At 44.9% G+C, this 72,089-nt stretch overlaps 2 protein-coding genes across 2 annotated transcripts; both read right to left on the bottom strand.

Moving 5' to 3' along the window:
- Nucleotides 1-12,408: 12,408 nt before the first annotated feature.
- On the bottom strand, nt 12,409-16,840 carry LOC147999994 (spermatogenesis-associated protein 31A3-like). The gene is made up of 2 exons (XM_087591653.1): nt 16,700-16,840; nt 12,409-16,460 (listed from the first exon to the last, which is right to left on the bottom strand). Exon 2 carries the CDS (start codon nt 16,340-16,342, stop codon nt 12,479-12,481), a length of 3,864 nt encoding a protein of 1,287 aa, XP_087447779.1. The 5' UTR covers nt 16,343-16,460; nt 16,700-16,840; the 3' UTR covers nt 12,409-12,478.
- Nucleotides 16,841-35,252: 18,412 nt separating this feature from the next.
- On the bottom strand, nt 35,253-41,072 carry LOC134482813 (spermatogenesis-associated protein 31A3-like). The gene is made up of 4 exons (XM_087591652.1): nt 40,739-41,072; nt 40,112-40,163; nt 39,527-39,590; nt 35,253-39,287 (listed from the first exon to the last, which is right to left on the bottom strand). Exons 1-4 carry the CDS (start codon nt 40,916-40,918, stop codon nt 35,306-35,308), a joined length of 4,278 nt encoding a protein of 1,425 aa, XP_087447778.1. The 5' UTR covers nt 40,919-41,072; the 3' UTR covers nt 35,253-35,305.
- Between the last annotated feature and the right edge of the window lie 31,017 nt (nt 41,073-72,089).

Here is a 72,089-nt window from a genome sequence, read left to right as displayed (position 1 = left end):
ATTCAATTACTATCCTAATTTGTATTACCATCCTATAAACTATCTTCTTATACCTAGAACATCTTCTCAAATCCTAAATAACTTAAGTTTATATTAGGAGTATTATTGTTCAGTCTTCAACCCTATCAGAGACTTGAGAAGGAATAAATATTACCTGAGCATGCAGGGGGCATTGGGACGCAGCTTCCAAAAATTATAGAAATGGAAGAGACAGCTGACAGCCTGGATAGTCCCCAGTAGTCTCTGTAACGTTGGAGCATCTATCTTCAGTCTTCTGGCCCATAATATTTGATAGACATCTTGTGAAGCAGGAATTATGAAGGACTTACTCACCCTGTATTGGCAGAGGTTGGCAGTTGACTTCCCTGAGCCCTCTTCTCCTCTGTAGACAGATTTGTCTGTAGGTGGAGCATGGGCCTTTTCTTTGCCCAGTGGCTGGCCTGCCACAGTTGAAGCGACTCTATATGGAGGCTATTGATGCTCATCCTCTGCTTTGAAGTGCAATGGGGTACTGTTGAGAGTTGACATTTCTCAGTGTCAAAATGATCTTAAATTCATAAATTGTGTTTCAATGCCATGTTCCATGAGTCTCTGAGGTTTCTGAAGGTCATCTACTCAGAGGATATGTGACCAAGCAAATATCGCCTGTCTCCAGCTCCCTATTCTCTGTTCAATGCAGGCTGCATATTCCTGTGATAACCTAGACTAATATCTAACACGACTATGAGTTTAAGCGTCTGGACATTCACTTGCACTATTTAATCATCCTAAACAGTTTGGAATAACAGCTGTTAAAAAAGCTGGGACTACACCTTGCATATTTAAATGAGTTCTATAGACATTTGCCCATCTAAGAGTTAAACATACATTTATTATTTTGTAACAAATTAATCTTAAATTTTATATCAATATAAAAAGATTTAATGTGGGGGAACTCAAGCAGCAGGTCCACTGCGGTCCAGACACCGCCCGGACCTGAAGGGACCTGGTCAAAAGCTCCCTGCACCCAAATCCCGTGGGAGTGAGAGCTAAACCTTCAGAGGGGCAGACACACCTGGGCAGCCAGAAGAGACCTCACTCTGCCCCCATTTCTGACTCGAGAGGAAAACACTTAATGCCATCTGGGACCCCGGTGCATAGGGTCCCGGGAAAAGGCGGCACAGGCCCTCCTGGTTGCCGCCCTCATGGGGAGCTCAAAAGCAGCACCCCAGGAGCAACTTAGGCCAAAGGACCAGAGGTAAGACCAATTTTTCTGCTCTAAGCGACCTGCCTGGTGGACTCTGGACACACTCCTACAGGAACAGCTGAAGACCAAGAGACAGGAAAGACTAAAGGCCTGAAAGCAGAACACTCTGTTCCCATAACTGGCTGAAAGAAAACAGGAAGACTGTTCCACAGCACTACTGACACACAGGCTTATAGGATGGTCTACCACTGTCAGAAATAGCAGAACAAGGTAACACCAGAGACAACCTGATGGCAAGGGGCAAGCGCAGGAACCTGAGCAACAGAAGCCAAAAGACTACATGGCATCATCAGAGCCCAATTCTCCCACCAAATCAAACACAGAATATCCAAACACACCAGAAAAGCAAGATCTTGATTTTAAATCACATTTGATCATGATGATGGAGGACTTCAAGAAAGGCATAAAGAACACCCTTGGACAAACACAGGAAAACATAAAAAAACAAGTAGAAGCCTATAGAGAGGAATCACAAAAATCCCTGAAAGAATTCCAGGAAAACACAATCAAACAAGTGAAGGAATTAAAAATGGAAATAGAAGCAATAAAGAAAGCACAAAGGGAGACAACCCTGGTTTTAGAAAACCAAAGGAAGAGACAAGGAGCCGTAGATACAAGCAGCACCAACAGAATACAAGAGATAGAAGAGAGAATCTCAGAAGGAGAAGATTCCATAGAAATCATCGACACAAGTGTCAAAGATAATGTAAAACGGAAAAAGCAACTGGTCCAAAACATAGAGGAAATCCAAGACTCAATGAAAAGATCAAACCTAAGGGTTATAGGTATAGAAGAGAGTGAAGACTCCCACCTCAAAGGACCAGTAAATATCTTCAACAAAATCATAGAAGAAAGCTTCCCTAACCTAAAGAAAGAGATGCCCATAAACATACAAGGAGCCTACAGAATTCTAAATAGATTGAACCAGAAAAGAAACTCCTCCTGTCACACTACATTCAAAACACCAAATGCACAAAACAAAGAAAGAATATTTAAAGCAGTAAGGGAAAAAGGTCAAGTAACATATGAAGGCAGACCTATCAGAATCACACCAAACTTCTCACCAGAGACTATGAAAGGCAGAAGATCCTGGACAGATGTCATACAGTCCCTAAGAGAACACATATGCCAGCCCAGCTTACTGTATCCAGCAAAACTCTCAATTAACATAGATGGAGAAACCAAGATATTCCATGACAAAACCAAATTTATGCAATATCTTTCTACAAATCCAGCCCTACAAAAGACAGTATATGGTAAAGCCCAACATAAGGAGGCAAGCTACACCCTAGAAAAAGCAAGAAACTAATCGTCTTGGCAACAAAACAAAGAGAAGAAAAGCACACAAACATAATCTCACATCCAAATACGAATATAATAGGAAGCAACAATCACTATTCCTTAATAGTTCTCAACATCAGTGGACTCAAATCCCCAATAAAAAGACATAGATTAGCAAACTGGATACACAATAAGAACCCTGCATTCTGCTGCCTACAGGAAACACACCTCAGAGACAAAGACAGACACTATCTCAGAGTGAAAGGCTGTAAAACAACTTTCCAAGCAAATGGTCTGAAGAAGCAAGCTGGAGCAGCCATTCCAATATCCAATAAAATTCATTTTCAACCAAAAGTCATCAAAAAAGATAAGGAAGGACACTTCATATTCATCAAAGGAAAAATCCACCAAGATGAATTCTCAATCCTAAATATCTATGCTCCAAGTACAAGGGCAACTACCTACAGAAAAGAAACCTTACTGAAGCTCAAAGAACACATTGCACCTCGCACAATAATAGTAGGAGGTTTCAACACCCCACTCTCATCAATGGACAGATCATGGAAACAGAAATTAAACAGAGCATAGACAGACTAAGAGAAGTCATGAACCAAATGGACGTAACAGATATTTATAGAACATTCTATCCTAAAACAAAAGGATATACCTTCTTCTCACCACCTCATGGTGCTTTCTCCAAAATTGACCATATAATTGGTCATAAAACAGGCCTGAATAGATACAGAGAGATAGAAATAATTCCACGTGTCCTATCAGACCACCACGCGCTAAATAAGGGAAGAACGCCCACATATACGTGGAAATTGAACAATGCTCTACTCTACGACAACCTGATCAAGGAAGACATAAAGAAAGAAATTAAAGACTTCTTAGAATTTAATGGAAATGAAGGTACAACATACCCAAACTTATGGGACACAATGAAAGCTGAGCTAAGAGGAAAACTCATAGCTCTGAGTGCCTGTAGGAAGAAACAGGAGAGAGCACATATCAGCAGCTTGACAGAACACCTAAAAGCTCTAGAACAAAAAGAAGCAAATACAACCAGGAGGAGTAGAAGGCAGGAAATAATCAAACTCAGAGCCGAAATCAGCCAAGTAGAAACAAAAAGGACTATACAAAGAATCAAGAGAACCAAAAATTGGTTCTTTGAGAAAATCAACAAGATAGATAAACCCTTAGTCAGACTAAGGAGAGGACACAGAGAGTGTGTCCAAATTAACAAATTGAGAAATGAAAAGTGAGGGATAACTAGGGAATCAGACGAAATTCAAAAAATCATCAGACCTGACTACAAAAGGCTATATTCAACAAAACTTGAAAATGTGCAGGAAATGAATTTCCTAGACAGATACCAGGAACCAAAGTTAAATCAGGAACAGACAAACCATTTAAACAACCCGATAACTTCTAAAGAAATGAAAGCAGTCATTAAAGGTCTCCCAAGCAAAAAGAGCCCAGGTCCAGATGGGTTCAGTGCAGAATTCTATCAGACCGTCATCGAAGACCTCATACCAATACTATCCAAACTATTCCACAGAATTGAAACAGATGGAGCACTACCAAATTCCTTCTATGCAGCCACAATTACACTTATACCTAAACCACACAAAGACCCAACAAAGAAAGAGAACTTCAGACCAATTTCCCTTATGAATATCGATGCAAAAATACTCAGTAAAATTCTGGCAAACTGAATCCAAGAGCACATCAAAACAATCATCTGTAATGATCAAGTAGGCTTCATCCCAGGCATGCAGGGATGGTTTCATATATGGAAAACCATCAACGTAATCCACTATATAAACAAACTGAAAGATAAAAACCACATGATCATTTCATTAGATGCTGAGAAAGCATTTGACAAAATTCAACCCCCCTTCATGATAAAAGTCCTGGAAAGAATAGGAATTCAAGGCCCATAACTAAACATAGTAAAAGCCATATACAGCAAACCAGTACCTAACATTAAACTAAATGGAGAGAAACTTGAAGCAATCCCACGAAAATCAGGGACTAGACAAGGCTGCCTACTCTCTCCCTACTTATTCATGAAGTTCTATCCAGAGCAATCAGACAACAAAAGGAGATCAAAGGGATACAGATTGAAAAAGAAGTCAAATATCACTCTTTGCAGATGATATGATAGTATATTTAAGTGATCCCAAAAGTTCCACAGGAGAACTAGTAAATGTGATAATCACCTTCAGCAAAGTGGCTAGGTATAGAAATTAACTCAAATAAATCAGTAGCCTTCCTCGACACAAAAGAGAAACAAGCTGAGAAAGAAATCAGGGAAATGACACCCTTCATTATAGTCCCAAATAATATAAAATACCTCGGTGTGACTTTAACCGAGCAATGAAAGATCTGTATGATAAGAACTTTAAGCCTCTGAAGAATGAAATTGAGGAAGATCTCAGAAGATGGAAAGATCTCCCATGCTCATGGATTGGCAGGATTAATATAGTAAAAATGGCCATTTTACCAAAAGCGATCTACAGATTCAATGCAATCCCCATCAAAATACCATTCCAATTCTTCATAGAATTAGACAGAACAATTTGCAAATTCATCTGGAATAAATAAAAACCCAGGATAGCTAAATTATCCTCAACAATAAAAGAACTTCTGGGAGATTTACTATCCCTGAACTCGAGCAGTATTACAGAGCAATAGTGATAAAAAAACTGCATGGTATTGGTACAGAAAGAGACAGATAGACCAGTAGAATAGAATTGAAGACCCAGAAATGAACCCACACACTGATGGTCCCTTGATTTTTGACAAAGGAGCCAAAACCATCTAATGGAAAAAAGATAGCATTTTCAGCAAATAGTGCTCATTCAACTGGAGGTCAGCATGTAGAAGAATGCAGATCGATCCATGCTTTTCACCCTGTAGAAAGCTTAAGTCCAAGTGGATCGAGGACCTCCACATCAAACCAAATACACTCAAACTAATAGAAGAAAAGGCGGGGCAGAATCTCGAACACATGGGCACTGGAGAAAATTTTCTGAACAAAACACCAATGGCTTATGCTCTAAGATCAAGAATCGACAAATGGGATCTCATAAAACTGCAAAGCTTCTTTAAGGCAAAGGACACTGTGGTTAGGGCAAAACAGCAACCAAAGGATTGGGAAAAGATCTTTACCAATCCTACAACAGATAGAGGGCTTATATCCAAAATATACAAAGAACTCAAGAAGTTAGACCACATGGAGTCAAATAACCCTATTAAAAAATGGGGTTCAGAACTAAACAAAGAATTCACAGCTGAGGAATGCCAAATGGCTGAGAAACACCTAAAGAAATGTTCAACATCTTTAGTCATAAGGGAAATGCAAATGAAAACAACCCTGAGATTCCACCTCACACCAGTGAGAATGGCTAAGATCAAAAACTCAGGTGACAGCAGATGCTGGCGAGGATGCGGAGAAAGAGGAACACTCCTCCACTGTTGGTGGGATTGCAGACTGGTAAAACCATTCTGGAAATCAGTCTGGAGGTTCCTCAGAAAATTGGACATTGAACTAGCTGAGGACCCAGCTATACCTCTCCTGGGCATATACCCGAAAGATGCCCCAACATAAAACAAAGACTCATGCTCCACTATGTTCATAGCAGCCTTATTTATAATAGCCAGAAGCAGTAAAGAATACAGATGCCCGTCAACAGAGGAATGGATACAGAAAACGTGGTACATCTACACAATGGAATATTACTCAGCTATAAAAACAATGACTTTATGAAATTCATAGGCAATTGGGTGGAACTGGAAAATATCATCCTGAGGGAGGTAACCAATCACAGAAAAACACACATGGTATGCACTCATTGATAAGTGGATATTAGCCCAAATGCTCAAATTGCCCTAGATGCCCAGAATACATGAAACTCAAGAAGGATGACCAAAATGCAAATGCTTCACTCCTTTAAAAGGGGAACAAGAATACACTTGGGAGAGCATAGGGAGACAAAGTTTAGAAAAGAGGCAGAAGGAACACCCATTCAGAGCCTGCCCCACATGTGGCCCATACGTATACAGCCAGCAAACTCGATCAGATGGATGAAGCAAAGAAGTGCAGGCCGACAGGAACCAGAAGTAGATCTCTCCTGAGAGACACAGCCAGAATACAGCAAATACATAGGCAAATGCCATCATTAAACCACTGAACTGAGAATGGGATCCCCGTTGAAGGAATGTTAGAAAGGAGTGAAAGGGCTTGAAGGGGCTCGAGACCCCATATGTACAACAATGCCAACCAAGCAGAGCTTCCAGGGACTAAGCCACTACCCAAAGACTATACATGGACTGACCCTGGACTCCGACCTCATAGGTAGCAATGAATAGCCTAGTAAGAGCACCAGTGGAAGGGGAAGCCCTTGATCCTGCTAAGACTGAACCCCCAGTGAATGTGATTGTTGGGGGGAGGGCGGTAATGGGGGGGAGGATGGGGAGGGGAACATCCATACAAATGGGGAGTTGAAGGGGTAAGGGGGATGTTGGCCCAGAAACCGGGAAAGGGAATAACAATCAAAATGTAAATAAGAAATACCCAAGTTAATAAACACGAAAAAAAGGATTTAATGTAAACTTTACACCTGTATTAATACACAAAATACCAATGTAACAAAATACAATTTTTCAACAAAGTTTAAAGGTCTCTACCAATGTAAGATTATAAGTATAAAATTTTTCGGTTTAAGTGTAGGTTTAATAATCTACCCCAATTATCTAATTTCTTACAATATTTCTGTGTCCTTATTTTTTCTTCTCCACCCCCTTCCCTTTAGGAAAGAAGGAAGTATGTAGGAGAGGAAAGGGAAGAGAGAATTGCCTGAGGCCAGGCTCCCTGTTTCATTTTCTCCACTTTCAATCATCCTCTAAAATGACAGCATATCTATAACTCATAAAATGACCAGAACCATTTACCCCCAGCTTAAGGGCCTGAGATGATGGTCTTCTGATAATTGCAAAAAATTCCTTTTTAGGGTCCAAGAACATTAAAAATTGGTTAATCTTAGGAAAGCTAACTGTAGCTGGATTTGTTGTCCAATCTCTGTGTGTTGAGAAAGTTTAGGGTTTAATTAAAGTCCTGACTGGACCAGTCTAAAAGGCATTCCTTCCTGAAACCGTTGTAGATGCAATTCTCTGGAAACAGCATCAGTTTGGGGCAGGATCAGTCAGGGAGCTGGAACGGCAGGTCTCAGTACCTCAGCATCTCTGAAGGTAAATCCTGTCAAGGTTGCCCTCCTGGTCTTCTATGCTTTATTCTGTAAACCTTACAAGCAACACATAGAGCCAGGTGGGAGATTCACCGGAAGATGCAGAGAGCACCTGTGCTTTGGCCAAGTCCCTTCTGCTGTGTGAACAAGTCCTGTGAGAAGGCCTGTTCTGCTGGTCTGGAAAGACAAAGGCTGGGGGCCTAGCATGGCGAGATGTGAGGTCACAGTGCATCGTCTCCAAAGGTCATTCGATTCTTCTGCTTTGAACTCAAGGCTTTCAAGCAACCACTGCATGGGGCCTTCTTGGCTGTTTTCTCTCTTTTTCTCTCTTGTAAGCCAAGGAGGAAGAGCCTCAGCAGGGGCGAGATATTTAGGGTTGCTGTCGGGTAGGAAAATGTTTACCTTTCTAAGTCTAAGGCACTCTGCTGCGGTAGCTGACCTGCCTTTTGAGTTCTTCTGAGGCCAGAAACTGTAGTCTCTGGCGTTTAGCACCTCAGAGCAAAGCAGGGTGATTGAGTAATGCAGCCTTTGTTCTGTCTTTACAGAAACTGCTCAGCTCTAGCTGCCAGCATGCTAGTTGAAGTCACAGGAAGAACAATGGACATGTTCAAAAGTTATTTTAGCTTTTATTCCTAAGTTCCTTAGTTCTCCACCATGTTTCTACAAAAATTCTCCTTTCAAAAATTCTAAAGACTCTCCAAAAAGTTTCTAAGAAAGTTTTCTCCTGATCTCTGAAAAGGTCTCTCTGCTCTTTTCTTCTCCTCATCTTGCTCCTTCTGCCTGCTCTGATGCTCCAGTCATAATGCTCTCACTCCCACTGCTATGCCTTTCCTTCTCAGTTCTTCTTGAGTTCTGTAAGAAAAAGGGATCCCTTCTTTTTGTCCTCAGCACTTATATGTGTTTCTCAATACGTGATAACATCATAAGAAGTTCACAAGTTTACATATAAATTCAATCCATATATTGAGTAAGTTCAGAGCGGGATGTTTACATGCATATCCATTAGGAGTAATTACCTAGCCCAATGTTATCTGTCACATGGTCAGCAGGTTCATTGAAAGTTAAAATCCATCATTCTGTAACTAAGTCATTAGTGATGTTTCATGTAGATCAACCCAGTCAGCATTTTAAAACCTTCCGTCCTTGCACCTATAGTAAATTGTTTGTTCCCTTTTGTGACCTTTGGCTCATTGTTTCACAGCCTCTTGGGAACGGGCTCTGAGCTGTAGGTGCGTGCTCCTTACCTCAGCAGCAATTGCCTCAGGATACTTGAACACTGACTGGCAGAGCTCACGTTGCAGATTCAATTGTCCGAGAAGACTAAATAGCAGTCTTATTGCAAAAGCGCTTAATAATTACTAATATTAGAATTTTAGGAATTCTTAATCATCAAGAATTAAGACATCATCTATCAGCATGTCTGTCTATACAGCGTGTCTGTCTACACAGCATCACTACAAGGCAGTACATCTCTGTATTTCTGCAGACATCTGCTCAAAAGCGTGGCTAATACTGAGTGGATGTTATATCTATTTAACCATAGCAGGAAAAGCATATTAATAGCAGGAATCTTTCCTAAAATATAATCGTCTTGGCCTTGCCTAGAGAAGCAAGTCCATCATTAACTTCATAGTCCACGACAGAACCATCTCAGGAAGATCACCTGCTAGCTGTTAACTTCTCCTTGATGGCTCCTGGCAAACCACCATCCTCCTGGTGCCTAATTTGTGACTTGCAAAGGCACTGGGCTCCTGGTGCCTCTCTAGCCCCATCCACACAGCCTACACAAAGGTCAGATTAGAGCAAATGAAAAGGCGTGGTGAAGTAGCCCTTAGGTCGAGCCTTGTATGGTTGGTTTCTCAGCCCCTCTAAATCCTTAAGACTTCCTGTTATTTCCATAATTACAGGATTATTAACACAACAGTGATGGGACTGGAGATGAGGGGACTTCAAATGGCACTGTCCCCTCCCTGTGGAGGTGTGTGTCTTCCAGAAGCAGATGCACATGTTTCCTGTTGTCTAACACTGTAGTTATAACCTGAGAGAAAATGTGTACGAAGAAGTAATGCCTACCTTGGAAAACAGAGTTTTCAGAAACCATGAATTGTTAGGAAAAAAAAAGTGTAATTTTTCATGTGGTAAATTTCCTGTCAGGATAGGTGTAGAAAAGCTTTTGCTTTCCTAGATAGTTCACTATTGCAGAGACAGTGCCAGAGAGAGTGGACAGGGGTGCCTGGTACATCTGGTGGGTATACCCTGTGGTGACAGACATTGGCTTTGGTCACAGCCTCTCTGGAGAGATGGCCCTGGCTGTTTTAGTCTGCCCATTTGTCTGTGGAAGGTTGGCTGTGTACCTTGGGAGTGTTTCCTTGTGTTTTGTGTCTTTCTGCAGTGGCAGTCCTGTAGAGGCAGACATGCCTACCCATAGGAGCCTGGGGTGGGTCTTTGTGCAAACTTTTCTTTGAGGCTGTCCTGGCATGGCCAACCCCCACTTTCTCCTGTAGAATAGGCCTGACCGAGATCGTTAAGTCCTGAGCCTCAGCTACGTGTGAGGCAGAAAAACCCTGCTCATGACTGAGCCTAGACTGATGAGGGCTTGAGTTTTTGCAGGGAATTCTCCTGCACTTTACTTTTACCTGACATAGTTTGTCATCAATCCTTTTATCCTGTCCCCAAATGTCTTCTCTGCAAGAGTGGAGGAATTTCTTTCTTGAGTATCTGACTTGTAAGCTTGGGCAGGTCTCCTCCGTAAAAGGTGTCTGTCTTGCCTGGGGCCCCTCTAGCCTTCTTTGTTGTCAGGTAGATCAAGGATATGACTAGTCCATTATTCTTCATATTTAATATTCTTGGGCACATTGCCTCCTCTTGAATAGTAAGGGTACATGTCCTTGGAGGGTATTTTGCTGTTAGTGGACGTAGACTTGACGCTAGACTGTGAGGCTTGAGAGGCTAGGATATCTGCCGCCAGCAGCCCCTCTTCAGGTCTTCAGTGCGGAACTTTGAGGTGGGTTTGTCTGAGTCTCTGAAAGTCTGTAGGTGGTGTCTCTCTGTGAGGGCTCCACAGTGCTCTGTCTGTGGGGTTTTGCATGCATGACTGTGGGGGCCTGGGTAGACTTCTGAGGATCCATATGTGGATTAAATCGACAGGTCTCCCCAGGAGGAACGTGATGAGTGTCAGTGGATTTCTAAGAGGACTTGTACAGATCTTAAGTCACTACTGTCTCATACTATTTTCCGCATGTCTGGTGATATCTGTGAGGGAGTGTGTGCTCGTGTGTGTGTGTGTGTGTGTGTGTGTGTGTGTGTGTGTGTGTGTGTGTATGGGGGAAGATCTCCGGAACTCTAGGATGTCAATCTCTCAGGGTCATGAAAGTCGTCTTGGAATGTCTGTCATTCCCCTCAAGAACCCTGGGACCCAGTCTGAGAATTTCCTGTACCCAAATGTGACTTCTGAGCTCCTGAGGTACCATATAGTGCCTTCCTCAGGGCCCTGGCTTCACTGTGGCCTCTGAGACATGCTGAGGCTGCTGCCAGTGATAAAGTGCTGGCTCAGAAGTGGACTGTTGGTCCCATATCCACCCATAGGAGCTGCTTGGTCTCACCCAAGGACCTCGGGAACAAGTGTTGGCACTGGGCCCGCGGCTGAGTCCTGTACATTGTGTGGCACCACTGGGAACAGGGTTTTCTATCAGGAAATAAACGCTTCCATGGGAGCTGTCCCCTGGTTGCTCTCTTCAGGGACCAGAGCAGGGCTCACTGGAGATTGGCTATTCTCCTCTTCAGTTACCCCCATGTGTTTACAAAGACTGAGGTAAGGAAACCTGGGCAAGTAGCTGAGGGGGTCCTAACAGAGACACTTCTTTGCCTGCGCAGAGTTCCAGAGAGCACCTGTGCTTTGGCAATGTCCCTTCTGCTGTGTGGGCAAGTCGTGTGAGAAGGCCTCTTCTTCTGGTCTCCTGGAAAGACAAAGGCTGGGGGCCTAGCATGGCAAGCTGTGAGGTCACAGTGCATCCCCAGCACCCTTCTCAGGTGTCCTTTCCTTGGGACTAATGCTGGCACAGTGTGTGTGTGTGTGTGTGTGTGTGTGTGTGTGTGTGTGTGTGTGTGTGTGTGTCCCCGGAGTCCTCCGGGCTGTGAGTGACACAGAGAATATCTAGCTTGGCTTTTCCCCCATCTCAGTGTCTAGAATTCAGGAAGCCAGAACATGCGGATGATCAGATGTGCTGTTAGACAATCTTCTGGGACTGCTTTCTGGGTTGGCATCCAGACACTGGAAAGATAAAGGGCTCCTCCAGCTTGCGGTGGAGCGCCAGCGGACGGGTCCCTGAGAGTCCATAGTCTGTACTGGAAGCACAGGGGCTGAACCTACATGCACGGAACCTTTCAGGTCATCCTCCTGCTGCATGACCCCCTGCCTGGGCCCCGAACATTTTATTTTCTACCTCCCTCCGTAGGCTCAATTAATGCATGAAGTCATTCAAATGTCACTGAACCGACCCTGTGGAGAGCTGTCTTCTCCAGAAGAAGATGGAGATGTTCCCTGTGGTCAAGCCCTGCAGACACAACCTCCAGAGTAATGATGCACAAGAGGAACTAATGCCTACCTTGGGAAGCAGTCAATTAGCACTCGGACACCATGGTTTTGTTTTATTTTTTTGTTTTTGTTTTTGAAAAAACTAGTTTTTCATGGGGAAATTTCCTATCCCGATAGGTGTAGAAAAGCTTTTGCTTTTCTAGAAAGCTCACTTCTGCACATGCAGTGCCACGGAGAGTAGACAGGGGTGCCTGAGAAACATGGTGGCTGTAACCTGTGCTGACAGGCTTGAGTTCTGATCACAGACTCTCTGAGCAGCTGGGCCTGGCAGGTGTAGTCCATCCATTTGTCTGTGGAAGGTTGGCTGTGTACCTTGGGAGTGTTTCCTTGTGTTTCGTGTCTTTCTGCAGTGGCAGTCCTGTGGAGGCAGACATGCCTGCCCATAGGAGCCTGGGGTGGGTCTTTGTGCAAACTTTTCTTTGAGGCTGTCCTGGCATGGCCAACCCCCACTTTCTCCTGTAGAATAGGCCTGACCGAGATCGTGAAGTCCTGAGCCTCAGCTACCTGTGGGGGCAGAAACACCCTGCTGATGACTGAGCCTTGACTTAGGGAAGTGACTGATGAGGCCTTGTGTTTGTGCAGGAAGTTCTCCTGCACTTTACTTTTACTTGACATAATGTGTGTCATAAAACTTTTTATCCTGTCCCCAAATGTTTTTTCTGGTAGAGGGGAGGAATTGTTTTCACGAGTATCTGACCAGCAGGCTTGGGCAGGTCTCGTCTGTGAAAGGTGTCTATCTTGCCTGGGGCCCCTAAAGCCCTCTTTGTATTTAGTTAGATCATAGATATGGCTAGTCCATGGTTCTTCGGATTTAATATTCTTGGGCACATTCCCTCCTCTTGAAAAGTAAGGGTACATGTCCCTGGAGGATGTTTTGCTGGTAGTGGACCTAGTCCTGAAGCCTGACTGTGAGGCCTGAGAGGCTAGGAGATCTGCCTCCAGCAGGACCTCTGGGCCACAGTCTTGAAAGATCATGCCAGTGCTACAGTCCTGCAGGAAGACAGCAGTAACAGAATCTTCTGGCTCCTTGGAAATGGCTCTGGAAGGGGACTGTTTTTCATTGACTTTCAGGGATTCTATACCTTTCAGATGTTCTTTACTCTGAGTGGGTGACACTTCCCTGGCTTCTGCATTGAGAGCCCAGTCACAGGACCCCTCCTCCTCCAGCTCCCTTTTATCTCTGCTAGTTGTTGGGCAGGCGTCTACAATGGTCCCCTGAACTGACAGCCCATGGGAGAGGTCTAAATCTGCACCCTCACTCTCCTGTGAGGCATGGTCACTCTTGAGTAGGTTTGGACCTGGCACTGGGTTGTCATTCCGAGGTCCTAGAACTGTGTCGCTGTGCCGGTCTCTGACTACAAGGCTGCGTGTCCTGTACAAGGAAGCCACTCTGCTCTTCTGGACATTTGAAGGGGACTCAGAGGGGCATAATTTGTCACTAGGACGAGTTCCACTTGGAAATTCAAGGTTGAGGGCAGAGGGAGGGGTTTGACTCTGGAAAACTGTTTTTCTTTTCAGATCTCCTTCTGAACCTTTCTGAAAAGGGTCTCCCAGGACAGCAGCAATTTTTGTAACAGAGTCATCCCTAGATTTCAAAGATGTCTGAGAGGGACTTGGGGGTTGTGGAAGTGACAAAGCTACAGCCTTGTTCACCTTGAAGAGTTGTAGGGCCCTGAGGCCTCTGAGGGGCAAGATCCATCTGTGCCTCACCAGGTGTCTTGAAAGATGAGTTTCCAGCACCTGCTGGACGTCAGGATCTAGCAAGGGAAGCCCAGGAGAAGTATCTTTGAAGTTGGACCCATCATTCAACGACTTCTGCTTCTCCGTTTTGATATTTGTTTCTGGTTTTTCAATTTCTGAGTTGTCCAAATGGGTCTCTGAGTTTTCACGACGGACCACCATGTGGTCCCCCGGAATTCCAGGGCAAGTGCCCACAGGCACCATACTGTCATTGTCATGGCTGTGCTCACTGAAGTGGTTCCTCAGTGTGTCTTGTAGCTGCTGCTCTCCTGGTCCTCCTGGCTGGGGACCTGCTGAGTTGCTTCTTGGCTGTCTCACAGAGTTCTCCACCTCTGTCACAGCGATCGAGTCTAGAACTGTGCCCAGTGATCCCTCTGTGATCCCATCAGTATCTCTCAGAGGTCTTCCCGGACCGTTTGTCAGATCGCAGCATGGGTCCTTCCCTGTCTGGAGTATCTCTGGACCTTTTGCTGAGACCCTCTGTGCATGCGGGCTGCTTTTTCCTGCCAGTGCTGAGGAACATGAAGTCCCTCGATTATCTTCTGCATGACCCATCCCTGGGAGTTTGTCCTCAGACTTCATGAGATAAGTAGATAGCTGGATCTTTTGGTCCTCATGTTTCCAGAACCTGGTTTTTAAGTGTTGCTCTAGGTGCTGTTTGAGCTGGGGGTCAGTGAAATCCTTCAGGAGGTGGAGAACAGAGTCTTGTCCCTGGGAAGCTAAACTGGTGGAAATGAGTTGATGAGAGACTTCCTGTGACATTTTCACTACACTAGGTAAATCGCTCCTACTTTCTTGGTTCTTCTTCAAAAGGTGCTGATCTAGGTGTTGAACAGCAACTGGGAAAATAAGTTGGGATTTTGAATCTATGGGGCAGGAAGCCCTGGAATCCCTAGTTGGAGGTGGATTGGGTTGGTGGCTTGGGAGGGAGGTTGGGTCAGGTTCCAGGGTTTTGACTCCAGACCCTGGTGGAGAACGGGGGCATGGCACGTTTGTAGTCAAAGGATTGGAAGGGACCAAGTGTTGAAGCAAGGGCTTTGGAGAGAAGAGCAGTGGAGCTGCATTCCTCTCAGCTTGTCTTAAGTTGTAAGGAGAGAGTTCATTGAAAAAGATGGCAGGGGAGTCGAGTGGTGAGCCCACCATGCTGACAGTAGCCATAAGGGACTCACTGTGAAGAAAGGGGAGGCCCCAGTAAAGCTGCCTGCAGTCCTTCTGAGACTTGTTCCAGAAGACCCTGGGGGAAAAGAGCTGATGGAGACCTGAGAGCTGCTCTGACTTGCAGGTGATGGCCTGCTCGCTGCTCCAGGACTGCAGCATATCACCCACACAGCTCAAGGCGTGGTCAAAGCTCTCCCTTCCTTGCTCTTTCCAGAGCTTCAGTTCTACCCTCTTGCTAATCTGCAGCTCCAGTATCTTCTGCACATCAGGCTTGATGAACGGGGGTTCTCCAGCCTCTAGCTGCCTGTATCCAGGGTCTGTCCACAATGAGGCCTCTTGGAAGCTGAAATGGAGATCCTCTTGCAGGGTCTCATCCTGTGACCACTTAGAATGACACCAGGTCCTGGCAGCCGCCTTGTACCAGGAAGAGCTTGAAGGAGACATGTTTGAGTGCTCAAGGCCTGGGGGGCTTGCCATGGGACAAGGCAAAGCTGGAGGAGATGTGCTTCGTGAGGTCACTAGTTGTGTTTTCCACTCACATCGAGGAGGAGGAGGAGAAGGAGGAGGAGGAGGAGGAGGAGAAGGAGAAGGAAGAGGAGGAGTTGGAGGAGGAAGAGGAAGAGGAGGAAAAAGAGGAAGGGGAGGAGGAGGAAGAGGAGGAGGAGGAGGAGAGGGAGGAAGGGAAAGAGGAGGAGGAGGAAGAGAGGGAGGAAGGGAAAGAGGAGGAGGAAGAGAGGGAGGAAGGGATAGAGGAGGAGGAGGAGGAAGAGAGATCAGAGGAAAAGGAGGAGGAGGAAGAGGAGGAGAAGGAGGAGGAGTCATGCTTTGGTCTGTCTCGGATGGAGAGCAGAACACTGGATCTTGAGGACAGGATGGGGAGGTTGGTCCACATGGTCGTGGTAAAGGATGCATTTTTGGCATTGTCGTCACTGGTGGGGTAGAATCACATGTAAGTGTTTGTGATTCCTTACAAGTAAGGGAATTTAGCAGGGTAGGTGACAAAGTTGAATCTTTGTGCAGCAAGTGTTCCTTGACCAGAGGGAAGGAGGCCACTAGAGGCAAGTTGGCCATAGACTGCTCTGTGGAATGCCTAGGTGGCTGGTGGTCTTCGGCAGCTTCTGGTCTGGATCCTTGAGCCGAGGCATCTCTTCTTAAGAGCTGGCAAAAGCTGATGGTGTCAGTAAGCAGGCTGCAGGAGACAGGACATAAGGTTGCAGCTTGGAGCATTCGGCAGCAGGAGGTGGACAGGCTGAGCAGGAAAGGCCACCTGCAGCCACAGCTCCACACTCGAATTAAACAGTAGCGCTGTGCACGCACCCCACCTTCCCAGAGGGCCCCTGGTCCCATGGTCAGCCCTTGCCCTTTGTCCCGAGTGATCTCCTCACAGGCGTGGGAGTGTAGAGTCAGGAAGCACTGGAGACTTCTCACCTCTGCAGGAGCGAAAGCAGGCCCCTGTCATCCTTCCCTCTCTTCCTGCTGTAGCCTCTGTAAGCTAGAAATACAGATGGGGTGATTGTGGGTAAAGGAGAGAACTGAGAGCCTACGGGAGCCTGAATGCAATGTCCCTTCTGTGGAAATGATCAACTAAACAGGAGCTCAAGCTTCGCTGAATGAGGACACAGGCCCCAAAGCACTAAGTGCTGGGCACTTGTGGGATAGGACCTGACCATAGACCGGAGGCTTCCATTTCCGCCGAGCTCCATGGACTTCATGATGTCCCTGTGGAGCGGAGGGAGGTCCAGTGTAGTGGAAGAGGAAAGTGTCTTAGAGAAGTGAAGTAACCCATTTGCCTGCAGACGCATGCAGCATGTTTCTGGTCCTACCCACACCACCCTCCTGACCGCAGCCAACCATGGTCGTCCCTGGCTTTATTCTGAGCACAGCACCTCGGCAATGTCTTCACTTCTGATTCCTTCCATGCAGCCACAGCCGCATGGTCTGCAACTCTTTTGGTGTCATCCCTTGGGAACAGGGTAGATGAAGTCACCTGTCCAGGGGAAGGAAGGAGCCTACCTTTCAAGGTCCTGATTTTCTTCCTGGCCTTGTTGTGGTCCCTCTTCACCACCTAATAGACAGAGATAACAGACACCACCTGCAGCCCCATTCACACCCCTGTGATGAGGGGTAAGTCTGTATTCTTTTCCCTTGAAAATCCCAAGTGTGGACAGTCTCCGTGAGACCCACCACGGATGTCATTGGTCAGTGTTCTTTCACCTCAGTAAGCTGAAGCTCAGCTCCGAACTGCCTTGTCATTTCCTGAGGCCAGATGTGACTCAAGTCCTGATCCTATGTCCAGGAGTGCATCACCCTCTTCACATGAGCTCAGCTGACCAAGACAATGTTGTGTGAGCATTAATGTGAGGAGGGGGACAGAGGAACCAGTGTTCAGAACGTTTCTTAGTGGAGCCTATCCATCCCAGGTCCACAGTTCCGTGACCACTGAGACATAGTGCTTCTTTCTGCTCTAGGAGGTCTGAGAGCAGATATCACGCAGCCCTCTCTCCCCGTCCTACCCGTGAGTTCTCATGCGGATGTGGTTCCCGTCTGCTGAGATGCCCTGTCCGCCACCTCCCTATTGGATTTGGAAAGTGTTGCCCTAATAGAGAAGGCTGTGTTGGTGTGGATGGAAGGCAGTCTTACCCTTTTGGTGGTGGTGGAGGCGCCCTCTGCAGGTTAGGGTGAGGTGAGTGGGAAGAAATGTATCCACAGGTGGAAGAGGCCCAGTCCACAGGCGAAGGCCAGGATCATGTCCATTGCCCACGTCGTGAAGCTGAGGCTGATCCATTCGGTTGGAGGAAACGGAAGTGAAGGTAGTTCCATGGCACCGTCGTGCCCTACAAGTGCCTGGCACTCCGTGAAGGTAGTGCGTGGCCTTGTTACTGGATGCCTGAGCGAATGTTTTAATTTGTCATTCCTTCAGGCTGCATCAGGGAGAGAAGGTTCTCTGACTGAATCACACTGTTGCCCTCAGGCAACTGATCTCTGATGGTTCGCTCTGGGTGTTAGCAGCTGCTCCCAGGCCTACATCACAGAGCTCCTGCTTACCTGTCACAAAGGGCCCCTGAGATTGGGGGAGGGGTAATGGGAAGAGGGGACCACCCAATCTCCCTATTCTCCATCTCTCTTCCTTGTCCTCCATCTATCAGCCTCCACAAGTCTTCTGTCCTCCACAGCTTTTCATAGCTCTGTTTCCACCTGCATACCCTGTCAAAGACAGTCTTGCCCACTTTCTGTTTCTCTCTATCCACCGAGAGAGGCCTGCTCACCTTCTGTCCCCACCCCCTCATTCCAAGGGAAGGGCTTGTCCACATTCTGTGGGCTTTTGAAACCACAAAAACACCCCCAGTGACACACCTCCTAATCCTTCCCAAACTGTTCCACCAACTGGGAAGTAAACATTCAGACAGATGAGCCTTTGGGAGTTCATTCAAACCCCCACATTCCCCTTTGTCCCTCCATAGGCTTACAGCTCTATCATAAAATGCCCTCATGTTGTGGAAATTATTTAAATCCTGGCCTTTGTTTCTACCCCTCCTTTGGTATGTGAATTCCCGGGAGAAATACACAATGTTCATATTTATAATAAGCATTAACATAAGAGCTGGGTAGATGAGGTCTGCCCTCCATGCTCTTTGAATCTACTTTCCTATCGATATTATTACTATTTACTATATTTCATCTGGGCTGCTCTTAACTCCAATTGACCAGCCCTCAGGGCCACATTCACATAGCTCACCTCACTCATGGCGGCTCCTCCCTCTGAGTTCTCCACTCCTCTTCCCTTCTGTTCGTTCTTGGAGCCCAGGCCTGTGAAACCTAAACTGTTAGCACCTTTATATCCCCATCAGAAGTAGTGTGGGTGCAGGGTCACTCAGCATCTTAGGTCTTTCCTGCAGATGCCATCTCTTGTGACAGCAAGTATAGGGGGCTCAAATTAGGGTTAGAATACAGGCAGCATTAGGCTAACCCACTGTATACTTAGTCAAACTTAAAAGTCTCCATAGACTTTCACAGTCTGACTATTGTTCAAAGTTCAAAGTCTCTTCTGAGACTCAAGACAATCTCTTCACTGCAACCCTTATAAAAGCACAGTTACGTGTTTCGACATACAGTGGTGCAGAGTACGTGTTTACATTCTGAAAGCAAAGAAAGAGGGCACAGTGAGGAAATACGAGATCAAGGTGGGACCGAAGCCAATCTAGCAGATGCCAAACTGCATGTCCATGTGTGACGGCACAGGGCTCTTCAGCTCTCCCACACCTTCCAGCTTTTTTACTGCAATGCAATTATCCCCCTTGTGTTGATTCCATACCCTGCGTACAGCCCTCCAGGGGCAAGTATTCCTTAACTCTGGCCTTCAACTCTCAGGATCCTCAACACAAACCAGGCATAAGCCTCATAGCTTCCTGCAATGGCTTCTTGGTGCCTCCATGTGGGGTTGTCCCTACACCTTTCTTTAACCTCAGAGGGTGATTCCACAGCCCTGTTACTCATGTATCCTTCATGGTTTTAAAGCAAGAATTACACGGCCAATGAGGCCATGTTCTTCTGCCTGCTTTGGATAGAACCAGGACTGTCCTTGAATCTCACTTGTATAAACTTTGGTTTCCTGATGCTCTTTGAAATCAGGTAATTCGGTCTTTCCCCCTCAATATTTTGTTTGTTCACTGTGCATTCTGATCACAGCCCCCCTTTCTCTTATCTTCCCAGTCATGCCCTCACAAATCCCTCTTTCTCCATTAATCCCTTTCATGCTCCTCAGAGAAGAGGAGGCCCTCCCTGGGTACCATCCCACCTCAGGACATCTAGTTCCAGAAGGACTAGACACATGCTCGCCCACTGAGGTCCAATTAGATGGTCCACCTAGGGGAAAGGGATCCAACTGTAGGCAATAGAATCTGTGACAGCCCCTGTGTCAATTGTTAGTGGACCCACATGAAGACCACACCCCACATCTGTTACAAATGTGTAGGGATCCTAGGTCCAGCTTCTGCATGCTCTCTGGCTGGTGCTCAGTCTTTTTGAGCCCCGGGAACAGAGAATTCTTTAGCTCTTTTCATAAGTTGCAGAATTAGTTTGGGTAAAAGGTCTCATCCTGAGGGCACAACTCCCTTTCATCCATTTCTCTTTATCCTTTTAGGCATCAAGGCTACAACATCAAACTTCCTGTGCTCTTTTCTTCCTCAAAGTATACATTTTATATTTCTTTTTGCCCCACTTGCTTTTTTTTCACTGAATACCTGCTAATGATTATCACTGAGAACCACACAACAAAGTCATTATTAAACTCTATGAAAGCTCTAGTCCAAAACCCTTCAATTTAGCCTCAGCCGAGTATAGAAAGCAACGTTTCTCCCGATACTATGACATGAATTGTCTCTAGCCTGGTTTGTAAAATTAACTTTTGTTCACCAGATATAACTGATCTTTCAGAGGCTTGCTGCTGGATAAGCTTACTTTTTTACGATCTCTCTGAACTCTGGCTGGCTGATTCAACTCAACTGTTCAGACTCAAACTCTTTTCTGTTGGGGTCTAGTAATTGTCACGGAACTACACGGACACCAATCTCAGTCAGACAGGGATGGTTTATTAAGCATAAGCCCCAGGACTTGTCCATCAGGGTCATTGTCTAATTCAGAAGCTGGACCATGATCCCTTTTATAAGCCTCAAATCTACAAACACATGTGTCAAGTTATCCCACCAATCAGGATTTAGGGATAGGGGATTTCCTTAGGAACATTTCTCTTTTGTACATTTATCCTGTTCCCGTTGCCTGGGGAATTCAACAGTGGCAGGGGACTTGCTTTGTCTAGTATTCATGTCCTAAGTTGTCTACCAGGATGGGACTTGTCTAGCATTCGTGTCTTAACTTGCCAACCAAGATTCAATTACCCACATACATGTGTCTTCCTGCCAAGTAGAATGTGAGTTCGCAGGGAGGTCTTGGGAACTTAAACTTTACTTGACCACTACTCAAAATGGAAGTCTCATATCAAATTGTCTCTTATGTTGGTGCAGGTGTTTCTCTTATGTTGATGTCCATCCCAGGGGCAGCTTATACCATGAAAGCTTATACACAGGTGCAGGAAGTGCTGGTGGGTGGTTGGTTCATGTCCAAGCTTATCGTGTGTAACTATACAAAATAGTTCTACTGACTTGTATCATGGTTGTTTCCAAGGGCACTGAACAGAACAGAATATGTAATCGATCTTGCCATTAGAAAATTTCCTAGTAATAACAGAAACACATGAGAAAGTTTTTTGTTTTTATCATGAAAGGCTAGCCAGGTAAGTGTTACCTAGGTTTTAACATTTCACTTAGGTCTCAACATTCCATGTGACATCGTCACTTTGTCTTTTCTCAAATTAGATGCTGCTTTCCAACATGACTGCTTCCTTCTACAAACTCACTTTACCTTCATTGTTTGGGATTAAATGTGTGCACTAAGTGTGTGCCTATATTCCATCCAGAAGCATTAAAAGTGTGTCATTCCAGCTGGATCCCATAGACCTAGAAGGCCTTTGGATGCGATCCCTTGCCACAGAGAGCAGCCATGTTGCTGGATTAGACTTCCTGTACACGGGTTGCTAATGTTGTCTTCCTGTGGAGCTGCGCCTTCACAGTCCACACTGTTCTCAGTCCTTCCAAGCCTGTATAGGACTGCCCGTTAAGCCATCTTTACAGCATGCAGTCACTTTCCTACCCCACAGTCTTCCACATTCCTCAAAAATCAAACAAACAAAACATCCCAGCAAGGTCACGGTCACATCGACATCTCTGGGTCCACTGGCATAACCATGTGATTGTTCTTGTTTGGGGCATTTCTAGTGTCATTTCTGTAGCTGTGATAAAATACCTAGCAGAATCAATTTAGGAACCATGGAGTTTATTTTGTATTACACTTCTTGATTAAAGACCATCATTGTAAGGAAGTAAAGGCCAGATTTTCAAGCAGCTAATTACACCACATTCCTAGTCAAGAACAGAGAGAAATGGCTGCACCCATGCTGCCAGCTTGCTCGACCTAGCTCTCCCCTGTCCTTTGGAGATCAGGACAATGTGTGCAGGGAATGGTGCCACCCACAACAGTCTACATCTTCTCACTTGATTAGGAATTCAGACAGTGGTCCCACAGGCCAATTGACCTAGGTAGCCCTTCAACAGACACTACCTTGTGTGTGACTCTAGGCCAGTGGTTCTCAACCTTCATAATGCTGTGACCCGTTAATACAGTTCTTCGTGTTGTGGTGACCCACCCCCAACCAAAAAATTAATTTTGGTACTACTTTATAACTATAATTTTGCTACTGTTATGAATCATAATATAAATATCTGTATTTTCTGATGGTGTTAGTCAACCTCATCGAAAGAATCATTCAAAAACCGGAAGAGTCACAGCCCACAGGTTGAGAACCACTTGTCTAGACTGTCAAGGTGACAAAACTAGCCATCACATGGAGAGTGGCATTCAGGTCAGTTCCAGCTCAGGGCTCTCTGAGCCATGTTTTTTTCAGCAACAGAAACTTACTCTCTACCTCTAGGGGATGGCGGAGAGTGGTCGCGGACATCAGAAATAAGCTGTACATGTTGGATCTCTCTTAGATAATTCCCACCAGTACTTAAAAGAGAGCTTTTATGTGTAAGAAGGTGAGATATTCTTTGGTTGGTCTTTTGCTCTTGGAGGGACCACCATCAGCCCAGGTGAAAAAAAGTTATGAAAACTATATGTCTATAATTTATATGCAGAATTACATTTGTTATAGTTTTAGGTAAATAGTTGATAGTAGGACTGTTTGTGTCCTTTACAGACACACTTGTTATCTTACCTTTGACCATATACTTAGGCTCTTCTATGAGCAGATCATAACTTAGATAACTCAATTATATTAACCTACATTCAGCCACATGGCTGGTTATCTGTGCTCAGGTAACATTCATCTGTCTCCTCACATTTTCCTGGGTGCCTCTTCCTACACCTGCACTATCGCAGAATTCTTTCTGCCTCCAGATGTCCCTTCTCCCCTTTTCTGCCTAAGCTCTAGACCATAGGCTTTTAATTGACAGGGTGATGCATCCAAACAATATACAAGAAATTCTCTTTACAATTCTCTTTTTTAGTCCAAGAAGAGGCTCTTTTTCCATCAAATATAAATTGAACACACTTACAACAATGAAGAGACAATTATGGAAACTGTTACATAAGATTTACATTCATAATGTTTAGTCCATAGTATTTGGCAACTTCAAAAATATTCTAATATCTTCCTATTTTGGTATGTTTAAAGTTTTATATTTAATTCAATTACTATCCTAATTTGTATTACCATCCTAAAAACTATCTTCTTATACCTAGAACATCTTCTCAAATCCTAAATAACTTAAGTTTATATTAGGAGTATTATTGTTCAGTCTTCAACCCTATCAGAGACTTGAGAAGGAATAAATATTACCTGAGCATGCAGGGGGCATTGGGACGCAGCTTCCAAAAATTATAGAAATGGAAGAGACAGCTGACAGCCTGGATAGTCCCCAGTAGTCTCTGTAACGTTGGAGCATCTATCTTCAGTCTTCTGGCCCATAATATTTGATAGACATCTTGTGAAGCAGGAATTATGAAGGACTTACTCACCCTGTATTGGCAGAGGTTGGCAGTTGACTTCCCTGAGCCCTCTTCTCCTCTGTAGACAGATTTGTCTGTAGGTGGAGCATGGGCCTTTTCTTTGCCCAGTGGCTGGCCTGCCACAGTTGAAGCGACTCTATATGGAGGCTATTGATGCTCATCCTCTGCTTTGAAGTGCAATGGGGTACTGTTGAGAGTTGACATTTCTCAGTGTCAAAATGATCTTAAATTCATAAATTGTGTTTCAATGCCATGTTCCATGAGTCTCTGAGGTTTCTGAAGGTCATCTACTCAGAGGATATGTGACCAAGCAAATATCGCCTGTCTCCAGCTCCCTATTCTCTGTTCAATGCAGGCTGCATATTCCTGTGATAACCTAGACTAATATCTAACACGACTATGAGTTTAAGCGTCTGGACATTCACTTGCACTATTTAATCATCCTAAACAGTTTGGAATAACAGCTGTTAAAAAAGCTGGGACTACACCTTGCATATTTAAATGAGTTCTATAGACATTTGCCCATCTAAGAGTTAAACATACATTTATTATTTTGTAACAAATTAATCTTAAATTTTATATCAATATAAAAAGATTTAATGTGGGGGAACTCAAGCAGCAGGTCCACTGCGGTCCAGACACCGCCCGGAACTGAAGGGACCTGGTCAAAAGCTCCCTGCACCCAAATCCCGTGGGAGTGAGAGCTAAAACTTCAGAGAGGCAGACACACCTGGGCAGCCGGAGGAGACCTCACTCTGCCCCCATTTCTGACTCGAGAGGAAAACACTTAACGCCATCTGGGACCCCGGTGCATAGGGTCCCGGGAAAAGGCGGCACAGGCCCTCCTGGTTGCCGCCCTCATGGGGAGCTCAAAAGCAGCACCCCAGGAGCAACTTAGGCCAAAGGACCAGAGGTAAGACCAATTTTTCTGCTCTAAGCGACCTGCCTGGTGGACTCTGGACACACTCCTACAGGAACAGCTGAAGACCAAGAGACAGGAAAGACTAAAGGCCTGAAAGCAGAACACTCTGTTCCCATAACTGGCTGAAAGAAAACAGGAAGACTGTTCCACAGCACTACTGACACACAGGCTTATAGGATGGTCTACCACTGTCAGAAATAGCAGAACAAGGTAACACCAGAGACAACCTGATGGCAAGGGGCAAGCGCAGGAACCTGAGCAACAGAAACCAAAAGACTACATGGCATCATCAGAGCCCAATTCTCCCACCAAATCAAACACAGAATATCCAAACACACCAGAAAAGCAAGATCTTGATTTTAAATCACATTTGATCATGATGATGGAGGACTTCAAGAAAGGCATAAAGAACACCCTTGGACAAACGCAGGAAAACATAAAAAAACAAGTAGAAGCCTATAGAGAGGAATCACAAAAATCCCTGAAAGAATTTCAGGAAAACACAATCAAACAAGTGAAGGAATTAAAAATGGAAATAGAAGCAATAAAGGAACCACAAAGGGAGACAACCCTGGATATAGAAAACCAAAGGAAGAGACAAGGAGCCGTAGATACAAGCAGCACCAACAGAATACAAGAGATAGAAGAGAGAATCTCAGAAGGAGAAGATTCCATAGAAATCATCGACACAAGTGTCAAAGATAATGTAAAACAGAAAAAGCAACTGGTCCAAAACATAGAGGAAATCCAAGACTCAATGAAAAGATCAAACCTAAGGGTTATAGGTATAGAAGAGAGTGAAGACTCCCACCTCAAAGGACCAGTAAATATCTTCAACAAAATCATAGAAGAAAGCTTCCCTAACCTAAAGAAAGAGATGCCCATAAACATACAAGGAGCCTACAGAATTCTAAATAGATTGAACCAGAAAAGAAACTCCTCCTGTCACACTACATTCAAAACACCAAATGCACAAAACAAAGAAAGAATATTTAAAGCAGTAAGGGAAAAAGGTCAAGTAACATATGAAGGCAGACCTATCAGAATCACACCAAACTTCTCACCAGAGACTATGAAAGGCAGAAGATCCTGGACAGATGTCATACAGTCCCTAAGAGAACACATATGCCAGCCCAGCTTACTGTATCCAGCAAAACTCTCAATTAACATAGATGGAGAAACCAAGATATTCCATGACAAAACCAAATTTATGCAATATCTTTCTACAAATCCAGCCCTACAAAAGACAGTATATGGTAAAGCCCAACATAAGGAGGCAAGCTACACCCTAGAAAAAGCAAGAAACTAATCGTCTTGGCAACAAAACAAAGAGAAGAAAAGCACACAAACATAATCTCACATCCAAATACGAATATAATAGGAAGCAACAATCACTATTCCTTAATATTTCTCAACATCAATGGACTCAAATCCCCAATAAAAAGACATAGATTAGCAAACTGGATACACAATAAGAACCCTGCATTCTGCTGCCTACAGGAAACACACCTCAGAGACAAACACAGACACTATCTCAGAGTGAAAGGCTGTAAAACAACTTTCCAAGCAAATGGTCTGAAGAAGCAAGCTGGAGCAGCCATTCCAATATCGAATAAAATTCATTTTCAACCAAAAGTCATCAAAAAAGATAAGGAAGGACACTTCATATTCATCAAAGGAAAAATCCACCAAGATGAATTCTCAATCCTAAATATCTTTGCTCCAAGTACAAGGGCAACTACCTACAGAAAAGAAACCTTACTGAAGCTCAAAGAACACATTGCACCTCGCACAATAATAGTAGGAGGTTTCAACACCCCACTCTCATCAATGGACAGATCATGGAAACAGAAATTAAACAGAGCATAGACAGACTAAGAGAAGTCATGAACCAAATGGACGTAACAGATATTTATAGAACATTCTATCCTAAAACAAAAGGATATACCTTCTTCTCACCACCTCATGGTGCTTTCTCCAAAATTGACCATATAATTGGTCAAAAAACAGGCCTGAATAGATACAGAGAGATAGAAATAATTCCACGTGTCCTATCAGACCACCACGCGCTAAATAAGGGAAGAACGCCCACATATACGTGGAAATTGAACAATGCTCTACTCTACGACAACCTGATCAAGGAAGACATAAAGAAAGAAATTAAAGACTTCTTAGAATTTAATGGAAATGAAGGTACAACATACCCAAACTTATGGGACACAATGAAAGCTGAGCTAAGAGGAAAACTCATAGCTCTGAGTGCCTGCAGAAAGAAACAGGAGAGATCACATATCAGCAGCTTGACAGAACACCTAAAAGCTCTAGAACAAAAAGAAGCAAATACAACCAGGAGGAGTAGAAGGCAGGAAATAATCAAACTCAGAGCCGAAATCAGCCAAGTAGAAACAAAAAGGACTATACAAAGAATCAAGAGAACCAAAAATTGGTTCTTTGAGAAAATCAACAAGATAGATAAACCCTTAGTCAGACTAAGGAGAGGACACAGAGAGTGAGTCCAAATTAACAAATTGAGAAATGAAAAGTGAGGGATAACTAGGGAATCAGACGAAATTCAAAAAATCATCAGACCCGACTACAAAAGGCTATATTCAACAAAACTTGAAAATGTGCAGGAAATGAATTTCCTAGACAGATACCAGGAACCGAAGTTAAATCAGGAACAGACAAACCATTTAAACAACCCGATAACTTCTAAAAAATGAAAGCAGTCATTAAAGGTCTCCCAAGCAAAAAGAGCCCAGGTCCAGATGGGTTCAGTGCAGAATTCTATCAGACCGTCATCGAAGACCTCATACCAATACCATCCAAACTATTGCACAGAATTGAAACAGATGGAGCACTACCAAATTCCTTCTATGCAGCCACAATTACACTTATACCTAAACCACACAAAGACCCAACAAAGAAAGAGAACTTCAGACCAATTTCCCTTATGAATATCGATGCAAAAATACTCAGTAAAATTCTGGCAAACTGAATCCAAGAGCACATCAAAACAATCATCTGTAATGATCAAGTAGGCTTCATCCCAGGCATGCAGGGATGGTTTCATATATGGAAAACCATCAACGTAATCCACTATATAAACAAACTGAAAGATAAAAACCACATGATCATTTCATTAGATGCTGAGAAAGCATTTGACAAAATTCAACCCCCCTTCATGATAAAAGTCCTGGAAAGAATAGGAATTCAAGGCCCATAACTAAACATAGTAAAAGCCATATACAGCAAACCAGTACCTAACATTAAACTAAATGGAGAGAAACTTGAAGCAATCCCACGAAAATCAGGGACTAGACAAGGCTGCCTACTCTCTCCCTACTTATTCATGAAGTTCTATCCAGAGCAATCAGACAACAAAAGGAGATCAAAGGGATACAGATTGAAAAAGAAGTCAAATATCACTCTTTGCAGATGATATGATAGTATATTTAAGTGATCCCAAAAGTTCCACAGGAGAACTAGTAAATGTGATAATCACCTTCAGCAAAGTGGCTAGGTATAAAAATTAACTCAAATAAATCAGTAGCCGTCCTCGACACAAAAGAGAAACAAGCTGAGAAAGAAATCAGGGAAATGACACCCTTCATTATAGTCCCAAATAATATAAAATACCTCGGTGTGACTTTAACCGAGCAATGAAAGATCTGTATGATAAGAACTTTAAGCCTCTGAAGAATGAAATTGAGAAAGATCTCAGAAGATGGAAAGATCTCCCATGCTCATGGATTGGCAGGATTAATATAGTAAAAATGGCCATTTTACCAAAAGCAATCTACAGATTCAATGCAATCCCCATCAAAATACCATTCCAATTCTTCATAGAATTAGACAGAACAATTTGCAAATTCATCTGGAATAACTAAAAATCCAGGATAGCTAAAACTATCCTCAACAATAAAAGAACTTCTGGGAGATTTACTATCCCTGAACTCGAGCAGTATTACAGAGCAATAGTGATAAAAAAACTGCATGGTATTGGTACAGAAACAGACAGATAGACCAGTGGAATAGAATTGAAGACCCAGAAATGAACCCACACACTGATGGTCCCTTGATTTTTGACAAAGGAGCCAAAACCATCTAATGGAAAAAAGATAGCATTTTCAGCAAATAGTGCTCATTCAACTGGAGGTCAGCATGTAGAAGAATGCAGATCGATCCATGCTTTTCACCCTGTAGAAAGCTTAAGTCCAAGTGGATCGAGGACCTCCACATCAAACCAAATACACTCAAACTAATAGAAGAAAAGGCGGGGCAGAATCTCGAACACATGGGCACTGGAGAAAATTTTCTGAACAAAACACCAATGGCTTATGCTCTAAGATCAAGAATCGAAAAATGGGATCTCATAAAACTGCAAAGCTTCTGTAAGGCAAAGAACACTGTGGTTAGGGCAAAACAGCAACCAAAGGATTGGGAAAAGATCTTTACCAATCCTACAACAGATAGAGGGCTTATATCCAAAATATACAAAGAACTCAAGAAGTTAGACCACATGGAGTCAAATAACCCTATTAAAAAATGGGGTTCAGAACTAAACAAAGAATTCACAGCTGAGAAATGCCAAATGGCTGAGAAACACCTAAAGAAATGTTCAACATCTTTAGTCATAAGGGAAATGCAAATGAAAACAACCCTGAGATTTCACCTCACACCAGTGAGAATGGCTAAGATCAAAAACTCAGGTGACAGCAGATGCTGGCGAGGATGTGGAGAAAGAGGAACACTCCTCCACTGTTGGTGGGATTGCAGACTGGTACAACCATTCCGGAAATCAGTCTGGAGGTTCCTGAGAAAATTGGACATTGAACTACCTGAGGACCCAGCTATACCTCTCCTGGGCATATACCCGAAAGATGCCCCAACATAAAGCAAAGACTCATGCTCCACTATGTTCATAGCAGCCTTATTTATAATAGCCAGAAGCAGTAAAGAACACAGATGCCCGTCAACAGAGGAATGGATACAGAAAACGTGGTACATATACACTATGGAATATTACTCAGCTATAAAAACAATGACTTTATGAAATTCATAGGCAATTGGGTGGAACTGGAAAATATCATCCTGAGGGAGGTAACCAATCACAGAAAAACACACATGGTATGCACCCATTGATAAGTGGATATTAGCCCAAATGCTCAAATTGCCCTAGATGCACAGAATACATGAAACTCAAGAAGGATGACCAACAGGCAAATCTTCACTCCTTTAAAAGGGGAACAAGAATACCCTTGGGAGACCATAGGGAGACAAAGTTTAGAAAAGAGGCAGAAGGAACACCCATTCAGAGCCTGCCCCACATGTGGCCCATACGTATACAGCCAGCAAACTCGATAAGATGGATGAAGCAAAGAAGTGCCGGCGACAGGAACCAGATGTAGATTTCTCCTGAGAATCACAGCAAGAATACAGCAAATACATAGGCAAATGCCATCATTAAACCACTGAACTGAGAATGGGATTCCCGTTGAAGGAATGTTAGAAAGGAGTGAAAGAGCTTGAAGGGGCTCGAGACCCCATATGTACAACAATGCCAACCAAGCAGAGCTTCCAGGGACTTAGCCACTACCCAAAGACTATACATGGACTGACCCTGGACTCCGACCTCATAGGTAGCAATGAATAGCCCAGTAAGAGCACCAGTGGAAGGGGAAGCCGTTGGTCCTGCTAAGACTGAACCCCCAGTGAATGTGATTGTTGGGGGTAGGGCAGTAATGGGGGGAGGATGGGGAGAGGAACATCCATACAAATGGGGAGTTGAAGGGGTTAGGGGGATGTTGGCCCAGAAACCGGGAAAGGGAATAACAACCGAAATGTAAATAAGAAATACCCAAGTTAATAAACATGAAAAAAAAGATTTAATGTAAACTTTACACCTGTATTAATACACAAAATACCAATGTAACAAAATATAATTTTTCATCAAATTTTAAAGGTCTCTACCAATGTAAGATTATAAGTATAAAATATTTTTCGGTTTAAGTGTAGGTTTAATAATCTACCCCAATTATTTAATTTCTTAAAATATTTCTGTGTCTTCATTTTTTCTTCTCCACCCCCTTCCCTTTAGGAAAGAAGGAAATATGTAGGAGAGGAAAGGGAAGATAGAATTGCCTGAGGCCAGGCTCCCTGTTTCATTTTCTCCACTTTCAATCATCCTCTAAAATGACAGCATATCTATAACTCATAAAATGACCAGAACCATTTACCCCCAGCTTAAGGGCCTGAGATGATGGTCTTCTGATAATTGCAAAAAAATTCCTTTTTAGGGTCCAAGAACATTAAAAATTGGTTAATCTTATGAAAGCTAACTGTAGCTGGATTTGTTGTCCAATCTCTGTGTGTTGAGAAAGTTTAGGGTTTAATTAAAGTCCTGACTGGACCAGTCTAAAAGGCTGGATGAACTAAGGATATCTGGGATTCGCATTCCTTCCTGAAACCGTTGTAGACGCAATTCTCTGGAAACAGCATCAGTTTGGGGCAGGATCAGTCAGGGAGCTGGAACCGCAGGTCTCAGTACCTCAGCATCTCTGAAGGTAAATCCTGTCAAGGTTGCCCTCCTGGTCTTCTATGCTTTATTCTGTAAACCTTACAAGCAACACATAGAGCCAGGTGGGAGATTCACCGGAAGATGCAGAGAGCACCTGTGCTTTGGCCAAGTCCCTTCTGCTGTGTGAACAAGTCCTGTGAGAAGGCCTGTTCTGCTGGTCTCCTGGAAAGACAAAGGCTGAGGGCCTAGCATGGCGAGATGTGAGTTCACAGTGCATCGTCTCCAAAGGTCATTCGATTCTTCTGCTTTGAACTCAAGGCTTTTAAGCAACCACTGCATGGGGCCTTCGTGGCTGTTCTTTCTCACTTTTTCTCTCTTGTAAGCCAAGGTAGGAAGAGCCTCAGCAGGGGCGAGATATTTAGGGTTGCGGTTGGATAGTAAAATGTTTACCTTTCTAAGTCTAAGGCACTCTGCTGCGGTAGCTGACCTGCCTTTTGAGTTCTTCTGAGGCCAGAAACTGTAGTCTCTGGCGTTTAGCACCTCAGAGCAAAGCAGGGTGATTGAGTAATGCAGCCTTTGTTCTGTCTTTACAGAAACTGCTCAGCTCTAGCTGCCAGCATGCTAGTTGAAGTCACAGGAAGAACAATGGACATGTTCAAAAGTTATTTTAGCCTTTATTTCTAAGTTCCTTAGTTCTCCACCATGTTTCTACAAAAATTCTCCTTTCAAAAATTCTAAAGACTCTCCAAAAAGTTCTCTAAGAAAGTTTTCTCCTGATCTCTGAAAAGGTCTCTCTGCTCTTTTCTTCTCCTCATCTTGCTCCTTCTGCCTGCTCTGATGCTCCAGTCATAATGCTCTCACTCCCACTGCTATGCCTTTCCTTCTCAGTTCTTCTTGAGTTCTGTAAGAAAAAGGGATCCCTTCTTTTTGTCCTCAGCACTTATACGTGTTTCTCAATACGTGATAACATCATAAGAAGTTCACAAGTTTACATATAAATTCAAACCATATATTGAGTAAGTTCAGAGCGGAATGTTTACATGCATATCCATTAGGAGTAATTACCTAGCCCAATGTTATCTGTCACAAGCTCAGCAGGTTCATTGAAAATTAAAATCCATCATTATGTAACTAAGTCATTAGTGATGTTTCATGTAGATCAACCCAGTCAGCATTTTAAAACCTTCCGTCCTTGCACCTATAGTAAATTGTTTGTTCCCTTTTGTGACCTTTGGCTCATTGTTTCACAGCCTCTCGGAACGGGCTCTGAGCTGTAGGTGCGTGCTCCTTACCTCAGCAGCAATTGCCTCAGGATACTTGAACACTGACTGGCAGAGCTCACGTTGCAGATTCAATTGTCCGAGAAGACTAAATAGCAGTCTTATTGCAAAAGCGCTTAATAATTACTAATATTAGAATTTTAGGAATTCTTAATCATCAAGAATTAAGACATCATCTATCAGCATGTCTGTCTATACAGCGTGTCTGTCTACACAGCATCACTACAAGGCAGTACATCTCTGTATTTCTGCAGACATCTGCTCAAAAGCGTGGCTAATACTGAGTGGATGTTATATCTATTTAACCATAGCAGGAAAAGCATATTAATAGCAGGAATCTTTCCTAAAATATAATCTTCTTGGCCTTGCCTAGAGAAGCAAGTCCATCATTAACTTCATAGTCCACGACAGAACCATCTCAGGAAGATCACCTGCTAGCTGTTAACTTCTCCTTGATGGCTCCTGGCAAACCACCATCCTCCTGGTGCCTAATTTGTGACTTGCAAAGGCACTGGGCTCCTGGTGCCTCTCTAGCCCCATCCACACAGCCTACACAAAGGTCAGATTAGAGCAAATGAAAAGGCGTGGTGAAGTAGCCCTTAGGTCGAGCCTTGTATGGTTGGTTTCTCAGCCCCTCTAAATCCTTAAGACTTCCTGTTATTTCCATAATTACAGGATTATTAACACAACAGTGATGGGACTGGAGATGAGGGGACTTCAAATGGCACTGTCCCCTCCCTGTGGAGGTGTGTGTCTTCCAGAAGCAGATGCACATGTTTCCTGTTGTCTAACACTGTAGTTATAACCTGAGAGAAAATGTGTACGAAGAAGTAATGCCTACCTTGGAAAACAGAGTTGTGGATTCTGGGGTATTTCCCAGTGTAGATTGTGTCAGAGCCCGTGTAGTGACCTCTTTGGGAGTGTTATCAGTGAACATTACTGTGGAGGTCTCTGTGAGGTTCTCCAGGCCCACATTATGGTCCATTATGGTTGACGGGGATAAGCTGGGCAGAATGTGTTCTGCTGGTTGCGTGGTCTCTTAACACCACTGTCTCTAGCACTTGTACCCTCAGGTATTGCTTGTAACCCCAATCAAGAACCTTGCAGGCAGGCATACAAAGGCTCATAGTCAAGAGCACAGATTCTGGGACTTGGGCAAGTGCCAAAAGTACACTGGTTTATTAGAGGAACTGGGCAAACCCTTATAATCACATCCCAGCGTTTCTTTGGATCTCGGGCAGCTGGATATGACACTGTTTTCTCAGTGGATCGCTCCATCATCTGATCCAGCATCATCAGCCTCTACCTGTGCTGGCAGATTCTAGGTTGGCTCAGGGAGGAAGTATCAGAGGCACATATGCCAGCATTGCAACTGGGCCTGCTTGGATAAGTTCCTCCTCCACTCAAGAACCCTGGGACCCACTCTGAGAATTTCCTGTACCCAAATGTGACTCCTGAGCTCCTGAGGTACCATATAGTGCCTTCCTCAGGGCCCTGACTTCACTGTGGCCTCTGGGACACGCTGAGGCTGCTGCCAGTGATACACTGCTGGCTCAGAAGTGGACTGTTGGTCCCATATCCACCCATAGGAGCTGCTGGGTCTCACCCAAGGACCTCGGGAACATGTGTTGGCACTGGGCCCGCGGCTGAGTCCTGTATGTTGGTGGCACCACAGGGAACAGGGTTTTCTATCAGGGAATAAACGCTTCCATGGGAGCTGTGCCCTGGTTGCTCTCTACAGGGAACAGTGCAAGGCTCACTGGAGATTGGCTATCCTCCTATTCAGTTACCCCCATGTGTTTACAAAGACTGAGGTAAGGAAACCTGGGCAAGTAGCTGAGGGGGTCCTAACAGAGACACTTCTTTGCCTGCGCAGAGTTCCAGAGAGCACCTGTGCTTTGGCAAAGTCCCTTCTGCTGTGTGGGCAAGTCGTGTGAGAAGGCCTCTTCTGCTGTTCTCCTGGAAAGATAAAGGCTGGGGGCCTAGCATGGCAAGCTGTGAGGTCACAGTGCATCCCCAGCACCCTTCTCAGGTGTCCTTTCCTTGGGACTAATGCTGGCACAGTGTGTGTGTGTGTGTGTGTTTGTGTGTGTGTGTGTGTGTGTTTCCGGAGTCCTCCGGGCTGTGAGTGACACAGAGAATATCTAGCTTGGCTTTTCCCCCATCTCAGTGTCTAGAATTCAGGAAGCCAGAACATGCGGATGATCAGATGTGCTGTTAGACAATCTTCTGGGACTGCTTTCTGGGTTGGCATCCAGACACTGGAAAGATAAAGGGCTCCTCCAGCTTGCGGTGGAGCGCCAGCGGACGGGTCCCTGAGAGTCCATAGTCTGTACTGGAAGCACAGGGGCTGAACCTACATGCACGGAACCTTTCAGGTCATCCTCCTGCTGCATGACCCCCTGCCTGTGCCCCGAACATTTTATTTTCTACCTCCCTCCATAGGCTCAATTAATGCATGAAGTCATTCAAATGTCACTGAACCGACCCTGTGGAGAGCTGTCTTCTCCAGAAGAAGATGGAGATGTTCCCTGTGGTCAAGCCCTGCAGGTTGTGTCTCCAGAGTAATGATGCACAAGAGGAACTAATGCCTACCTTGGGAAGCAGTCAATTAGCACTCGGACACCATGGTTTTGTTTTCTTTTTTTGTTTTTGTTTTTGAAAAGACTAGTTTTTCATGGGGAAATTTCCTATCCCGATAGGTGTAGAAAAGCTTTTGCTTTCCTAGACAGCTCACTTCTGCACAGGCAGTGCCACGGAGAGTAGACCGGGGTGCCTGAGAAACATGGTGGCTGTAACCTGTGCTGACAGGCTTGAGTTCTGATCACAGACTCTCTGAGCAGCTGGGCCTGGCAGGTGTAGTCCATCCATTTGTCTGTGGAAGGTTGGCTGTGTACCTTGGGAGTGTTTCCTTGTGTTTCGTGTCTTTCTGCAGTGGCAGTCCTGTGGAGGCAGACATGCCTGCCCATAGGAGCCTGGGGTGGGTCTTTGTGCAAACTTTTCTTTGAGGCTGTCCTGGCATGGCCAACCCCCACTTTCTCCTGTAGAATAGGCCTGACCGAGATCGTGAAGTCCTGAGCCTCAGCTACCTGTGGGGGCAGAAACACCCTGCTGATGACTGAGCCTTGACTTAGGGAATTGACTGATGAGGCCTTGTGTTTGTGCAGGAAGTTCTCCTGCACTTTACTTTTACTTGACATAATGTGTGTCATAAAACTTTTTATCCTGTCCCCAATTTTTTTTTCTGGTAGAGGGGAGGAATTGTTTTCACGAGTATCTGACCAGCAGGCTTGGGCAGGTCTTGTCTGTGAAAGGTGTCTATCTTGCCTGGGGCCCCTAAAGCCCTCTTTGTATTTAGTTAGATCATAGATATGGCTAGTCCATGGTTCTTCAGATTTAATATTCTTGGGCACATTCCCTCCTCTTGAAAAGTAAGGGTACATGTCCCTGGAGGATGTTTTGCTGGTAGTGGACCTAGTCCTGAAGCCTGACTGTGAGGCCTGAGAGGCTAGGAGATCTGCCTCCAGCAGGACCTCTGGGCCACAGTCTTGAAAGATCATGCCAGTGCTACAGTCCTGCAGGAAGACAGCAGTAACAGAATCTTCTGGCTCCTTGGAAATGGCTCTGGAAGGGGACTGTTTTTCATTGACTTTCAGGGATTCTATACCTTTCAGATGTTCTTTACTCTGAGTGGGTGACACTTCCCTGGCTTCTGCATTGAGAGCCCAGTCACAGGACCCCTCCTCCTCCAGCTCCCTTTTATCTCTGCTAGTTGTTGGGCAGGCGTCTACAATGGTCCCCTGAACTGACAGCCCATGGGAGAGGTCTAAATCTGCACCCTCACTCTCCTGTGAGGCATGGTCACTCTTGAGTAGGTTTGGACCTGGCACTGGGTTGTCATTCCGAGGTCCTAGAACTGTGTCGCTGTGCCGGTCTCTGACTACAAGGCTGCGTGTCCTGTACAAGGAAGCCACTCTGCTCTTCTGGACATTTGAAGGGGACTCAGAGGGGCATAATTTGTCACTAGGACGAGTTCCACTTGGAAATTCAAGGTTGAGGGCAGAGGGAGGGGTTTGACTCTGGAAAACTGTTTTTCTTTTCAGATCTCCTTCTGAACCTTTCTGGAAAGGGTCTCCCAGGACAGCAGCAATTTTTGTAACAGAGTCATCCCTAGATTTCAAAGATGTCTGAGAGGGACTTGGGGGTTGTGGAAGTGACAAAGCTACAGCCTTGTTCACCTTGAAGAGTTGTAGGGCCCTGAGGCCTCTGAGGGGCAAGATCCATCTGTGCCTCACCAGGCGTCTTGAAAGATGAGTTTCCAGCACCTGCTGGACGTCAGGATCTAGCAAGGGAAGCCCAGGAGAAGTATCTTTGAAGTTGGACCCATCATTCAACGACATCTGCTTCTCCGTTTTGATATTTGTTTCTGGTTTTTCAATTTCTGAGTTGTCCAAATGGGTCTCTGAGTTTTCACGACGGACCACCATGTGGTCCCCCGGAATTCCAGGGCAAGTGCCCACAGGCACCATACTGTCATTGTCATGGCTGTGCTCACTGAAGTGGTTCCTCAGTGTGTCTTGTAGCTGCTGCTCTCCTGGTCCTCCTGGCTGGGGACCTGCTGAGTTGCTTCTTGGCTGTCTCACAGAGTTCTCCACCTCTGTCACAGCGATCGAGTCTAGAACTGTGCCCAGTGATCCCTCTGTGATCCCATCAGTATCTCTCAGAGGTCTTCCTGGACCGTTTGTCAGATCGCAGCATGGGTCCTTCCCTGTCTGGAGTATCTCTGGACCTTTTGCTGAGACCCTCTGTGCATGCGGGCTGCTTTTTCCTGCCAGTGCTGAGGAACATGAAGTCCCTCGATTATCTTCTGCATGACCCATCCCTGGGAGTTTGTCCTCAGACTTCATGAGATAAGTAGATAGCTGGATCTTTTGGTCCTCATGTTTCCAGAACCTGGTTTTTAAGTGTTGCTCTAGGTGCTGTTTGAGCTGGGGGTCAGTGAAATCCTTCAGGAGGTGGAGAACAGAGTCTTGTCCCTGGGAAGCTAAACTGGTGGAAATGAGTTGATGAGAGACTTCCTGTGACATTTTCACTACACTAGGTAAATCGCTCCTACTTTCTTGGTTCTTCTTCAAAAGGTGCTGATCTAGGTGTTGAACAGCAACTGGGAAAATAAGTTGGGATTTTGAATCTATGGGGCAGGAAGCCCTGGAATCCCTAGTTGGAGGTGGATTGGGTTGTAGGCTTGGGAGGGAGGTTAGGTCAGGGGACAGGGTTTTGACTCCAGACCCTGGTGGCGAACGGGGGTATGGCACGTTTGTAGTCAAAGGATTGGAAGGGACCAAGTGTTGAAGCAAGGGCTTTGGAGAGAAGAGCAGTGGAGCTGCATTCCTCTCAGCTTGTCTTAAGTTGTAAGGAGAGAGTTCATTGAAAAAGATGGCAGGGGAGTCGAGTGGTGAGCCCACCATGCTGACAGTAGCCATAAGGGACTCACTGTGAAGAAAGGGGAGGCCCCAGTAAAGCTGCCTGCAGTCCTTCTGAGACTTGTTCCAGAAGACCCTGGGGGAAAAGAGCTGATGGAGACCTGAGAGCTGCTCTGACTTGCAGGTGATGGCCTGCTCGCTGCTCCAGGACTGCAGCATATCACCCACACAGCTCAAGGCGTGGTCAAAGCTCTCCCTTCCTTGCTCTTTCCAGAGCTTCAGTTCTACCCTCTTGCTAATCTGCAGCTCCAGTATCTTCTGCACATCAGGCTTGATGAACGGGGGTTCTCCAGCCTCTAGCTGCCTGTATCCAGGGTCTGTCCACAATGAGGCCTCTTGGAAGCTGAAATGGAGATCCTCTTGCAGGGTCTCATCCTGTGACCACTTAGAATGACACCAGGTCCTGGCAGCCGCCTTGTACCAGGAAGAGCTTGAAGGAGACATGTTTGAGTGCTCAAGGCCTGGGGGGCTTGCCATGGGACAAGGCAAAGCTGGAGGAGATGTGCTTCGTGAGGTCACTAGTTGTGTTTTCCACTCACATCGAGGAGGAGGAGGAGGAGGAGGAGGAGGAGAAGGAAGAGGAAGAGGAAGAGGAGGAGGTGGAGGAGGAAGAGAAAGAGGAGGAAAAAGAAGAAGGGGAGGAGGAGGAAGAGGAGGAGGAGGAGGAGAGGGAGGAAGGGAAAGAGGAGGAGGAGGAAGAGAGGGAGGAAGGGAAAGAGGAGGAGGAAGAGAGGGAGGAAGGGATAGAGGAGGAGGAGGAGGAGGAAGAGAGATCAGAGGAAAAGGAGGAGGAGGAAGAGGAGGAGAAGGAGGAGGAGTCATGCTTTGGTCTGTCTCGGATGGAGAGCAGAACACTGGATCTTGAGGACAGGATGGGGAGGTTGGGCCACATGGTCGTGGTAAAGGATGCATTTTTGGCATTGTCGTCACTGGTGGGGTAGAATCACATGTAAGTGTTTGTGATTCCTTACAAGTAAGGGAATTTAGCAGGGTAGGTGACAAAGTTGAATCTTTGTGCAGCAAGTGTTCCTTGACCAGAGGGAAGGAGGCCACTAGAGGCAAGTTGGCCATAGACTGCTCTGTGGAATGCCTAGGTGGCTGGTGGTCTTCGGCAGCTTCTGGTCTGGATCCTTGAGCCGAGGCATCTCTTCTTAAGAGCTGGCAAAAGCTGATGGTGTCAGTAAGCAGGCTGCAGGAGACAGGACATAAGGTTGCAGCTTGGAGCATTCGGCAGCAGGAGGTGGACAGGCTGAGCAGGAAAGGCCACCTGCAGCCACAGCTCCACACTCGAATTAAACAGTAGCGCTGTGCACGCACCCCACCTTCCCAGAGGGCCCCTGGTCCCATGGTCAGCCCTTGCCCTTTGTCCCGAGTGATCTCCTCACAGGCGTGGGATTGAGGAGTCAGGAAGCACTGGAGACTTCTCACCTCTGCAGGAGCGAAAGCAGTCCCCTGTCATCCTTCCCTCTCTTCCTGCTGTAGCCTCTGTAAGCTAGAAATACAGATGGGGTGATTGTGAGTAAAGGAGAGAACTGAGAGCCTACGGGAGCCTGAATGCAATGTCCCTTCTGTGGAAATGATCAACTAAACAGGAGCTCAAGCTTTGCTGATTGAGGACACAGGCCCCAAAGCACTAAGTGCTGGGCACATGTGGGATAGGACCTGACCATAGACCGGAGGCTTCCATTTCCGCCGAGCTCCATGGACTTCATAATGTCCCTGTGGAGAGGAGGGAGGTCCAGTGTAGTGGAAGAGGAAAGTGTCTTAGAGAAGTGAAGTAACCCATTTGCCTGCAGACGCATGCAGCATGTTTCTGGTCCGACCCACACCACCCTCCTGACCGCAGCCAACCATGGTCGTCCCTGGCTTTATTCTGAGCGCAGCACCTCGGCAATGTCTTCACTTCTGATTCCTTCCATGCAGCCACAGCCGCATGGTCTGCAACTCATTTGGTGTCATCCCTTGGGGACAGGGTAGATGAAGTCACCTGTCCAGGGGAAGGAAGGAGCCTACCTTTCAAGGTCCTGATTTTCTTCCTGGCCTTGTTGTGGTCCCTCTTCACCACCTAATAGACAGAGATAACAGACACCACCTGCGGCCCCATTCACACCCCTGTGATGAGGGGTAAGTCTGTATTCTTTTCCCTTGAAAATCCCAAGTGTGGACAGTCTCCGTGAGACCCACCACGGATGTCATTGGTCAGTGTTCTTTCACCTCAGTAAGCTGAAGCTCAGCTCCGAACTGCCTTGTCATTTCCTGAGGCCAGATGTGACTCAAGTCCTGATCCTATGTCCAGGAGTGCATCACCCTCTTCACATGAGCTCAGCCGACCAAGACAATGTAGTGTGAGCATTAATGTGAGGAGGGGGACAGTGGAACCAGTGTTCAGAACGTTTTTTAGTGGAGCCTATCCATCCCAGGTCCACAGTTCCGTGACCACTGAGACATAGTGCTTCTTTCTGCTCTAGGAGGTCTGAGAGCAGATATCACGCAGCCCTCTCTCCCCGTCCTACCCGTGAGTTCTCATGCGGATGTGGTTCCCGTCTGCTGAGATGCCCTGTCCGCCACCTCCCTATTGGATTTGGAAAGTGTTGCCCTAATAGAGAAGGCTGTGTTGGTGTGGATGGAAGGCAGTCTTACCCTTTTGGTGGTGGTGGAGGCGCCCTCTGCAGGTGAGGGTGAGGTGAGTGGGAAGAAATGTATCCACAGGTGGAAGAGGCCCAGTCCACAGGCGAAGGCCAGGATCATGTCCATTGCCCACGTCGTGAAGCTGAGGCTGATCCATTCGGTTGGAGGAAACGGAAGTGAAGGTACTTCCATGGCACCGTCGTGCCCTACAAGTGCCTGGCACTCCGTGAAGGTAGTGCGTGGCCTTGTACTGGATGCCTGAGCGAATGTTTTAATTTGTCATTCCTTCAGGCTGCATCAGGGAGAGAAGGTTCTCTGACTGAATCACACTGTTGCCCTCAGGCAACTGAACTCTGATGGTTCGCTCTGGGTGTTAGCAGCTGCTCCCAGGCCTACATCACAGAGCTCCTGGGTCCCTGTCACAAAGGGCCCCTGAGATTGGGGGAGGGGTAATGGGAAGAGGGGACCACCAATCTCCCTATTCTCCATCTCTCTTCCTTGTCCTCCATCTATCAGCCTCCACAGGTCTTCTGTCCTCCACAGCTTTTCATAGCTCTGTTTCCACCTGCATACCCTGTCAAAGACAGTCTTGCCCACTTTCTGTTTCTCTCTATCCACCGAGAGAGGCCTGCTCACCTTCTGTCCCCACCCCCTCATTCCAAGGGAAGGGCTTGTCCACATTCTGTGGGCTTTTGAAACCACAAAAACACCCCCAGTGACACACCTCCTAATCCTTCCCAAACTGTTCCACCAACTGGGAAGTAAACATTCAGACAGATGAGCCTTTGGGAGTTCATTCAAACCCCCACATTCCCCTTTGTCCCTTCATAGGCTTACAGCTCTATCATAAAATGCCCTCATGTTGTGGAAATTATTTAAATCCTGGCCTTTGTTTCTACCCCTCCTTTGGTATGTGAATTCCCGGGACAAATACACAATGTTTATATTTATAATAAGCATTAACATAAGAGCTGGGTAGATGAGGTCTGCCCTCCATGCTGTTTGAATCTACTTTCCTATCGATATTATTACTATTTACTATATTTCATCTGGGCTGCTCTTAACTCCAATTGACCAGCCCTCAGGGCCACATTCACATAGCTCACCTCACTCATGGCGGCTCCTCCCTCTGAGTTCTCCACTCCTCTTCCCTTATGTTCGTTCTTGGAGCCCAGGCCTGTGAAACCTAAACTGTTAGCACCTTTATATCCCCATCAGAAGTAGTGTGGGTGCAGGGTCACTCAGCATCTTAGGTCTTTCCTGCAGATGCCATCTCTTGTGACAGCAAGTATAGGGGGCTCAAATTAGGGTTAGAATACAGGCAGCATTAGGCTAACCCACTGTATACTTAGTCAAACTTAAAAGTCTCCATAGACTTTCACAGTCTGACTATTGTTCAAAGTTCAAAGTCTCTTCTGAGACTCAAGACAATCTCTTCACTGCAACCCTTATAAAAGCACAGTTACGTGTTTCGACATACAGTGGTGCAGAGTACGTGTTTCCATTCTGAAAGCAAAGAAAGAGGGCACAGTGAGGAAATACGAGATCAAGGTGGGACCGAAGCCAATCTAGCAGATGCCAAACTGCATGTCCATGTGTGATGGCACAGGGCTCTTCAGCTCTCCCACGCCTTCCAGCTTTTTTACTGCAATGCAATTATCCCCCTTGTGTTGATTCCATACCCTGCGTACAGCCCTCCAGGGGCAAGTATTCCTTAACTCTGGCCTTCAACTCTCAGGATCCTCAACACAAACCAGGCATAAGCCTCATAGCTTCCTGCAATGGCTTCTTGGTGCCTCCATGTGGGGTTGTCCCTACACCTTTCTTTAACCTCAGAGGGTGATTCCACAGCCCTGTTACTCATGTATCCTTCATGGTTTTAAAGCAAGAATTACACGGCCAATGAGGCCATGTTCTTCTGCCTGCTTTGGATAGAACCAGGACTGTCCTTGAATCTCACTTGTATAAACTTTGGTTTCCTGATGCTCTTTGAAATCAGGTAATTCGGTCTTTCCCCCTCAATATTTTGTTTGTTCACTGTGCATTCTGATCACAGCCCCCCTTTCTCTTATCTTCCCAGTCATGCCCTCACAAATCCCTCTTTCTCCATTAATCCCTTTCATGCTCCTCAGAGAAGAGGAGGCCCTCCCTGGGTACCATCCCACCTCAGGACATCTAGTTCCAGAAGGACTAGACACATGCTCGCCCACTGAGGTCCAATTAGATGGTCCACCTAGGGGAAAGGGATCCAACTGTAGGCAATAGAATCTGTGACAGCCCCTGTGTCAATTGTTAGTGGACCCACATGAAGACCACACCCCACATCTGTTACAAATGTGTAGGGATCCTAGGTCCAGCTTCTGCATGCTCTCTGGCTGGTGCTCAGTCTTTTTGAGCCCCGGGAACAGAGAATTCTTTAGCTCTTTTCATAAGTTGCAGAATTAGTTTGGGTAAAAGGTCTCATCCTGAGGGCACAACTCCCTTTCATCCATTTCTCTTTATCCTTTTAGGCATCAAGGCTACAACATCAAACTTCCTGTGCTCTTTTCTTCCTCAAAGTATACATTTTATATTTCTTTTTGCCCCACTTGCTTTTTTTTCACTGAATACCTGCTAATGATTATCACTGAGAACCACACAACAAAGTCATTATTAAACTCTATGAAAGCTCTAGTCCAAAACCCTTCAATTTAGCCTCAGCCGAGTATAGAAAGCAACGTTTCTCCCGATACTATGACATGAATTGTCTCTAGCCTGGTTTGTAAAATTAACTTTTGTTCACCAGATATAACTGATCTTTCAGAGGCTTGCTGCTGGATAAGCTTACTTTTTTACGATCTCTCTGAACTCTGGCTGGCTGATTCAACTCAACTGTTCAGACTCAAACTCTTTTCTATTGGGGTCTAGTAAGTGCCACAGAACTACACGGACACCAGTCTCAGTCAGACAGGGATAATTTATAAATCATAATCCCCAGGACTTGTCCATCAGGGTCATTGTCTAATTCAGAAGCTGGACCATGATCCCTTTTATACGCCTCAAATCTACAAACACATGTGTCAAGTTATCCCACCAATCAGGATTTAGGGATAGGGGATTTCCTTAGGAACATTTCTCTTTTGTACATTTATCCTGTTCCCGTTGCCTGGGGAATTCCACAGTGGCAGGGGACTTGCCTTGTCTAGTATTCATGTCCTAAGTTGTCTACCAGGATGGGACTTGTCTAGCATTCGTGTCTTAACTTGCCAACCAAGATTCAATTACCCACATACATGTGTCTTCCTGCCAAGTAGAATGTGAGTTCGCAGGGAGGTCTTGGGAACTTAAACTTTACTTGACCACTACTCAAAATGGAAGTCTCATATCAAATTGTCTCTTATGTTGGTGCAGGTGTTTCTCTTATGTTGATGTCCATCCCAGGGGCAGCTTATACCATGAAAGCTTATACACAGGTGCAGGAAGTGCTGGTGGGTGGTTGGTTCATGTCCAAGCTTATCGTGTATAACTATACAAAATAGTTCTACTGACTTGTATCATGGTTGTTTCCAAGGGCACTGAACAGAACAGAATATGTAATCGATCTTGCCATTAGAAAATTTCCTAGTAATAACAGAAACACATGAGAAAGTTTTTTGTTTTTATCATGAAAGGCTAGCCAGGTAAGTGTTACCTAGGTTTTAACATTTCACTTAGGTCTCAACATTCCATGTGACATCGTCACTTTGTCTTTTCTCAAATTAGATGCTGCTTTCCAACATGACTGCTTCCTTCTACAAACTCACTTTACCTTCATTGTTTGGGATTAAATGTGTGCACTAAGTGTGTGCCTATATTCCATCCAGAAGCATTAAAAGTGTGTCATTCCAGCTGGATCCCATAGACCTAGAAGGCCTTTGGATGCGATCCCTTGCCAGAGAGAGCAGCCATGTTGCTGGATTAGACTTCCTGTACACGGGTTGCTAATGTTGTCTTCCTGTGGAGCTGCGCCTTCACAGTCCACACTGTTCTCAGTCCTTCCAAGCCTGTATAGGACTGCCCGTTAAGCCATCTTTACAGCATGCAGTCACTTTCCTACCCCACAGTCTTCCACATTCCTCAAAAATCAAACAAACAAAACATCCCAGCAAGGTCACGGTCACATTGACATCTTCTGGGTCCACTGGCATAACCATGTGATTGTTCTTGTTTGGGGCATTTCTAGTGTCATTTCTGTAGCTGTATAAAATACCTAGCAGAATCAATTTAGGAACCATGGAGTTTATTTTGTATTACACTTCTTGATTAAAGACCATCATTGTAAGGAAGTAAAGGCCAGATTTTCAAGCAGCTAATTACACCACATTCCTAGTCAAGAACAGAGAGAAATGGCTGCACCCATGCTGCCAGCTTGCTCGCTCTTGCTCTCCCCTGTCCTTTGGAGATCAGGACAACGTGTGCAATGAATGGTGCCACCCACAACGGTCTACAACTTCTCACTTGATTAGGAATTCAGACAGTGGTCCCACAGGCCAATTGACCTAGGTAGCCCTTCAACAGAGACTACTTTGTGTGTGACTCTAGGCCAGTGGTTCTCAACCTTCATAATGCTGTGACCCGTTAATACAGTTCTTCGTGTTGTGGTGACCCACCCCCAACCAAAAAATTAATTTTGGTACTACTTTATAACTATAATTTTGCTACTGTTATGAATCATAATATAAATATCTGTATTTTCTGATGGTGTTAGTCAACCTCATCAAAAGAATCATTCAAAAACCAGAAGAGTCACAGCCCACAGGTTGAGAACCACTTGTCTAGACTGTCAAGGTGACAAAACTAGCCATCACATGGAGAGTGGCATTCAGGTCAGTTCCAGCTCAGGGCTCTCTGAGCCATGTTTTCTTCAGCAACAGAAACTTACTCTCTACCTCTAGGGGATGGCGGAGAGTGGTCGCGGACATCAGAAATAAGCTGTACATGTTGGATCTCTCTTAGATAATTCCCACCAGCAACTTAAAAGAGAGCTTTTATGTGTAAGAAGGTGAGATATTTTTTGGTTGGTCCTTTGCTCTTGAAGGGACCACCATCAGCCCAGGTGAAAAAAAGTTATGAAAACTATATGTCTATAATTTATATGCAGAATTACATTTGTTATAGTTTATGTAAATAGCTAATAGTATGATTGTTTGTGTCCTTTACAAACACACTTGTTATCTTACCTTTGACCATATACTTAGGCTCTTCTATGAGCAGATCATAACTTAGATAACTCAATTATATTAACCTACATTCAGCCACATGGCTGGTTATCTGTGCTCAGGTAACATTCATCTGTCTCCTCACATTTTCCTGGGTGCCTCTTCCTACACCTGCACTATCCCAGAATTCTTTCTGCCTCCAGATGTCCCTTCTCCCCTTTTCTGCCTAAGCTCTAGGCCATAGGCTTTTTAAGTGACAGGGTGATGCATCCAAACAATATACAAGAAATTCTCTTTACAATTCTCTTTTTTAGTCCAAGAAGAGGCTCTTTTTCCATCAGATATAAATTGAATACACTTACAACAATGAAGAGACAATTATGGAAACTGTTACATAAAAATTACATTCATAATGTTTAGTCCATAGTATTTGGCAACTTCAAAAATATTCTAATATCTTCCTATTTTGGCATGTTTAAAGTTTTATATTTAATTCAATTACTATCCTAATTTGTATTACCATCCTAAAAACTATCTTCTTATACCTAGAACATCTTCTCAAATCCTAAATAACTTAAGTTTATATTAGGAGTATTATTGTTTAGTCTTCAACCCTATCAGAGACTTGAGAAGGAATAAATATTACCTGAGCATGCAGGGGGCATTGGGACGCAGCTTCCAAAAATTATAGAAATGGCAGAGACAGCTGACAGCCTGGACAGTGCCCAGTAGTCTCTGTAACGTTGGAGCATCTATCTTCAGCCTTCTGGCCCATAATATTTGATAGACATCTTGTGAAGCAGGAATTATGAAGGACTTACTCACCCTGTCTTGGCAGAAGTTGGCAGTTGACTTCCCTGAGCCCTCTTCTCCTCTGTAGACAGATTTGTCTGTAGGTGGAGCATGGGCCTTTTCTTTGCCCAGTGGCTGGCCTGCCACAGTTGAAGCGACTCTATATGGAGGCTATTGGTGCTCATCCTCTGCTTTGAAGTGCAATGGGGTACTGTTGAGAGTTGACATGTCTCAGTGTCAAAATGATCTGAAATTCATAAATTGTGTTTCAATGCCATGTTCCATGAGTCTCCGAGGTTTCTGAAGGTCATCTACTCAGAGGATATGTGACCAAGCAAATATCGCCTGTCTCCAGCTCCCTATTCTCTGTTCAATGCAGGCTGCATATTCCTGTGATAACCTAGACTAATATCTAACACGACTATGAGTTTAAGCGTCTGGACATTCACTTGCACTATTTAATCATCCTAAACAGTTTGGAATAACAGCTGTTAAAAAAGCTGGGACTACACCTTGCATATTTAAATGAGTTCTATAGACATTTGCCCATCTAAGAGTTAAACATACATTTATTATTTTGTAACAAATTAATCTTAAATTTATATCAATATAAAAAGATTTAATGTGGGGGCACTCAAGCAGCAGGTCCACTGCGGTCCAGACACCGCCCGGACATGAAGGGACCTGGTCAAAAGCTCCCTGCACCCAAATCCCGTGGGAGTGAGAGCTAAACCTTCAGAGAGGCAGACACACCTGCGCAGCCAGAAGAGACCTCACTCTGCCCCCATTTCTGACTCGAGATGAAAACACTTAATGCCATCTGCGACCCCGGTGCATAGGGTTCTGGGAAAGGGCGGCACAGGCCCTCCTGGTTGCCGCCCTCATGGGGAGCTCAAAAGCAGCCCCCCAGGAGCAACTTAGGCCAAAGGACCAGAGGTAAGACCAATTTTTCTGCTCTAAGCGACCTGCCTGGTGGACTCTGGACACACTCCTACAGGAACAGCTGAAGACCAAGAGACAGGAAAGACTAAAGGCCTGAAAGCAGAACACTCTGTTCCCATAACTGGCTGAAAGAAAATAGGAAGACTGTTCCACAGCACTACTGACACACAGGCTTATAGGATGGTCTACCACTGTCAGAAATAGCAGAACAAGGTAACACCAGAGACAACCTGATGGCAAGGGGCAAGCGCAGGAACCTGAGCAACAGAAACCAAAAGACTACATGGCATCATCAGAGCCCAATTCTCCCACCAAATCAAACACAGAATATCCAAACACACCAGAAAAGCAAGATCTTGATTTTAAATCACATTTGATCATGATGATGGAGGACTTCAAGAAAGGCATAAAGAACACCCTTGGAGAAACGCAGGAAAACATAAAAAAACAAGTAGAAGCCTATAGAGAGGAATCACAAAAATCCCTGAAAGAATTCCAGGAAAACACAATCAAACAAGTGAAGGAATTAAAAATGGAAATAGAAGCAATAAAGAAACCACAAAGGGAGACAACCCTGGAAATAGAAAACCAAAGGAAGAGACAAGGAGCCGTAGATACGAGCAGCACCAACAGAATACAAGAGATAGAAGAGAGAATCTCAGAAGGAGAAGATTCCATAGAAATCATTGACTCAACTGTCAAAGATAATGTAAAACGGAAAAAGCAACTGTACCAAAACATAGAGGAAATCCAAGACTCAATGAAAAGATCAAACCTAAGGATTATAGGTATAGAAGAGAGTGAAGACTCCCACCTCAAAGGATCAGTAAATATCTTCAACAAAATCATAGAAGAAAGCTTCCCTAACCTAAAGAAAGAGATGCCCATAAACATACAAGGAGCCTACAGAATTCTAAATAGATTGAACCAGAAAAGAAACTTCTCCTCTCACACTACATTCAAAACACCAAATACACAAAACAAAGATAGAATATTTAAAGCAGTAAGGGAAATAGGTCAAGTAACATATGAAGGCAGACCTATCAGAATCACACCAAACTTCTCACCAGAGACTGTGAAAGCCAGAAGATCCTGGACAGATGTCATACAGTCCCTAAGAGAACACATATGCCAGCCCAGGTTACTGTATCTAGCAAAACTCTCAAATAACATAGATGGAGAAACCAAGATATTCCATGACAAAGCGAAATTTATTCAATATCTTTCTACAAATCCAGCCCTACAAAAGACAGTATATGGTAAAGCCCAACATAAGGAGGCAAGCTACACCCTAGAAAAAGCAGGAAACTAATCGCCTTGGCAACAAAACAAAGAGAAGAAAAGCACACAAACATAATCTCACATCCAAATGCGAATATAATAGGAAGCAACAATCACTATTCCTTAATATTTCTCAACATCAATGGACTCAAATCCCCAATAAAAAGACATAGATTAACAAACTGGATACACAATGAGAACCCTGCATTCTGCTGCCTACAGGAAACACACCTCAGAGACAAAGACAGACACTATCTCAGAGTGAAAGGCTGTAAAACAACTTTCCAAGCAAATGGTCTGAAGACGCAAGCTGGAGCAGCCATTCCAATATCGAATAAAATTGATTTTCAACCAAAAGTCATCAAAAAAGATAAGGAAGGACACTTCATATTCATCAGAGAAAAAATCCACCAAGATGAATTCTCAATCCTAAATATCTATGCTCCAAGTACAAGGGCAATTACCTACAGAAAAGAAATCTTACTAAAGCTCAAAGAACACATTGCACCTCGCACAATAATAGTAGGAGGTTTCAACACCCCACTCTCATCAATGGACAGATCATGGAAACAGAAATTAAAGAGTGACATAGACAGACTAAGAGAAGTCATGAACCAAATGGACGTAACAGATATTTATAGAACATTCTATCCTAAAACAAAAGGATATACCTTCTTCTCACCACCTCATGGTGCTTTCTCCAAAATTGACCATATAATTGGTCATAAAACAGGCCTGAATAGATACAGAAAGATAGAAATAATCCCATGCGTCCTATCAGACCACCACAGACTAAATAAGGGAAGAACGCCCACATATACGTGGAAATTGAACAATGCTCTACTCTACGACAACCTGATCAAGGAAGACATAAAGAATGAAATTAAAGACTTCTTAGAATTTAATGGAAATGAAGGTACAACATACCCAAACTTATGGGACACAATGAAAGCTGTGCTAAGAGGAAAACTCATGACCGGAAGTCCCACACCGGCGGATCCCGGACCGCAGCAGCTCTCTGCTCCCAAACCCCGTGCAGAGAGTCCTCACCGCCTGATCAAGTGGGCACTCCTGAGGCTGCAGAGCGGAGGAGACCACCAACACTGCCCACCCCTGCCCACATCCCTGGCCCAAGAGGCAACTGTATAAGGCCTCTGGGTTCCCATAGGGGAGGGCCCGGGAGCGGCAGGACCCCTGCGCCTGAGACACTGCCGGAACCTGAAGGAAACAGACCGGATAAACAGTTCTCTGCACCCAAATCCCGTGGGAGGGAGAGCTGAACCTTCAGACAGGCGGACACGCCTGGGAAACCAGAAGAGACTGCACTCTGTGCACATCCAGGCGCCAGAGGAAAACACCAAACGCCATCTGGAACCCTGGTGCACGGAGGCTCCTGGAAAGAGCGGCGCAGATCTTCCCGGTTGCTGCCACAGCGGAGAGGACTTAGGCAGTACCCCACGAGCAAACTTGAGCCTTGGAACTGCAGGTAGGACCAACTTTTCCCCTGCAAGAAACCTGTCTGGTGAACTCAGGACACACAGAGGCAAAATTCCTCTAGGGCCGGGCACTTCCTGTGTTTACCGGAAGTCCCACACCGGCGGATCCCGGACCGCAGCAGCTCTCTGCTCCCAAACCCCGTGGGAGAGAGACCTCACCGCCTGATCAAGTGGGCACTCCTGAGGCTGCAGAGCGGAGGAGACCACCAACACTGCCCACCCCTGCCCACATCCCTGGCCCAAGAGGCAACTGTATAAGGCCTCTGGGTTCCCATAGGGGAGGGCCCGGGAGCGGCAGGACCCCTGCGCCTGAGACACTGCCGGAACCTGAAGGAAACAGACCGGATAAACAGTTCTCTGCACCCAAATCCCGTGGGAGGGAGAGCTGAACCTTCAGACAGGCGGACACGCCTGGGAAACCAGAAGAGACTGCACTCTGTGCACATCCAGGCGCCAGAGGAAAACACCAAACGTCATCTGAAACCCTGGTGCACGGAGGCTCCCGGAAGGAGCGGCACAGATTTTCCCGGTTGCTGCCACAGCGGAGAGGACTTAGGCAGTACCCCACGAGCAAACTTGAGCCTTGGAACCACAGGTAGGACCAACTTTTCCCCTGCAAGAAACCTGCCTGGTGAACTCAAGACACAGGCCCACAGGAACAGCTGAAGACCTGTAGAGAGGAAAAACTACACGCCCGAAAGCAGAACACTCTGTCCCCATAACTGGCTGAAAGAAAACAGGAAAACAGGTCTACAGCACTCCTGACACACAGGTTATAGGACAGTCTAGCCACTGTCAGAAATAGCAGAACAAAGTAACACTAGAGATAATCTGATGGCGAGAGGCAAGCGCAGGAACCCAAGCAACAGAAACCAAGACTACATGGCATCATCGGAGCCCAATTCTCCCACCAAAGCAAACACGGAATATCCAAACACACCAGAAAAGCAAGACCTAGTTTCAAAATCATATTTGATCATGATGCTGGAGGACTTCAAGAAAGACATAAAGAACTCCCTTAGAGAACAAGTAGAAGCCTACAGAGAGGAATCGCAAAAATCCCTGAAAGAATTCCAGGAAAACACAATCAAACAGTTGAAGGAATTAAAAATGGAAATAGAAGCAATCAAGAAAGAACACATGGAAACAACCCTGGACATAGAAAATCAAAAGAAAAGACAAGGAGCTGTAGATACAAGCTTCACCAACAGAATACAAGAGATGGAAGAGAGAATCTCAGGAGCAGAAGATTCCATAGAAATCATTGACTCAACTGTCAAAGATAATGTAAAGCAGAAAAAGCTACTGGTCCAAAACATACAGGAAATCCAGGACTCAATGAGAAGATCAAACCTAAGGATAATAGGTATAGAAGAGAGTGAAGACTCCCAGCTCAAAGGACCAGTAAATATCTTCAACAAAATCATAGAAGAAAACTTCCCTAACCTAAAAAAAGAGATACCCATAGGCATACAAGAAGCCTACAGAACTCCAAATAGATTGGACCAGAAAAGAAACACCTCCCGTCACATAATTGTCAAAACACCAAACGCACAAAATAAAGAAAGAATATTAAAAGCAGTAAGGGAAAAAGGTCAAGTAACATATAAAGGGAGACCTATCAGAATCACACCAGACTTTTCGCCAGAAACTATGAAGGCCAGAAGATCCTGGACAGATGTCATACAGACCCTAAGAGAACACAAATGCCAGCCCAGGTTACTGTATCCTGCAAAACTCTCAATTAACATAGATGGAGAAACCAAGATATTCCATGACAAAACCAAATTTACACAATATCTTTCTACAAGTCCAGCACTACAAAGGATAATAAAGGGTAAAGCCCAACATAAGGAGGCAAGCTATACCCTAGAAGCAAGAAACTAATCATCTTGGCAACAAAACAAAGAGAATGAAAGCACACAAACATAACCTCACTTCCAAATATGAATATAACGGGAAGCAATAATCACTATTCCTTAATATCTCTCAATATCAATGGCCTCAACTCCCCAATAAAAAGACATAGATTAACAAACTGGATACGCAACGAGGACCCTGCATTCTGTTGCCTACAGGAAACACACCTCAGAGACAAAGACAGACATTACCTCAGAGTGAAAGGCTGGAAAACAATTTTCCAAGCAAATGGTCAGAAGAAGCAAGCTGGAGTAGCCATTCTAATATCAAATAAAATCAATTTTCAACTAAAAGTCATCAAAAAAGATAAGGAAGGACACTTCATATTCATCAAAGGAAAAATCCACCAAGATGAACTCTCAATCCTAAATATCTATGCCCCAAATAAAAGGGCACCTACATATGTAAAAGAAACCTTACTAAAGCTCAAAACACACATTGCACCTCACACAATAATAGTGGGAGATTTCAACACCCCACTCTCATCAATGGACAGATCATGGAAACAGAAATTAAACAGAGATGTAGACAGACTAAGAGAAGTCATGAGCCAAATGGACTTAACGGATATTTATAGAACATTCTATCCTAAAGCAAAAGGATATACCTTCTTCTCAGCTCCTCATGGTACTTTCTCCAAAATTGACCATATAATTGGTCAAAAAACGGGCCTCAACAGGTACAGAAAGATAGAAATAATCCCATGCGTGCTATTGGACCACCACGGCCTAAAACTGGTCTTCAATAACAATAAGGGAAGAATGCCCACATATACGTGGAAATTGAACAATGCTCTACTCAATGATAACCTGGTCAAGGAAGAAATAAAGAAAGAAATTAAAAACTTTTTAGAATTTAATGAAAATGAAGGTACAACATACCCAAACTTATGGGACACAATGAAAGCTGTGCTAAGAGGAAAACTCATAGCGCTGAGTGCCTGCAGAAAGAAACAGGAAAGAGCATATGTCAGCAGCTTGACAGCACACCTAAAAGCTCTAGAACAAAAAGAAGCAAATACACCCAGGAGGAGTAGAAGGCAAGAAATAATCAAACTCAGAGCTGAAATCAACCAAGTAGAAACAAAAAGGACCATAGAAAGAATCAACAGAACCAAAAGTTGGTTCTTTGAGAAAATCAACAAGATAGATAAACCCTTAGCCAGACTAACGAGAGGACACAGAGAGTGCGTCCAAATTAACAAAATCAGAAATGAAAAGGGAGACATAACTACAGATTCAGAGGAAATTCAAAAAATCATCAGATCTTACTATAAAAACCTATATTCAACAAAACTTGAAAATCTTCAGGAAATGGACAATTTCCTAGACAGATACCAGGTATCGAAGTTAAATCAGGAACAGATAAACCAGTTAAACAACCCCATAACTCCTAAGGAAATAGAAGCAGTCATTAAAGGTCTCCCAACCAAAAAGAGCCCAGGTCCAGACGGGTTTAGTGCAGAATTCTATCAAACCTTCATAGAAGACCTTATACCAATATATCCAAACTATTCCACAAAATTGAAACAGATGGAGCCCTACCGAATTCCTTCTATGAAGCCACAATTACTCTTATACCTAAACCACACAAAGACCCAACAAAGAAAGAGAACTTCAGACCAATTTCCCTTATGAATATCGACGCAAAAATACTCAATAAAATTCTGGCAAACCGAATTCAAGAGCACATCAAAACAATCATCCACCATGATCAAGTAGGCTTCATCCCAGGCATGCAGGGATGGTTTAATATAAGGAAAACCATCAACGTGATCCATCATATAAACAAACTGAAAGAACAGAACCACATGATCATTTCATTAGATGCTGAGAAAGCATTTGACAAAATTCAACACCCCTTCATGATAAAAGTCCTGGAAAGAATAGGTATTCAAGGCCCATACCTAAACATAGTAAAAGCCATATACAGCAAACCAGTTGCTAACATTAAACTAAATGGAGAGAAACTTGAAGCAATCCCACGAAAATCAGGGACTAGACAAGGCTGCCCACTCTCTCCCTACTTATTCAATATAGTTCTTGAAGTTCTAGCCAGAGCAATCAGACAACAAAAGGAGATCAAGGGGATACAGATCGGAAAAGAAGAGGTCAAAATATCACTATTTGCAGACGACATGATAGTATATTTAAGTGATCCCAAAAGTTCCACCAGAGAACTACTAAAGCTGATAAACAACTTCAGCAAAGTGGCTGGGTATAAAATTAACTCAAATAAATCAGTTGCCTTCCTCTATACAAAAGAGAAACAAGCCGAGAAAGAAATTAGGGAAACGACACCCTTCATAATAGACCCAAATAATATAAAGTACCTCGGTGTGACTTTAACCAAGCAAGTAAAAGATCTGTACAATAAGAACTTCAAGACACTGAGGAAAGAAATTGAAGAAGACCTCAGAAGATGGAAAGATCTCCCATGCTCATGGTTTGGCAGGATTAATATAGTAAAAATGGCCATTTTACCAAAAGCAATCTACAGATTCAATGCAATCCCCATCAAAATACCAATCCAATTCTTCAAAGAGTTAGATAGAACAATTTGCAAATTCATCTGGAATAACAAAAAACCCAGGATAGCTAAAGCTATCCTCAACAATAAGAGGACTTCAGGGGGAATCACTATCCCTGAACTCAAGCAGTATTACAGAGCAATAGTGATAAAAACTGCATGGTATTGGTACAGAGACAGACAGATAGACCAATGGAATAGAATTGAAGACCCAGAAATGAACCCACACACCTATGGTCACTTGATTTTTGACAAAGGAGCCAAAACCATCCAATGGAAAAAAGATAGCATTTTCAGCAAATGGTGCTGGTTCAACTGGAGGGCAACATGTAGAAGAATGCAGATCGATCCATGCTTATCACCCTGTACAAAGCTTAAGTCCAAGTGGATCAAGGACCTCCACATCAAACCAGACACACTCAAACTAATAGAAGAAAAACTAGGGAAGCATCTGGAACACATGGGCACTGGAAAAAATTTCCTGAACAAAACACCAATGGCTTATGCTCTAAGATCAAGAATCGACAAATGGGATCTCATAAAACTGCAAAGCTTCTGTAAGGCAAAGGACACTGTGGTTAGGACAAAACGGCAACCAACAGATTGGGAAAAGATCTTTACCAATCCTATAACAGATAGAGGCCTTATATCCAAAATATACAAAGAACTCAAGAAGTTAGACCGCAGGGAAACAAATAACCCTATTAAAAAATGGGGTTCAGAGCTGAACAAAGAATTCACAGCTGAGGAATGCCGAATGGCTGAGAAACACCTAAAGAAATGTTCAACATCTTTAGTCATAAGGGAAATGCAAATCAAAACAACCCTGAGATTTCACCTCACACCAGTGAGAATGGCTAAGATCAAAAACTCAGGTGACAGCAGATGCTGGCGAGGATGTGGAGAAAGAGGAACACTCCTCCATTGTTGGTGGGATTGCAGACTGGTAAAACCATTCTGGAAATCAGTCTGGAGGTTCCTCAGAAAATTGGACATTGAACTGCCTGAGGATCCAGCCATACCTCTTTTGGGCATATACCCAAAAGATGCCTCAACATATAAAAGAGACACGTGCTCCACTATGTTCATCGCAGCCTTATTTATAATAGCCAGAAACTGGAAAGAACCCAGATGCCCTTCAACAGAGGAATGGATACAGAAAATGTGGTACATCTACACAATGGAATATTACTCAGCTATCAAAAACAACGAGTTTATGAAATTCGTAGGCAAATGGTTGGAACTGGAAAATATCATCCTGAGTGAGCTAACCCACTCACAGAAAGACATACATGGTATGCACTCATTGATAAGTGGCTATTAGCCCAAATGCTTGAATTACCCTAGATCCCTAGAACAAACGAAACTCAAGACGGATAATCAAAATGTGAATGCTTCACTCCTTCTTTAAATGAGGAAAAAGAATACCCTTGGCAGGGAAGGGAGAGGCAAAGATTAAAACAGAGACTGAAGGAACACCCATTCAGAGCCTGCGCCACAGGTGGCCCATACATATACAGCCACCCAATTAGACAAGATGGATGAAGCAAAGAAGTGCAGACCGACAGGAGCCGGATGCAGATCGCTCCTGAGAGACACAGCCAGAATACAGCAAATACAGAGGCGAATGCCAGCAGCAAACCACTGAACTGAGAATAGGTCCCCCGTTGAAGGAATCAGAGAAAGAACTGGAAGAGCTTGAAGGTGCTCGAGACCCCAAAAGTACAACAATGTCAAGCAACCAGAGCTTCCAGGGACTAAGCCACTACCTAAAGACTATACATGGACTGACCCTGGACTCTGTCCCCATAGGTAACAATGAATATCCTAGTAAGAGCACCAGTGGAAGGGGAAGCCCTGGGTCCTGCTAAGACTGAACCCCCAGTGAACTAGACTATGCGGGGAGGGTGGCAATGGGGGGAGGTTTGGGAGGGGAACACCCACAAGGAAGGGGAGGGGGGAGGGTGATGTCTGTCCGGAAACCGGGAAAGGGAATAACACTTGAAATGTATATAAGAAATACTCAAGATAATAAAAAAAAAAAAAGAGGAAAGCTCATAACTCTGAGTGCCTGCAGAAAGAAACAGGAGAGAGCACATATCAGCAGCTTGACAGCACACCTAAAAGCTCTAGAACAAAAAGAAGCAAATACAACCAGGAGGAGTAGAAGGCAGGAAATAATCAAACTCAGAGCCGAAATCAGCCAAGTAGAAACAAAAAGGACTATACAAAGAATCAAGAGAACCAAAAATTGGTTCTTTGAGAAAATCAACAAGATAGATAAACCCTTAGTCAGACTAAGGAGAGGACACAGAGAGTGTGTCCAAATTAACAAATTGAGAAATGAAAAGTGAGGCATAACTAGGGAATCAGACAAAACTCAAAAAATCATCAGACCCGACTACAAAAGGCTATATTCAACAAAACTTGAAAATGTGCAGGAAATGAATTTCCTAGACAGATACTAGGAACCCAAGTTAAATCAGGAACAGACAAACCATTTAAACAACCCGATAACTTCTAAGGAAATGAAAGCAGTCATTAAAGGTCTCCCAAGCAAAAAGAGCCCAGGTCCAGATGGGTTCAGTGCAGAATTCTATCAGACCGTCATCGAAGACCTCATACCAATACTATCCAAACTATTCCACAGAATTGAAAAGATGGAGCGCTACCGAATTCGTTCTCTGCATCCACAATTACACTTATACCTAAACCACACAAAGACCCAACAAAGAAAGAGAACTTCAGACCAATTTCCCTTATGAATATCGATGCAAAAATACTCAGTAAAATTCTGGCAAACTGAATCCAAGAGCACATCAAAACAATCATCTGTAATGATCAAGTAGGCTTCATCCCAGGCATGCAGGGATGGTTTCATATATGGAAAACCATCAACGTAATCCACTATATAAACAAACTGAAAGATAAAAACCACATGATCATTTCATTAGATGCTGAGAAAGCATTTGACAAAATTCAACCCCCCTTCATGATAAAAGTCCTGGAAAGAATAGGAATTCAAGGCCCATAACTAAACATAGTAAAAGCCATATACAGCAAACCAGTACCTAACATTAAACTAAATGGAGAGAAACTTGAAGCAATCCCACGAAAATCAGGGACTAGACAAGGCTGCCTACTCTCTCCCTACTTATTCATGAAGTTCTATCCAGAGCAATCAGACAACAAAAGGAGATCAAAGGGATACAGATTGAAAAAGAAGTCAAATATCACTCTTTGCAGATGATATGATAGTATATTTAAGTGATCCCAAAAGTTCCACAGGAGAACTACTAAATGTGATAATCACCTTCAGCAAAGTGGCTAGGTATAAAAATTAACTCAAATAAATCAGTAGCCTTCCTCGACACAAAAGTGAAACAAGCTGAGAAAGAAATCAGGGAAATGACACCCTTCATTATAGTCCCAAATAATATAAAATACCTCGGTGTGACCTTAACCAAGCAAATGAAAGATCTGTATGATAAGAACTTTAAGCCTCTGAAGAATGAAATTGAGAAAGATCTCAGAAGATGGAAAGATCTCCCATGCTCATGGATTGGCAGGATTAATATAGTAAAAATGGCCATTTTACCAAAAGCGATCTACAGATTCAATGCAATCCCCATCAAAATTCCAACCCAATTCTTCAAAGAGTTAGACAGAACAATTTGCAAATTCATCTGGAATAACTAAAAACCCAGGATAGCTAAAACTATCCTCAACAATAAAAGAACTTCTGGGAGATTTACTATCCCTGAACTCAAGCAGTATTACAGAGCAATAGTGATAAAAAAAACTGCATGGTACTGGTACAGAGACAGACAGATAGACCAGTGGAATAGAATTGAAGACCCAGAAATGAACCCACACACCTATGGTCACTTGATTTTTGACAAAGGAGCCAAAACCATCTAATGGAAAAAAGATAGCATTTTCAGCAAATAGTGCTCATTCAACTGGAGGTCAGCATGTAGAAGAATGCAGATCGATCCATGCTTTTCACCCTGTACAAAGCTTAAGTCCAAGTGGATCGAGGACCTCCACATCAAACCAAATACACTCAAACTAATAGAAGAAAAGACAGGGCAGAATCTCGAACACATGTGCACTGGAGAAAATTTTCTGAACAAAACACCAATGGCTTATGCTCTAAGATCAAGAATCGACAAATGGGATCTCATAAAACTGCAAAGCTTCTGTAAGGCAAAGGACACTGTGGTTAGGGCAAAACAGCAACCAACGGATTGGGAAAAGATCTTTACCAATCCTACAACAGATGGAGGGCTTATATCCAAAATATACAAAGAACTCAAGAAGTTAGACCGCAGGGAGACAAATAACCCTATTAAAAAATGGGGTTCAGAACTAAACAAAGAATTCACAGCTGAGGAATGCCAAATGGCTGAGAAACACCTAAAGAAATGTTCAACATCTTTAGTCATAAGGGAAATGCAAATGAAAACAACCCTGAGATTTCACCTCACACCAGTGAGAATGGCTAAGATCAAAAACTCAGGTGACAGCAGATGCTGGCGAGGATGTGGAGAAAGAGGAACACTCCTCCACTGTTGGTGGGATTGCAGACTGGTACAACCATTCCGGAAATCAGTCTGGAGGTTCCTCAGAAAATTGGACATTGAACTAGCTGAGGACCCAGCTATACCTCTCCTGGGCATATACCCGAAAGATGCCCCAACATAAAACAAAGACTCATGCTCCACTATGTTCATAGCAGCCTTATTTATAATAGCCAGAAGCAGTAAAGAACACAGATGCCCGTCAACAGAGGAATGGATACAGAAAACGTGGTACATATACACTATGGAATATTACTCAGCTATAAAAACAATGACTTTATGAAATTCATAGGCAATTGGGTGGAACTGGAAAATATCATCCTGAGGGAGGTAACCAATCACAGAAAAACACACATGGTATGCACTCATTGATAAGTGGATATTAGCCCAAATGCTCAAATTGCCCTAGATGCACAGAATACATGAAACTCAAGAAGGATGACCAAAATACAAATGCTTCACTCCTTTAAAAGGGGAACAAGAATACCCTTGGGAGAACATAGGGAGACAAAGTTTAGAAAAGAGGCAGAAGGAACACCCATTCAGAGCCTGCCCCACATGTGGCCCATACGTATACAGCCAGCAAACTCGATCAGATGGATGAAGCAAAGAAGTGCAGGCCGACAGGAACCAGATGTAGATTTCTCCTGAGAGACACAGGAAGAATACAGCAAATACATAGGCAAATGCCATCATTAAACCACTGAACTGAAAATGGGATCCCCGTTGAAGGAATGTTAGAAAGGAGTGAAAGAGCTTGAAGGGGCTTGAGACCCCATATGTACAACAGTGCCAACCAAGCAGAGCTTCCAGGGACTTAGCCACTACCCAAAGACTATACATGGACTGACCCTGGGCTCCAACCTCATAGGTAGCAATGAATAGCCCAGTAAGAGCACCAGTGGAAGGGGAAGCCGTTGGTCCTGCTAAGACTGAGCCCCCAGTGAATGTGATTGTTGGGGGGAGGGCGGTAATGGGGGGGAGGATGGGGAGAGGAACATCCATACAAATGGGGAGTTGAAGGGGTAAGGGGGATGTTGGCCCAGAAACCGGGAAAGGGAATAACAATCAAAATGTAAATAAGAAATACCCAAGTTAATAAACACGAAAAAAAGGATTTAATGTAAACTTTACACCTGTATTAATACACAAAATACCAATGTAACAAAATATAATTTTTCATCAAAGTTTAAAGGTCTCTACCAATGTACGATTATAAGTATAAAATATTTTTCGGTTTAAGTGTAGGTTTAATAATCTACCCCAATTATTTAATTTCTTAAAATATTTCTGTGTCTTCATTTTTTCTTCTCCTCCCCCTTCCATTTAGGAAAGAAGGAAATATGTAGGAGAGGAAAGGGAAGATAGAATTGCCTGAGGCCAGGCTCCCTGTTTCATTTTCTCCACTTTCAATCATCCTCTAAAATGACAGTATATCTATAATTCATAAAATGACCAGAACCATTTACCCCCAGCTTAATGGCCTGAGATGATGGTCTTCTGATAATTGCAAAAAATTCCTTTTTAGGGTCCAAGAACATTAAAAATTGGTTAATCTTATGAAAGCTAACTGTAGCTGGATTTGTTGTCCAATCTCTGTGTGTTGAGAAAGTTTAGGGTTTAATTAAAGTCCTGACTGGACCAGTCTAAAAGGCTGGATGAACTAAGGATATCTGGGATTAGCATTCCTTCCTGAAACCGTTGTAGATGCAATTCTCTGGAAACAGCATCAGTTTGGGGCAGGATCAGTCAGGGAGCTGGAACGGCAGGTCTCAGTACCTCAGCATCTCTGAAGGTAAATCCTGTCAAGGTTGCGCTCCTGGTCTTCTATGCTTTATTCTGTAAACCTTACAAGCAACACATAGAGCCAGGTGGGAGATTCACCGGAAGATGCAGAGAGCACCTGTGCTTTGGCCAAGTCCCTTCTGCTGTGTGAACAAGTTCTGTGAGAAGGCCTGTTCTGCTGGTCTCCTGGAAAGACAAAGGCTGGGGGCCTAGCATGGCGAGATGTGAGGTCACAGTGCATCTTCTCCAAAGGTCATTCGATTCTTCTGCTTTGAACTCAAGGCTTTCAAGCAACCACTGCATGGGGCCTTCGTGACTGTTCTTTCTTTCTTTTTCTCTCTTGTAAGCCAAGGAAGAAGAGCCTCAGCAGGGGCGAGATATTTAGGGTTGCGGTTGGATAGTAAAATGTTTACCTTTCTAAGTCTAAGGCACTTTGCTGAGGTAGCTGACCTGCCTTTTGAGTTCTTCTGAGGCCAGAAACTGTAGTCTCTGGCGTTTAGCACCTCAGAGCAAAGCAGGGTGATTGAGTAATGCAGCCTTTGTTCTGTCTTTACAGAAACTGCTCAGCTCTAGCTGCCAGCATGCTAGTTGAAGTCACAGGAAGAACAATGGACATGTTCAAAAGTTATTTTAGCTTTTATTCCTAAGTTCCTTAGTTCTCCACCATGTTTCTACAAAAATTCTCCTTTCAAAAATTCTAAAGACTCTCCAAAAAGTTCTCTAAGAAAGTTTTCTCCTGATCTCTGAAAAGGTCTCTCTGCTCTTTTCTTCTCCTCATCTTGCTCCTTCTGCCTGCTCTGATGCTCCAGTCATAATGCTCTCACTCCCACTGCTATGCCTTTCCTTCTCAGTTCTTCTTGAGTTCTGTAAGAAAAAGGGATCCCTTCTTTTTGTCCTCAGCACTTATATGTGTTTCTCAATACGTGATAACATCATAAGAAGTTCACAAGTTTACATATAAATTCAATCCATATATTGAGTAAGTTCAGAGCGGAATGTTTACATGCATATCCATTAGGAGTAATTACCTAGCCCAATGTTATCTGTCACAAGCTCAGCAGGTTCATTGAAAATTAAAATCCATCATTCTGTAACTAAGTCATTAGTGATGTTTCATGTAGATCAACCCAGTCAGCATTTTAAAACCTTCCGTCCTTGCACCTATAGTAAATTGTTTGTTCCCTTTTGTGACCTTTGGCTCATTGTTTCACAGCCTCTTGGAACGGGCTCTGAGCTGTAGGTGAGTGCTCCTTACCTCAGCAGCAATTGCCTCAGGATACCTGAACACTGACTGGCAGAGCTCACATTGCAGATTCAATTGTCCGAGAAGACTAAATAGCAGTCTTATTGCAAAAGCGCTTAATAATTACTAATATTAGAATTTTAGGAATTCTTAATCATCAAGAATTAAGACATCATCTATCAGCATGTCTGTCTATACAGCGTGTCTGTCTACACAGCATCACTACAAGGCAGTACATCTCTGTATTTCTGCAGACATCTGCTCAAAAGCGTGGCTAATACTGAGTGGATGTTATATCTATTTAACCATAGCAGGAAAAGCATATTAATAGCAGGAATCTTTCCTAAAATATAATCTTCTTGGCCTTGCCTAGAGAAGCAAGTCCATCATTAACTTCATAGTCCACGACAGAACCATCTCAGGAAGATCACCTGCTAGCTGTTAACTTCTCCTTGATGGCTCCTGGCAAACCACCATCCTCCTGGTGCCTAATTTGTGACTTGCAAAGGCACTGGGCTCCTGGTGCCTCTCTAGCCCCATCCACACAGCCTACACAAAGGTCAGATTAGAGCAAATGAAAAGGCGTGGTGAAGTAGCCCTTAGGTCGAGCCTTGTATGGTTGGTTTCTCACCCCTCTAAATCCTTAAGACTTCCTGTTATTTCCATAATTACAGGATTATTAACACAACAGTGATGGGACTGGAGATGAGGGGACTTCAAATGGCACTGTCCCCTCCCTGTGGAGGTGTGTGTCTTCCAGAAGCAGATGCACATGTTTCCTGTTGTCTAACACTGTAGTTATAACCTGAGAGAAAATGTGTACGAAGAAGTAATGCCTACCTTGGAAAACAGAGTTTTCAGAAACCATGAATTGCTAGGAAAAAAAAGTGTAATTTTTCATGTGGTAAATTTCCTGTCAGGATAGGTGTAGAAAAGCTTTTGCTTTCCTAGATAGTTCACTATTGCAGAGACAGTGCCAGAGAGAGTGGACAGGGGTGCCTGGTACATCTGGTGGGTATACCCTGTGGTGACAGACATTGGCTTTGGTCACAGCCTCTCTGGAGAGATGGCCCTGGCTGTTTTAGTCTGCCCATTTGTCTGTGGAAGGTTGGCTGTGTACCTTGGGAGTGTTTCCTTGTGTTTTGTGTCTTTCTGCAGTGGCAGTCCTGTAGAGGCAGACATGCCTACCCATAGGAGCCTGGGGTGGGTCTTTGTGCAAACTTTTCTTTGAGGCTGTCCTGGCATGGCCAACCCCCACTTTCTCCTGTAGAATAGGCCTGACCGAGATCGTTAAGTCCTGAGCCTCAGCTACGTGTGAGGCAGAAAAACCCTGCTCATGACTGAGCCTTGACTGATGAGGCCTTGAGTTTTTGCAGGGAGTTCTCCTGCACTTTACTTTTACCTGACATAGTTTGTCATCAATCCTTTTATCCTGTCCCCAAATGTCTTCTCTGCAAGAGTGGAGGAATTTCTTTCTTGAGTATCTGACTTGTAAGCTTGGGCAGGTCTCCTCCGTAAAAGGTGTCTGTCTTGCCTGGGGCCCCTCTAGCTTTCTTTGTTGTCAGGTAGATCAAGGATATGACTAGTCCATTATTCTTCATATTTAATATTCTTGGGCACATTGCCTCCTCTTGAATAGTAAGGGTACATGTCCTTGGAGGGTATTTTGCTGTTAGTGGACGTAGACTTGACGCTAGACTGTGAGGCTTGAGAGGCTAGGATATCTGCCGCCAGCAGCCCCTCTTCAGGTCTTCAGTGCGGAACTTTGAGGTGGGTTTGTCTGAGTCTCTGAAAGTCTGTAGGTGGTGTCTCTCTGTGAGGGCTCCACAGTGCTCTGTCTGTGGGGTTTTGCATGCATGACTGTGGGGGCCTGGGTAGACTTCTGAGGATCCATATGTGGATTAAATCAACAGGTCTCCCCAGGAGGAACGTGATGAGTGTCAGTGGATTTCTAAGAGGACTTGTACAGATCTTAAGTCACTACTGTTTCATACTATTTTCCGCATGTCTGGTGATATCTGTGAGGCAGTGTGTGCTTGTGTGTGTGTGTGTGTGTGTGTGTGTGTGTGTGTGTGTGTATGTGTGTGTGTGTGTGTGTGTGTGTGTTGTGTGTGTGTGTGTGTATGGGGGAAGATCTCCGGAACTCTAGGATGTCAATCTCTCAGGGTCATGAAAGTCGTCTTGGAATGTCTGTCATTCCCCTCAAGAACCCTGGGACCCAGTCTGAGAATTTCCTGTACCCAAATGTGACTCCTGAGCTCCTGAGGTACCACACAGTTTCTTCCTCAAGGTCCTGGCTTCCCTCTGGACTCTGGGACACGCTGAGGCTGCTGCCACTGATACAGTGTTGGCTCAGAAGAGGATTGTGTGATTCTCTATGAGTTCTGTGTTGGGGGAAATTTTGGGTCTCTTCCTGCCAAGGATTCTGTAGCAATCTCTGTGGCGTTCTCCATGGAGGTGTCTCGGTAGACGTTCCAGTTCTATCATGACCCATGTGGTTGTCGAGAACTGTCAGGAATTCTGGGGTATTTCCCAGTGTAGATTGTGTCAGAGCCCGTGTAGTGACCTCTTTGGGAGTGTTATCAGTGAACATTACTGTGGAGGTCTCTGTGAGGTTCTCCAGGCCCACATTATGGTCCATTATGGTTGACGGGGATAAGCTGGGCAGAATGTGTTCTGCTGGTTGCGTGGTCTCTTAACACCACTGTCTCTAGCACTTGTACCCTCAGGTATTGCTTGTAACCCCAATCAAGAACCTTGCAGGCAGGCATACAAAGGCTCATAGTCAAGAGCACAGATTCTGGGACTTGGGCAAGTGGCAAAACTACACTGGTTTATTAGAGGAACTGGGCAAACCCTTATAATCACGTCCCAGCGTTTCATTGGCTCTCGGGCAGCTGGATATGACACTGTTTCCTCAGTGGATCGCTCCATCATCTGATCCAGCATCATCAGCCTCTACCTGTGCTGGCAGATTCTAGGTTGGCTCAGGGAGGAAGTATCAGAGGCACATATGCCAGCATTGCAACTGGGCCTGCTTGGATAAGTTCCTCCTCCACTCAAGAACCCTGGGACCCACTCTGAGAATTTCCTGTACCCAAATGTGACTCCTGAGCTCCTGAGGTACCATATAGTGCCTTCCTCAGGGCCCTGGCTTCACTGTGGCCTCTGGGACACGCTGAGGCTGCTGCCAGTGATACACTGCTGGCTCAGAAGTGGACTGTTGGTCCCATATCCACCCATAGGAGCTGCTGGGTCTCACCCAAGGACCTCGGGAACATGTGTTGGCACTGGGCCCGCGGCTGAGTCCTGTAAGTTGGTGGCACCACAGGGAACAGGGTTTTCTATCAGGGAATAAACGCTTCCATGGGAGCTGTCCCCTGGTTGCTCTCTACAGGGAACAGTGCAAGGCTCACTGGAGATTGGCTATCCTCCTATTCAGTTACCCCCATGTGTTTACAAAGACTGAGGTAAGGAAACCTGGGCAAGTAGCTGAGGGGGTCCTAACAGAGACACTTCTTTGCCTGCGCAGAGTTCCAGAGAGCACCTGTGCTTTGGCAAAGTCCCTTCTGCTGTGTGGGCAAGTCGTGTGAGAAGGCCTCTTCTGCTGGTCTCCTGGAAAGATAAAGGCTGGGGGCCTAGCATGGCAAGCTGTGAGGTCACAGTGCATCCCCAGCACCCTTCTCAGGTGTCCTTTCCTTGGGACTAATGCTGGCACAGTGTGTGTGTGTGTGTGTGTGTGTGTGTGTGTGTGTGTGTGTCCGGAGTCCTCCGGGCTGTGAGTGACACAGAGAATATCTAGCTTGGCTTTTCCCCCATCTCAGTGTCTAGAATTCAGGAAGCCAGAACATGCGGATGATCAGATGTGCTGTTAGACAATCTTCTGGGACTGCTTTCTGGGTTGGCATCCAGACACTGGAAAGATAAAGGGCTCCTCCAGCTTGCGGTGGAGCGCCAGCGGACGGGTCCCTGAGAGTCCATAGTCTGTACTGGAAGCACAGGGGCTGAACCTACATGCACGGAACCTTTCAGGTCATCCTCCTGCTGCATGACCCCCTGCCTGGGCCCCGAACATTTTATTTTCTACCTCCCTCCATAGGCTCAATTAATGCATGAAGTCATTCAAATGTCACTGAACCGACCCTGTGGAGAGCTGTCTTCTCCAGAAGAAGATGGAGATGTTCCCTGTGGTCAAGCCCTGCAGACACAACCTCCAGAGTAATGATGCACAAGAGGAACTAATGCCTACCTTGGGAAGCAGTCAATTAGCACTCGGACACCATGGTTTTGTTTTCTTTTTTCTTTTTTCTTTTGTTTTTGTTTTTGAAAAGACTAGTTTTTCATGGGGAAATTTCCTATCCCGATAGGTGTAGAAAAGCTTTTGCTTTTCTAGACAGCTCACTTCTGCACAGGCAGTGCCAAGGAGAGTAGACAGGGGTGCCTGGGTAACATGGTGGCTGTAACCTGTGCTGACAGGCTTGAGTTCTGATCACAGACTCTCTGAGCAGCTGGGCCTGGCAGGTGTAGTCCATCCATTTGTCTGTGGAAGGTTGGCTGTGTACCTTGGGAGTGTTTCCTTGTGTTTCGTGTCTTTCTGCAGTGGCAGTCCTGTGGAGGCAGACATGCCTGCCCATAGGAGCCTGGGGTGGGTCTTTGTGCAAACTTTTCTTTGAGGCTGTCCTGGCATGGCCAACCCCCACTTTCTCCTGGAGAATAGACCAGACCGAGATCGTTAAGTCCTGAGCCTCAGCTACCTGTGGGGGCAGAAACACCCTGCTCATGACTGAGCCTTGACTTAGGGAAGGGACTGATGAGGCCTTGTGTTTGTGCAGGAAGTTCTCCTGAGCTTTACTTTTACTTGACATAATGTGTGTCATAAAACTTTTTATCCTGTCCCCAAATGTTTTTTCTGGAAGAGGGGAGGAATTGTTTTCACGAGTATCTGACCAGCAGGCTTGGGCAGGTCTCGTCTGTGAAAGGTGTCTATCTTGCCTGGGGCCCCTAAAGCCCTCTTTGTATTTAGTTAGATCATAGATATGGCTAGTCCATGGTTCTTCAGATTTAATATTCTTGGGCACATTCCCTCCTCCTGAAAAGTAAGGGTACATGTCCCTGGAGGATGTTTTGCTGGTAGTGGACCTAGTCCTGAAGCCTGACTGTGAGGCCTGAGAGGCTAGGAGATCTGCCTCCAGCAGGACCTCTGGGCCACAGTCTTGAAAGATCATGCCAGGGCTACAGTCCTGCAGGAAGACAGCAGTAACAGAATGTTCTGGCTCCTGGGAAATGGCTCTGGAAGGGGACTGTTTTTCATTGACTTTCAGGGATTCTATACCTTTCAGATGTTCTTTACTCTGAGTGGGTGACATTTCCCTGGCTTCTGCATTGAGAGCCCATTCACAGGACCCCTCCTCCTCCAGCTCCCTTTTATCTCTGCTAGTTGTTGGGCAGGCGTCTACAATGGTCCCCTGAACTGACAGCCCATGGGAGAGGTCTAAATCTGCACCCTCACTCTCCTGTGAGGCATGGTCACTCTTGAGTAGGTTTGGACCTGGCACTGGGTTGTCATTCCGAGGTCCTAGAACTGTGTCGCTGTGCCGGTCTCTGACTACAAGGCTGCGTGTCCTGTACAAGGAAGCCACTCTGCTCTTCTGGACATTTGAAGGGGACTCAGAGGGGCATAATTTGTCACTAGGACGAGTTCCACTTGGAAATTCAAGGTTGAGGGCAGAGGGAGGGGTTTGACTCTGGAATTCTGTTTTTCTTTTCAGATCTCCTTCTGAACCTTTCTGAAAAGGGTCTCCCAGGACAGCAGCAATTTTTGTAACAGAGTCGTCCCTAGATTTCAAAGATGTCTGAGAGGGACTTGGGGGTTGTGGAAGTGACAAAGCTACAGACTTGTTCACCTTGAAGAGTTGTAGGGCCCTGAGGCCTCTGAGGGGCAAGATCCATCTGTGCCTCACCAGGTGTTTTGAAACATGAGTCTCCAGCACCTGCTGGACGTCAGGATCTAGCAAGGGAGACCCAGGAGAAGTATCCTTGAAGGTGGACCCATCATTCAACGACTTCTGCTTCTCCGTTTCGATATTTGTTTCTGGTTTTTCAATTTCTGAGTTGTCCAAATGGGTCTCTGAGTTTTCACGAGGGACCACCATGTGGTCCCCCGGAATTCCAGGGCAAGTGCCCACAGGCACCATACTGTCATTGTCATGGCTGTGCTCACTGAAGTGGTTCCTCAGTGTGTCTTGTAGCTGCTGCTCTCCTGGTCCTCCTGGCTGGGGACCTGCTGAGTTGCTTCTTGGCTGTCTCACAGAGTTCTCCACCTCTGTCACAGCGATCGAGTCTAGAACTGTGCCCAGTGATCCCTCTGTGATCCCATCAGTATCTCTCAGAGGTCTTCCCGGACCGTTTGTCAGATCGCAGCATGGGTCCTTCCCTGTCTGGAGTATCTCTGGACCTTTTGCTGAGACCCTCTGTGCATGCGGGCTGCTTTTTCCTGCCAGTGCTGAGGAACATGAAGTCCCTCGATTATCTTCTGCATGACCCATCCCTGGGAGTTTGTCCTCAGACTTCATGAGATAAGTAGATAGCTGGATCTTTTGGTCCTCATGTTTCCAGAACCTGGTTTTTAAGTGTTGCTCTAGGTGCTCTTTGAGCTGGGGGTCAGTGAAATCCTTCAGGAGGTGGAGAACAGAGTCTTGTCCCTGGGAAGCTAAACTGGTGGAAATGAGTTGATGAGAGACTTCCTGTGACATTTTCACTACACTAGGTAAATCGCTCCTACTTTCTTGGTTCTTCTTCAAAAGGTGCTGTTCTAGGTGTTGAACAGCAACTGGGAAAATAAGTTGGGATCTTGAATCTATGGGGCAGGAAGCCCTGGAATCCCTAGTTGGAGGTGGATCGGGTTGTAGGCTTGGGAGGGAGGTTGGGTCAGGGGCCAGGGTTTTGACTCCAGACCCTGGTGGAGAATGGGGGCACGGCACGTTTGTAGTCAAAGGATTGGAAGGGACCAAGTGTTGAAGCAAGGGCTTTGGAGAGAAGAGCAGTGGAGCTGCATTCCTCTCAGCTTGTCTTAAGTTGTAAGGAGAGAGTTCATTGAAAAAGATGGCAGGGGAGTCGAGTGGTGAGCCCACCATGCTGACAGTAGCCATAAGGGACTCACTGTGAAGAAAGGGGAGGCCCCAGTAAAGCTGCCTGCAGTCCTTCTGAGACTTGTTCCATAAGACCCTGGGGGAAAAGAGCTGATGGAGACCTGACAGCTGCTCTGACTTGCAGGTGATGGCCTGCTCGCTGCTCCAGGACTGCAGCATATCACCCACACAGCTCAAGGCGTGCTCAAAGCTCTCCCTTCCTTGCTCTTTCCAGAGCTTCAGTTCTACCCTCTTGCTAATCTGCAGCTCCAGTATCTTCTGCACATCAGGCCTGATGAACGGGGGTACTCCAGCCTCTAGCTGCCTGTATCCAGGGTCTGTCCACAATGAGGCCTATTGGAAGCTGAAATGGAGATCCTCTTGCAGGGTCTCATCCTGTGACCACTTAGAATGACACCAGGTCCTGGCAGCCGCCTTGTACCAGGAAGAGCTTGTACGAGACATGTTTGAGTGCTCAAGGCCTGGGGGGCTTGCCATGGGACAAGGCAAAGCTGGAGGAGATGTGCTTCGTGAGGTCACTAGTTGTGTTTTCCACTCACATTGACGAGGAGGAGGAGGAGGAGGAGGAGGAGGAGGAGGAGGTGGAGGAGGAGGAGGAGAAGGAGAAGGAAGAGGAAGAGAGAGAGGAGGAGGAGATGGAGGAGGAGGAAGAGGAAGAGGAGGAGGTGGAGGAGGAAGAGAAAGAGGAGGAAAAAGAGGAAGGGGAGGAGGAGGAAGAGGAGGAGGAGGAGGAGGGGGAGGAGAAGGAGAAGGAAGAAGAAGAGGAAGAGGAGGAGGTGGAGGAGGAAGAGAAAGAGGAGGAAAAAGAGGAAGGGGAGGAGGAGGAAGAGGAGGAGGAGGAGGAGGAGGAGAAGGAAGAGGAAGAGAGAGAGGAGGAGGAGATGGAGGAGGAGGAAGAGAGAGAGGAGGAGGAGGAGGAGGGGGAGGAGGAGGAAGAGGAAGAGGAGGAAGAGGAAGAGGAGGAGGAAGAGGAAGAGAGGGAGGAAGGGAAAGAGGAGGAGGAGGAAGAGGAGGAGGAGGAGGAGTCATGCTTTGGTCTGTCTTGGATGTTTCGACATACAGTGGTGCAGAGTACGTGTTTCCATTCTGAAACCGAAGAAAGAGGGCACAGTGAGGAAATATGAGATCAAGGTGGGACTGAAGCCAATCTAGCAGATGCCAAACTGCATGTCCATGTGTGACGGCACAGGGCTCTTCAACTCTCCCACGCCTTCCAGCTTTTTTACTGCAATGATATTATCCCCCTTGTGTCGATTCCATACCCTGCGCACAGCCGTCCAGGGGCAAGTATTCCTTAATTCTGGCCTTTAACTCTTGTGGTCCCCAATACAACCCAGTCATAGGCCTCATAGCTTCATGCAATGGCCTCTCGGTGCCTCCATGTGAGGTTGTCCCTAGGACAGGCAGGCCCGTCCACAACACCTTTCTTTAACCTCAGAGGGTGATTCCACAGCCCCGTTACTCATGTATCCTTCATGGTTTTAAAGGAAGAATTACACAGCCAATGAGGCCATGTTCTTCTGCCTCCTTGGGATAGAACCAGGACTGTCCTTGAATCTCACTTGTATAAACTTTGGATTCCTGATGCTCTTTAATAACTGGTAATTTGCTTTTTCCCCTCAATATTTTGTTTGTTCACTTTGCATTCTGATCACAGCCCCCCTTTCTCTCATGTTCCCAGTCATGCCCTCACAAATCCCTCTTTCTCTATAGTAATCCCTCTCCTGCTCCTCAGAGAAGAGGAGGCCCTCCCTGGGTACCATCCCACCTCAGGACATCTAGTTCCAGAAGGACTAGACACATGCTCTCCCACTGAGGTCCAATTAGATGGTCCACCTAGGGGAAAGGGATCCAACTGTAGGCAATAGAATCTGTGACAGCCCCTGTGTCAATTGTTAGTGGACCCACATGAAGACCACACCCCACATCTGTTACAAATGTGTAGGGATCCTAGGTCCAGCTTCTGCAAGCTCTCTTGCTGGTGGTCAGTCTTTTTGAGCCCCAGGAACAGAGAATCCTTTAGGTCTTTTCATAAGTTGCAGAATTAGTTTGGGTAAAAGGTCTCATCCTGAGGGCATCACTCCCTTTCATCCATTTTTTTTATCCTTTTCAGCACCGAGGCTACAACATCAAACTTCCTGTGCTCTTTTCTTCCTCAAAGTATACATTTTATATTTCTTTTTGCCCCACTTGTTCTTTTTTTCACTGAAGATCTGCTAACGGTAATCACTAAGAACCACACAACAAAATCATTATTAAACTCTATGAAAGCTCTAGTCCAAAACCCTTCAATTTAGCTTCAGCCGAGACAGAAAGCAACCTTTCTCCCGATACTATGACAAGAATTGTCTGTCTCTAGCCTGGTTTGTAAAGCTAATGTTTGTTCACCAGATGTAATTTATGTCTCAGAGGCTTAATGCTGGATAAGCTCACTTTTTTACGATCTCTCTGAACTCTGGCTGGCTGA

This window comes from Rattus norvegicus, chromosome 17 (assembly GCF_021556685.1).
Source record: "Rattus norvegicus strain SHRSP/BbbUtx chromosome 17, alternate assembly SHRSP_T2T, whole genome shotgun sequence".
Taxonomy (NCBI): Eukaryota; Metazoa; Chordata; class Mammalia; order Rodentia; family Muridae; genus Rattus; species Rattus norvegicus.
The sequence above is the reverse complement of the archived record's forward strand: the minus strand, read 5'-3'. Positions and strand labels throughout refer to the sequence as shown.

Coding starts and splice junctions, on each gene's coding strand:
- LOC147999994 (XM_087591653.1), bottom strand. CDS start 16,342: ATGGCCAACTTGCCTCTAGTGGCCTCCTTCCCTCTGGTCAAGGAACAC.
- LOC134482813 (XM_087591652.1), bottom strand. CDS start 40,918: ATGGAAGTACCTTCACTTCCGTTTCCTCCAACCGAATGGATCAGCCTC. Junction 39,591..40,111: donor GAAAATCAGGACCTTGAAAG/GTAGGCTCCTTC, acceptor CTGTATTTCTAG/CTTACAGAGGCTACAGCAGG. Junction 39,288..39,526: donor CTGCTTTCGCTCCTGCAGAG/GTGAGAAGTCTC, acceptor TGTCTCCTGCAG/CCTGCTTACTGACACCATCA.